Source organism: Martes martes (assembly GCF_963455335.1).
Source record: "Martes martes genome assembly, chromosome: 3".
Taxonomy (NCBI): Eukaryota; Metazoa; Chordata; class Mammalia; order Carnivora; family Mustelidae; genus Martes; species Martes martes.
In genome coordinates, this window is record NC_137890.1 from 57,768,568 (window position 1) to 57,840,656 (window position 72,089).

Here is a 72,089-nt window from a genome sequence, read left to right on the forward strand (position 1 = left end):
GCTGATTGTGTCCCCAGGGAAAGACATCACTCCTAATCAGTTCTGAAAGCAGTGGCTATTTCCCTTTTATAGGAAAAACAAAATCATCCCTCTATGGAGTTCTAATAAATCTACTTAAGATTTCAGGGGGGCTATAAAAGAAACGGTCTTAAAGGGAAAGACAGTCAAGTGAAGCCTTCACAAGTAGGTGGCTTATTTGAGAGCAACGTCTCTCCTTTGAAAGGTGACATTGTGATGTTGCACACATGGTGATGAAAGCAGCGATGGCCTGTCCATCAGAAATCCTGGGTTGGAGTGCAGTTCTGAACTTCCTAGCTGTGTGGCCCTGGGTTACTTACCTGAACTTTCTGGGTCTTAAATTTCTCATTTATCAAGGAGATATGTTAATACCACTCCTTGGTATAATTGATGGTTCAAATGAGAATGCATTTGAAATATCTATGATTATTATTATTGTTGTTGTTAGAAAAGGATAGTGAACCCAGACATGAGTTATTACCTTGTGAAATTGAAAACTGAGTAAGGAAAATATACAAAACAAGTAGACAAATGGACAGACTCTGAGAAGAAAGAGAGGGAGATGAACTTGCAGTTAATGATCAGGGAGGAAGGTAGCATATAGTCTGAAACTTGAAGAATGACAAAGTGCCAGTCATGAGTAAGAACTGGGGTGGGCGGCGGGGATGGGGAGCAACATGCAGAAGTCCTATAGGAGATAAAGTAGCTCCATGATTTGAAGAAAATAAAGCAAGATTTTTAACTCTGTAACATACTAAATGAGTAATACAGTAGCATAAAATGGGAATGGAGAGATTCTGGAAACTTCTTTCCTATCTTTCACTTACATTCTGAGACAGAAAGATGTGGATGTGACAGCTTCCCTAGAGCTGGAGAACAACAACATGACAGTTCATACTAAACAATAACAGACATAAATTCTGAAATTTGACCTAACCACCCTCACTATAATTCCAAGTCCTTATGTGCATTAAGTCCACAACATTTCAACCTTCTCCCACTGGTAAAATATAGGAAGACAAGAAATGAAGCCTGTTTTATGACGACCACTTGAGACCATAATTTGCCACCCATGTCACCTCTCCAGTGCAGAAGGGTGGATCACTGAGATTCCTTGGAAAGAAAAGTTTAAACTCTTTAATCTCAAATTAAGAGCAGCAGAGTTAGGCCCCATCTGCCACTTTTCCATTCTAGCCATTTTCTGCTGCTTGTTAACCGATCTGAGCAGTCGTTCCAGTCAGTTGGAAAGGTTAGTCATTGTTTATGGGCACCCCCATCAGGAAATTGTTTTAAAAAATAATAGCTTCCCAATTTGTATAGAAGATACATTTGTCTCTTTAAGGCACAGACCCAGAATTTCTCTTCTTTACTCTTTTTTTTTTTTAAGATTTTATTTATTTATTTCACAGACAGAGATCACAAGTAGGCAGAGAGGCAGGCAGAGAGAGAGGAAGGGAAGCAGATTCCCGCTGAGCAGAGAGTCTGATACGGGGCTTGATCCCAGGACCCCAGGACCATCATGACCTGAGCCAAAGGCAGAGGCCTCAACCCACTGAGCCATCCAGGCGCCCCTCTTTTTTACTATTTATAGGTCTATACTAAATAGTCACAACTGAATACCCGGCATAGAAACCAGGAGTAGTGAGATAATGCCCAAACCTATTCTCTGGCACTGACTTCTTTCCCACTTACCAAAACTCTGCTAACTAAGTCTAGGTAACTTCCCATTAGTTTATCCCACAGGCAAATTCAGCATACACAAAGCAGAACTGATCAACTTTCTCCAAACCAGCTCATACCCAGGAAAGGCACCACCATCCACCAAACTGCTCAATCAAGAAAACTGGGATTCATCTTTACTTCTACCTTTTCCACATTTGGTCACTCACTGGTCCCTATAGCTTCTACCATCTTAATACTTCTCGAGTCTTCCCTCCTCCTACCCATCCTGTTACGTTAGGGCTTCATCATTATTTTTTTTTTAACCTGGGTCTCCCAGATTCCCTCCAGCCCACCTAAATTTGCCCTCCACAGAAATATCACAGTGTATTTATCGAAAGCAAACACAGTCATGTCAGATTTCTGCTTAAAAATTATTCAGTGTTATCCCTTACCCCCTAGCTTTCAAAACAGTGGTTATAGGTTATGGGCCACTGCTAAGGACACAAGGCCCTTCATGATCTCTTTCCTGCATCTCTGGCTGTACTTTACCCACCCCCCTACATGCACTTTTCACTACAGCCTAACAAAGCCATTTGAACTTCCCTACACATGCACCTTGCATATGTGTCTTTCCTCCATTTATTTTTCCTGTTCTTCACTTTTTCTTTACCCACCTAAGTTATATTTAAGACATTGTTGAAATAAACAAAAAATAATTGAAATAAAATTACTTTTAGTTTGGGGTGTTGAAATCATGGAAGCTACCTTCCACTCAAAAAAATTTTTCTCAATCACTCTACTCTTTTAGGTTAAAAGAACAACCTCAGGATTCTTAGGTGTTCAGAACTCAGTTCCAGCTCTCTTGTCTCCCTTTATTTAGTTCAGCTGTGCTTCCTCTGTGCCCCAAAAGCACTCTGTTCCTACTTGTACTCAACCCTCAACCACATTGGTTTTCTTGTTTGTCTCTCTAAATGGACTAGAAGAGCATCTCTCATTTGTTTCCCCAATACCTAAAGCTATGCACAGTGTAAACACATATGCAGAATTATTTAGCCAGTAGAATATTAACAAGCCACAACAGAAGTGATCAGGAAACTCTGAAATATATGGAGAAAAATTACTTTTGGTTTTGTCTAAGCATGGTACATATACAAACACATTAGACGGGAAGAGTTTTGTTCATGGTATTCCATCAAGTGAGACTATAAGTAAAGACCTATTTGAAACATCAGTCTTCTTTTCTACTCTTGTAGTCATTTTCCAAAGAGTATAATCCCTTCCACCCTTGCCACAGAGAACTACCCTCTTCTGATAATGAAAAATATAGGCAAGTTCATTGCAGGGAAACAACTCAGATGATTTGCAGAATGCAAGTCCACAATTTCTTAACTGAAATTCTGAAGACAGAATTCAGAAAGTTCTGGAAACAAATTTTAATTTTTTTTCAGTGTTCCAAGATTCATTGTTTATGTACCACACCCAGTGCTCCATGCAATACATGCCCTCCTTAATACTCACTACCAGGCTCACCCAACCCCTCACCCCCTTCCCCTCCAAACCCCTCAGTTTGTTTCTCAGAGTTCACAATCTCTCATGGTTTGTCTCCCCCTCTGATTTCCCCCACTCACTTCTCTTCTCCCTCTCCCAATGTTCTCTGTGTTATTCCTTATGCTTCACAAATAAGTGAAACCATATGATAATGGACTCTCTCCACTTGACCGTATTTCACTCAGCATAATCTTTTCCAGTCCCATCCATGTTGATACAAAAGTTGGGTATTCATCCTTTCTGATGGAGGTATAATATTTCATTGTACATATGGACCATATCTTCTTTATCCATTTGTCTGTTGAAGGGCATCTTGGCTCTTTCCACAATTTGGCGACTGTGGTCATTGCTGCTATGAACATTGGGGTACAGATGGCCCTTATTTTCACTACATCTGTACCTTTGGGAAATGTTGAAAAAGAAAAACAAAACTGGGGGCATCACATTGCCTGATTTCAAGTTTTACTACAAAGCAGTGATCATCAAGACAGCATCGTACTGGCAGAAGAACAGACACATAGACCAGTGGAACAGAGTAGAGAGCCCAGATATAGACCCACAACTCTATGGTCAACTGATCTTCAACAAAGCAGGAAAAAATAATACAGTGGAAAAAAGACAGTCTCTTCAATAAATGGTGCTGGGAAAATTGGACAGCTATGTGTAGAAGAATGAAACTTGACCATTATCTTACACCATACACAAAGATAAACTTGAAACAGATAAAAAACCTCAATGTGAGACAGGAATCTATCAAAATCCTAGAGGAGGACACAGGCAGTAACCTCTTCAAGATCGGCCATGGCAACTTCTTTCAAGACATGTCTCCAAAAGCAAAGGAAACAAAAGCGAAAATGAGCTTTTGGAACTTCATCAAGATCCAAAGCTTCTGCACAGCAAAGGAAACAGTCAACAAAACAAAGAGGCAACCCACGAAATGGGAGAAGATATTTGCAAATGATGCTACAGACAAAAGGCTGATATCCAAGATCTACGGAAACAAATTTTTTTATAAACTCATTTGGCAGCAAAACCTGGCCTGACTGAACCCAACTGATGACAAAACATGAATGCAAGGGCTATTTTAAAGTCATTATTTATCAGCAGGCAGTCTCCTTGGGATTCTCTCCCTCCCACTCCCTCTCCTGACGTGTTTCTGCTCTTGCCCTCACTCTCTCACCACCGCCCATGACAAATGTCATAAATAAATAAATAAATAAATAAATAAATAAAATGCTACTATGTCATTTGTCTTCAAAATTCTGGTCCAGGCCTCACAATATTTTAAGGGTCTTTAACTTTCTGTTGTTCTATTCCATACTTAACCACTGGTCAGAATTCTTTGTATCTGCCTCTAAGCTAAGATAAGGAAAGACCCTTCTTTACCTAAGTTATATTTAATACACTGCTGGAGTAAATAACAAAGTATAGAAATGAGATTGCTTCCAGTATTTTGGAGTGTGGAAATCATGGCAACCACCTTCCACTTGAGAAGCTTTTGCAATCACTGTACTCTTTTAGGATAAAAGAACATCTTCGGATGAGTGAGAATTTCTCACTCTCAATTACTTATTTTCCTGGTCTAGGCTAATTCTCTACCCAGGGCAACTTTGTATCAAGAAAACTTCCAAATACCTTTAAAAGTTAAAAAAAAAATTAGAATTAAACTAAAAGAACAAAGAAAACCATGAAGTATTAGTGAGAAAACAGATCTTTACAACTTCAGAATAACAGAGACCTTTGTAACTATTATACTTTATAAAACTTAAAAACAATTTTTAAACAACTGATTGTCTTTGGCTATTTTTATGTTAAATTTTCTGCAAAGCAAAAACACCATAAGCAAAGTCAAAAAACAAATAGTAACTTCCAGAAATTTATGTATTAATTTAATTAATAATGAATTCCTACAACCAATAATAAAAAAATTCATATAAAAGGCAAAAGAAGTGAATAAATAGTTCACAGAAAAGGAAATACAAATGGCTCTTAAATATAGGAAATACCCTCAATCATATTCATAATAAGAAAAATGCAAATTAAAATATACTCTTGAATTTATGCAGTTGGCAACGTTTTGAAAATTTGGACACAACTTTTTTGGCAAAGCAGTGGAGAAAAGATGAACTCTTATATGTTGCTGGTGAAAATGCAAATTGGAACATCTCATATAGAGGCAATTTGGCAATATCTATTAAAATTACAAATGCACATATTTGATGTAGCAATTCCACTTTTAGGAATTTATCATGCAGACATATCAGCAGACTGTAAAAATGACACATGTACATGGTTGGTTATTCATTGTGGCACTTTTGCAGTGGAAAAGATCAGAAACTACCTAAATTTCCAGCAATATGAAGTTAGCTATTATCATACATTCAGTCAGTGGAATACTGCACAGTAACTTAAAAAAAAAAAAAAAAAGGAGGAGGAGGAGGAGGAAGCTCTTTGTGTACTGATATGAAAAGATAGCCAAGACTTTTTTTTTTTTAAATAAAAGAAGAAGAAAAGCACTGGACACAATTATAGCTGATTTTATATAATATGCATATATATATTATATAAAATCTTTTTACATGTAGATTTAGGAGAACATTGCCCAATGTACCAAACCTCACCCAGCACACCAGACCCCCAGGAACTGGCTCTTCTCTTTTAATCCATACCCCTCCCCACTCCCCTAAACCTACCCTGTATGCTTTAGCCATACCCTTCCATCCATTTCTGAGACACATCATGCTGTTCCCTTAATTCTCTTCCCCATAAAAGCCCTCCTCTGCCCTTCCCTCATCTTCTGTCACTCAGGGAGCTCCCAGCCATCTTCTAACCAACTGAAATGTAACCCCAGCTCAGCACTCCAAACATCCCCAGAACTGTCCGTTGCAGTCCCCCTGCACCAGAGTGTGTAGAGTACTGTGTAGGTCTACTTACTCAATGCACATCTACCCCCACTAACCTGCTGGTGTGCCAGCATCTGAAGTAGCAGCATCCTTATCTCTTCCTCCCCACATTTAGCACAACTAGCCCCTGGATGCTCAATAAATTATGGTTGAACTGAATAACAATATCTAATATAGGTTTGGTTTTTAAAGCTCCAATGGCATAGTGAGTTAAAGGAGAAATGAGAAATGTTTAAGACTAGAGGTGGCGTGTCTTGAAAAACATTTTTTTTAAAGATTTTATTTATTCATTTGACAAACAGAGAGAGAGAGCACAAGCACGGGGAGCAACAAGCAGAGGAGGCTCCCCACGGAGCAGGGAGCCCAATGCCAGGCTCAATCCCAGGACCCTGGGATCATGACCCGAGCCAAAGGCAGACACTTAACCGATTGAGCCACCCAGGTGCCACTTAAAAAACAACTTAAAAAAAAAAAAGTTTAAAGAACTACCATGTCAAATAATCAAGAAAAAGGGCTGAAAATGTGTCTGACATAAGGAGTAGGGGCGAGAAGAATAGGAAGTTGAATAGATGCCTCCCAGCAGTTCCCGCAGTGATAAACATTTTACTTTTGCCAACACCAAGTAGGATATTAGGACTAGTGCCTTGTCCTTTCGCTTCCTCTGGAATCACTAGGAATTTATAAATACACTGAATTTTTGGCTGCACGAACACCCTGTAACATATTCATCAGGCTTCTATTGTGCCCATTTCAACTTCCCCTCTTGCCCTATCTTGCTGTTGACATCAGTTCAAGTGTTCAAATTCTCTGATACTAGGAAGACAAATACCTTTGGGGATCAATTCCCAAGTAATCCTTCTTTCCTACTGCACCTTAAAACAACATGTGAGGAGAAGGGAGTTGAGGGAAATTGGAAGGGGAGGTGAACCATGAGAGACTATGGACTCTGAAAAACAATCTGAGGGTTTTGAAGGGGTGGGGGGTGGGAGGTTGGGGGAGCCAGGTGGTGGGTATTATGGAGGGCACGTATTGCATGGAGCACTGGGTGTGGTGCATAAACAATGAACTCTGCTACGCTGAAAAGAAATTTAAAAAATAAAAATAAAAAATAAAAAAGTAATTAAAATAATTAAATATAAAATAAATAAAAAATAATTAAAAATTTAAAAACAAACATGTGAAGAGAAAGTCGGAGTAGCAACACGTTATATTGGACAAACTAGACTTTTTTGTTCTTGTGTTGTTTAATCCCGCTTTGGTATCAGAGTAATACTGGCTTCATGGAATGATTTTGATGTGTTCCTCCTCTTCCATTATTTGTAAGATTCTGATAAAGTTTTTCCCTAATTACCTTTTTAAATGTTTGATAGAATTCAGTAATGAAACCATGTGGTCTTGGGCTTTTTTTTGATGCGATAGTTTTGATTCCTACTTCAATTTTCATTCTTATTATTGGTCTAAGAAGATTTCCTATCTTTTGGATTCAAGATTTGTGGTAATGTGTGTTTTTAGGAATTATCCAGTGTTTTGGTTTTTTTTTCCTAAGCTATCTAGTTATGATAACATTTTATTGCACTATTTGTGGTTATCTGTTGTGCTGTTTTCTCTTCCATTTCTCACTTTGGTTTTTGAGCCTTCTTTCTTAATGCACCCAACTTTTTCTTTTAAACTGGTCATTTTATTGAATGTTATGTTATTGTTTATTCTGACCTCTATTTCTGATTTTTCTTTCTTATTTCCTTTCTCTTCTAAATTTCAGCTAAGTTTCTTCTTTTTCTAGTTCCTTGTGTTTTAATATTAAGGAAGTCGGTTCAAATCAACAAACTTAAAACAAATATTTATGGCATAAACCTCACTCTAAGATCTGCTTTTGCTGCATTCCACAGGTTTTGGTATATTTTTAGTTTTTGTTTTGAGACATATTTTGATTTCTTATTTGGCCCATTGCTCGTTCGGTAAGGTGTTGTTTAATATTTATATATTAAATACTTAATATTTATATTATACATTTTCCAGCTTTGTTTTATTATTGATCTTTAGTTTTGTACTATTACGGTTGGAAAATGCACTTGGCATGATTTCGGTCTTCTGAAATTTGTAGTATTTGTTATGTCTCTTTTTATGTGATTTAACCAGGGGATCCTTCTATGTGTACTTGAAGAAAATGTATATTTCATTTTTCTTAGATGGAATGTTGTATATCCTTTAGAACCATGTATTCTGAAGTATGCTTCAAATAAAAAATGTTCTTGGGGTGCCTGGGTGGCTCAGTGGGTTATAGCCTCTGCCTTCAGCTCAGGTCATGATCCCAGGATCCTGGGATCAAGCCCGGCATCATGGCATCATCGGGCTCTCTGCTCAACAGGGAGCCTGCTTCCCTTCCTCTCTCTTTGCCTGCCTCTCTGCCTACTTGTGATCTTTGTCTGTCAAATAAATAAATAAAATCTATTTAAAAAACAAATATGTTTGTGTTGAAAAAAAAAATACCTTTAACTGAGGGTACTCATTTAAAATAAAGCATATTGGAAAATAAAGTTTAAAAAATTTTTAAAAAAGCATATTGGGGGGTGAAATAGGTGAAGGGGATTAAGAGTATGCTTATTATTATGAGCACTGAGTAATGATGTATAGAATTATTGAATGACTATATCGTATACCTGAATCTAATATAATACCATATGTTAACTACATTGGAATTTAAATAAATAAACAAACAAACAAAACACTCCAGGTATCTATCTACTTATTTAGATCCTAGTCCTGAAAAAGTTGGCTTCTGACTCATTAAAACCACTGTCTTGCCACAAGGGTTTTGAATCAGCCTCTCTTAGAGGCTTCTAGAACATAGCCCAGAAAAGGGGGACTAGTTAGATTCTTGTCTCATTCACAGTTTTCTTCTCTGGTACCTTCCTGTTTGTCTGAAAAGATTTCCCTAAGTGGCTGCTCCCCTTTTTCCATCATTTCCTGTCTAGTCAGTAAACACAGTCCTAGTGTGATTGTCTTTGTAACCCTGGCACCTGCTTCTGGTCAAACTGATTTCTGTTTATCAGCGGTCTCAAAAACTCATTTTTGTTTATCAACTATCTCAAACAATGTCCTTTTTCTCTCCTTACTTCTCTTCTGCCTCTTCCTCCTGGTTCCCTCCTTAATCTCTTTCTCTCCTCCCCACTGCTTTCCCTCTCCCATTTACACACAAACACACAGAATTCGTAGCCACAATCTCCATTATTTGTCTCCCTCAACAGTTACTAATGTTCCCAAAACACACATTTATACTTGCGATGACGCCAGCCTCTCAAGACAGATGCACTTTTAGTTCCAAACATGCTTTTGGGAGACAGACTTTTGCCATCGAGAGAAAATGCTTGAGAAACAAACACTCAGGAAACTAACCGGAAAGAAAAAAGTTCAAGCCAAAGTAAGAGAAAACTTTATTTCCTTCTCGGCATTCCCAGAATACTGGCCTGCTCTGAAATTCAGAGTGTGTGCAGAAGTGACAGAAGCAAAAGAATTTGATTCATACTGGGGTGAAATATCTGTGACTTAATAAAACCCAGCAGAACAATTGCAGAGAAAAAGGAAATTAGGAGATGCAGAGGGAGATAGATATACAAAACAGTTTCAGCGAAGTCTTGACTCTGCTCTCAATAATAAGCATGTATATTGTCAACATATACTAAATAGGACTCAGTATCTAGCTTTTTGTGATTTTTAAGTATCTTTTTTCTTACCCTAAGAATTGCTGACATAGTATTATACAATTCCTACCCAGGTTATCACAAGATTATATTCCAAATATATACACTTTGTGTTACTTGTTACTTCTTTTATTTTCTTTCTATCTCCTGAAATCGAATATTTTCATTTGCACTTCTGAACCCAGTTCCTATCCCACCCATGTTATCTCTACACACACACACACACACACACACACACACACACACACAGGCAAATGCAATTCTGCACCAACAGAACTCATCCAGTTCTAAATTGATGAAAATATAGTTGCACCTTCTCATCTTTTTTTTTTTTTAAAGATTTTATTTATTTATTCCAAAGAGAGAAAGGGAGAGTGAGAGAGCACAGCGGGAGGGACAGAGGGAGAGGGACAAGCAGACCCCGGACTGAGTGTGGAGCGCATCAAAAGACCTGATCTCAGGATCCTGAGATCATGACCTGAGCCAAGACCAAGAGAGTTAGATGCTTAACCAACTGAGCCACCCAGGTGCCCCACACCTTCCCATCTTTTAAATCTCAGTTTAAATGCTAGCTCCTCAAAAGGCTTTGCTAGAATAGATCTAAATACTCCTAGATTATAGTAACTTATTTATTTTCTCCTCACAGTTATTCAAATATGTAATTTAGAACCTGTATTTAGTTTTTATTCTCTGATTCTTTCAATAAAAGGAAAGCTTCATGAAGGCAGGGACCATTTCAATCTCTTGTTTTGTATCTCCATCATGTAGGATTGTGCCAAACACATTGTAGAGGTTTAATAAATATTAACTAACAAGCAAGTATGCATTTTTAGTTTTCTATAAACACACAAGTATATGAGATAAATGGATTTAAGAAAATCTACTTACCCAGAGTTTACCACCCGAAATTCTTGATGTTAATACATAAACAAAGCCAACTGTAACAAAATAGGAAATCAGAATGAAACACACACAATTACCAGGCAATAGAAACTCATGAAGACACTTTATCCTTGATACTATGAAATGGATAAAAGATTAAAAATTTTACTAAAGATGTCTAACAATACATAAAAAATATACATTATTTCAGTTTCTATGGACCAAGTTATGTGAAAGGCTTAGCTTCATCCTCTGATTCATGATTTCAGAAGTTTCCAATCCAAATGTGAGCTGGGGCTGCAGTCTCATCTTAGTCCCAACTGGGGAAGGATCTACTTCCACACCCAAATGATTGTTTACCAGCATGTGATTTCTAGAGAGCTACAGGACTGAGGACCTCAATTTCTTGCTCTTGGTTGGAAGCCACACTTAGCTCTCCACCGTGTGGGTCTTTCCAACTTAGCTATATCTTTCCTCAAAGCCAGCAGGAGAGAATTTCCTTGGAGGATAGGATTTATAATATTATATGACCTAATCACTTACATATAATCACATATATCCCAACACATTTGTCATATTCTATTTGTTACAAGAAAGTCACAAGTTCTACCTACCCTCAAGAAGAGGGGACCACGAGAGTCAGAATCAGTAGACAGGGGTCATGGAGGGACTCCACAGTCTGCTCACCAAACAGAATAGTTATTATGACCCTGGTTCATCAAGAATGGATTCTCTTAAGTTTTATGAATAAGATATTAAAATAATTCACATGGGTGGTTTGGGTGGTAATGTTCACCTAGAAGTGTTTTCAATGGAACTTCATGACAGAAGACTAATCAAAGAATTGTGTCTTCATAGTTTCATCAAAGACAGAATGGAATAAATAAGTTGGACAATTCAAACACAATGAAATAGCTAAAGATTCTATATACAAGAAACTAAGTGAAAGCCAGAGGTATATGTGGGAAATTCTATCACAACCCTTTCTTTTGTCCTAATCTTTGTCATGGTTCACTGGGAGTATACTTCCTTGCCCCACTGGCTTTGGATTTGGTCATGTAACTTGCCTTAACCAATCAAATGTGAGCAGAGATGACAATATGCCAGCTTTAAGCAGAAACTGTAGGCAGTATTTCAAGCTTTGATTTGCCCCTTTTGCACTCTCATCCTCCACCATGAGAACAACTTAGGCCAGAGAAGATTCCAGAATGAAAGACATGCCAAGCCTAGCAAAGCCCAGCAGAGCATGGCCAGCCAGCCATTAGACTTACAAGTAGTAATATTTATTATCATAAACCATTAATTTTGGAGTTATTCATTATGTAACATCGCATCAGCAAAAATCTAACTAATACAGTACAGAATTGTTCAAGTAACTGATCAATAAAATGAGAAGGGACCTAGCATTTCTCTACAAATAAACTGTTTCAAATACAGTGTTTTTATATGTTTTTATACCACAAATTCTGATCTCTGCCAACATTATCATTAACTTATTACCATTGATGAAAAACAAGGCATAAGTATAAGGGTAAAAGAGGCCTAATAAAACAAATGCTAGAGTTAAGCTTCCCACTCAGGCAAACATGTTTTGTTTCCTCTACTACTGATATTGATAGATTGAAGAGAGTAGATCTGAGCAACATCACTTCTCCTTACTTGATGGGGAGAGAGGCCAGAAGTGTTAGCCTAAGGAAATTTCTGGAAAACAGGAAAACAGAAAAAAAAGGAAGGTTTTGTATTCTAAAACCATTAATCTCTCATACTCTGATATTTTCACAACATCCTAATTATGGCACTGATTAGAGCTACCTAGTATTCAAGCTATTTATGCCTTCCCTGTCCCTACTACTGAATTCTAACTCCCTAAAGAACAGATACCACAGCTTACTCATTTTTAAAATTCCTGTGACACACGGTACCCACAGAATACAGGCATTCAAGAAATGAATGGAATTTCTCTGTTCGTTGCTAAAAGTAGTCTCTCTATCTCTGAAAAGTATCTAGAGGCAGGTAACTAAATTGCTAAATAGAAGGCAAATTAGCCGAGTTTCATTTAATGCAAAAATGTAGGAAATTCCCAGGTTCTGTTGCTGGTAGAAAGCCAAATGCCTCATACCTGGAGACTAGAGACTTCAAACCCATGAGCGTTGGATTCATCCAAGATCATTGCTCATTTCTGGTAGCACCTATTGAGAGTTATCTTATGGAGTAAGCTCCATAATACCATAAATATTATTGATAAAAATAATTCACATATTAAGGAATATAAAATTTTGTGTATCTGGCTTAATAAAACACATTATTCTCCTGGAAAATTTGAATATAACATACTCCAAAGTGCATTTTAAATTACCTCTTAGATTTTGTGTCTCATAGCCTGCCACTTTTACATAAATATTAGAACAGGACTATTTTCAAGAGTCAAACTTTGAACAAAAATAACCACGCAGAGATAAAAAATCATGTAGCCCCTCACAATTTCTGTCTGAAGACAGAAATGTACTTTTTATTGTGAGGGGCTACATGATTTTTTACCTCTGCATAGTTATTTTTGTTTATCATCACTAGCCATCAGGGAGATTCAAATTAAAACCACATTGAGATACCACCTTACACCAGTTAGAATGGCCAAAATTAGCAAGACAGGAAACAATGTGTGTTGGAGAGGATGTGGAGAAAGGGGAACCCTCTTACTCTGTTGGTGGGAATGCAATTCCCATGATTCACAGAACTGTACCCCTGGGGCTAATAATACAGTATATGTTAATAAAAAAAATTATATGATTTCACTTATATTTGGAATCTAAAAAACCAAATGAATAAACAACCAGAAATAGACTCATAAATACAGAGGGAAAAACCCTTCAATTAAGCCAAAGTAAGGGAAATAATGACCAAAGAAGAGTTAGGATAAATAGAAAACAAATACAATTGGCTAACAGACACATGAAAAAATGTTCATCACCATTAGCCATCAGGGAGATTCAAATCAAAACCACATTGAGATACCACCTTATACCTGTTAGAATGGCCAAAATTAACAAGACAGTAAACAACATGTGTTGGAGAAGATGTGGACAAAGGGGAACCCTCTTACACTGTTGGTGGGAATGCAAGTTGGTGCAGCCACTTTGGGAAACAGTGTGGAGATTCCTTAAGAGATTAAAAATAGAGCTTTCCTATGACCCTGCAATTGCACTACTGGGTATTTACCCCAAAGATACAGATGTAGTGAAAAGAAGGGCCATCTGTACCCCAATGTTCATAGCAGCAATAACCATGGTCACCAAACTGTGGAAAGAACCAAGATGCCCTTCAACATGTAAATGGATAAAGAAGATATGGTCCATATATACAATGGAGTATTATGCGTCCATCAGAAAGGATGAATACCCAACTTTTGTATCAACATGGACGGGACTGGAAGAGATTATGCTGAGTGAAATAAGTCAAGCAGAGAGAGTCAATTATCATAAGGTTTCACTTACTTGTGGAGCATAAGGAATAACACAGAGGACATTGGGAGATGGAGAGAAGTGAGTTGGGGGAAATCAGAGGGGGAAACAAACCATGAGAGACTGTGGACTCTTAGAAACAAACTGAGGGTTTTGGAGGGGAGGGGGTGGGGGTTGGGTGAGTCTGGTGGTGGGTATTATGGAGGGCATGTATTGCATGGAGCACTGGGTGTGGTGCATAAACAATGAATTCTGTTACACTGAAAAGAAATTTTTTAAAAAAAGTACATTTCTGGGGGTACCTAGGTGGCTCAGTGTGTTAAAGCCTCTGCCTTCCGCTCAGGTCATGATCCCAGAGTCCTGGGATGGAGGCTGCATTGGGCTCTCTTCTCAGCAGGGAGCCTGCTTCCTCCTCTCTCTCTGCCTGCCTCTCCACCTACTTGTGACCTCTATCAAATAAATAAATAAAATCTTTAAAAAACAAAACAAAAAAAAGTACATTTCTGTTCTGAAAGGAAACTTCAGTAATTGAAAATTCCTAATCTCAATAGAGAATGTTTCTTTCTGATAATTCGTTCCAGCTTCATCGAAGTGAAAGACACTGAAGTTAGATTGAGTGTATTCTGTGATTCAAGTAGGTACTCAAGCAGGAAATGTCCTAGATTTGGGAAATATCCAGCAAAGGGTTGTCTGCAGGCAGGTAGGGCTCTCTTCTCCAATCAGGCTAACTAGTAGCTTTCAGAAATCCACTTGACAATTCTGATTGAGATGAGATTGCCGTCTGCAAGGGGTCAAGAAAGCTTATACTCCAGCTGCCTAAATCACAAAAATGTCAAAAAGTAGGAACAAAGAACAGAAAGTTTGTAGAGAATAAGGGAGCTTGGTAGCCCTATCTCCCCCAAGCCTGGTAAAGGATAAAATGTGGCTGAGAACAAACCATTAGCTGTCAGGCCACTCTCTGATTGAACTGCAAATGACTGCAAATAAAGATTGCTCTAGACAAAGGCAAACATCTGAGGCACTCTCTGTAGGCTGTTATTGTGCTTTATGCTGTAATTTCAGTAAGTTTACATTTGTAATAAGTGGAGATTAAACATGTTCTTGAAAACCCAACGGGCCAGAGAAGAAATCAACATGGAAACCCAAAAGCCTTGAGGTAAGTGAAAATGGAAACACAACAAACCAAAACTTATGGAGGTACTAGAAGCAGTTCTAACAGGGACTTCTATGGCAATAAATGCTCACATTATGAAAAAAGAAAGATTTCAAACAACATGATTTTACATTTCAGGGAACCAGAAAAAGAAGAACATCAGCAAAAGCAAGGAATCAACAAAGATCAGAACAAAAATACATGAAATAGACCAGAAAAAAAAAATAGAAAATATGAAACTGAAAAAAAGAGAGAGAGAAGACCAACATTGGAAACAAAAGAAGTGACATTATACTAGATAACACAGAAATCCCAATGATCATAAGAAATTACTACAGTGCCTGGGTGGCTCAGCTGGTTAAGTAGCTGCCTTCAGATCCTGAGATCAAGTCCCACATCAGGCTCCCTGTTCAGCAGAGAGCCTGCTTCCCCCTCTCCCTCTGCCTGCTGCTCTGCCTATTTGTGCTATCTCTCTGTCAAATAAATAAATAAAATCTTTTAAAAAAGAAAAATTACTACAAGTAATTATATGCCAACAATTTAGATAATCTAGAGGAAATCAGTAATTCCTAGAAACATGCTCCCTAGCAAAACTGAATCATAAAGAAACAAAAAAACTGAACAGACCAATTATAATTAAGTAGATTAAATCAATAATCAAAAACTTCCCAAGAAACAAAAGGTTTTTTGTGCTCACCAGGACCAGAGGCTTCACTGATGAACTCTACCAAACATTTAAAGAAGCATTAATACAAATCCTTCTCAAACTCTTCCAAAAAAATTGAAGAGGAGAGAAAACCTTCAAACTATTTTATGAGGCCAGCATTACACAGATTCCAAAATCAGAGAAGGACACTAGAAGAAAAAAAATTATAGACAAATAACCCTGATGCAAAATTCCCCCCAAAATATAAGCAATAGTACATTAAAAAGATCATACACTGTAGAGATCCAGACGTGTATAATTCTAATCTCAGGCTGATTTCATGGGTGATCAGAGTTCTTTGGTAGGTAATCAGCTCACTTTAGGGTACAGGTCAAAAAGGCGCCTCCTCCTAGTTCTCCACCATCTGGATTCCCTGGGGAATTCTACCAAACTTTCAAGGAAGAAATAACACCTATTCTCCTGAAGCTCTTTCAAAAAATTGAAGCAGAAGGAAAACTTCCAGATTCTTTTTATGAAGCCAGCATTACCCTGATCCCCAAACCAGGCAAAGACCCCACCAAAATGGAGAATTTCAGACCAATATCCCTGATGAATATGGATGCTAAGATTCTCAACAAGATCCTAGGAAACAGGATCCAACAGCACATTAAAAAGATTATCCACCATGACCAGGTGGGATTCATCCCTGGGTTACAAGGATGGTTCAACATTCACAAATCAATCAATGTGATAGAACAAATCAATAAGAGAAGAGAGAAGAACCACACGGTCCTCTCAATTGATGCAGAAAAAGCATTTGACAAAATCCAGCATCCGTTCCTGATTAAAACGCTTCAAAGTATAGGGATAGAGGGAACATTCCTGAACTTCATAAAATCTATCTATGAAAGACCCACAGCAAATATCATCCTCAAAGCTCACAGCCTTCCCATTGAGATCAGGAACACGACAAGGATGCCCACTCCTTGTTCAACACAGTATTAGAAGTCCTAGCAACAGCAATCAGACAACAAAGAGAAATAAAAGGTATCCAAATTGGCAATGAAGAAGTCAAACTCTCTCTCTTCACAGATGACATGATACTTTATATGGAAAACCCAAAAGACTCCACCCCCAAACTACTAGAACTCATATAGCAATTCAGTAACGTGGCAGGATACAAAGTCAATGTACAGAAATCCGTGGCTTTCTTATACACTAACAATGAAAATACAGAAAGGGAAATTAGAGAATCGATTCCATTTACTATAGCACCAAGAACCGTAAGATACCTGGGAATAAACCTAACCAAAGAGGTAAAGGATCTGTACTCGAGGAAATACAGAACACTCATGAAAGAAATTGAAGAAGACACAAAAAGATGGAAGACCATTCCATGCTCTTAGATCAGAAGAATAAACATTGTTAAAATGTCTATGCTGCCTAGAACAATCTATACTTTGAATGCCATTCCGATCAAAATTCCACTGGTATTTTTCAAAGAGCAAATAATCCTAAAATTTGTATGGAATCAGAAGAGACCCCAAATCGCTAAGTAAATGTTGAAAAACAAAAATAAAACTGGCGGCATCACGCTACCTGATTTCAAGCTTTACTACAAAGCTGTGATCACCAAGACAGCATGGTACTGGCACAAAAACAGACATATCGACCTGTGGAACAGAGTAGAGAGCCCAGATATGGACCTGCAACTCTACGGTCAAATAATCTTTGACAAAGCAGGAAAAAATATACAGTGGAAAAAAGACAGTCTCTTCAATAAATGGTGCTGGGAAAACTGTATGTAGAAGAATGAAACTCGACCATTCTCTTACACAAAGATAAACTCGAAATGGATAAAAGACCTCAACGTGAGACAGGAATCCATCAGAATCCTAGAGGAGAACATAGGCAGTAACCTCTTCGATATCAGCCACAGCAACTTCTTTCAAGATAGGTCCCCAAAGGCAAAGGAAACAAAAGCGAAAATGAACTTTTGGGACTTCATCAAGATCAAAAGCTTCTGCACAGCAAAGGAAACAGTCAACAAAACAAAGAGGCAACCCACAGAATGGGAGAAGATATTTGCAAATGACAGTACAGACAAAAGGTTGATATCCAGGATCTATAAAGAACTCCTCAAACTCAACACACACAAAGCAATCATACTAAAAAATGGGCAGAAGATATGAACAGACACTTCTCCAATGAAGACATACAAATGGCTATCAGACACATGAAAAAATGCTCATCATCACTAGCCATCAGGGAGATTCAAATTAAAACCACATTGAGATACCACCTTATACCTGTTAGAATGGCCAAAATTAGCAAGACAGGAAACAACGTGTGTTGGAGAGGATGTGGAGAAAGGGGAACCCTCTTACACTGTTGGTGGGAATGCAAGCTGGTGCAGCCACTTTGGAGAGCAATGTAGAGATTCCTTAAGAAATTAAAAATAGAGCTTCCCTATGACCCTGCAACTGCACTAGTGGGTATTTACCCCAAAGATACAGATGTAGTGAAAAGAAGGGCCATCTCTACCCCAATGTTTATAGTAGCAATGGCCCCGGTCACCAACCTGTGGAAAGAACCAAGATGCCCTTCAACTGATGAATGGATAAGGAAGATGTGGTCCATATACACTATGGAGTATTATGCCTCCATCAGAAAGGATGAATACCCAACTTTTGTATCAACATGGATGGGACTGGAAGAGATTATGCTGAGTGAAATAAGTCAAGCAGAGAGAGTCAATTATCATACGGTTTCACTTATTTGTGGAGCATAACAAATAACATGGAGGACATGGGGAGATGGAGAAGAAAAGGGAATTGAGGGAAATTGGAGGGGGAGATGAACCATGAGAGACTATGAACTCTAAAAACAACCTGAGGGTTTTGAAGGGGCGGGGAGTGGGAGGTTGGGGGAGCCAGGTAGTGGGTATCATGGAGGGCACGCATTGCATGGAGCACTGGGTGTGGTGCAAAAACAATGAATTCTGTTGCGCTGAATAAAAAAAAAAAAAATCATTCACCATGATCAAATGGGATTTATTCCTAAAATGCAAGGATAGTTGAACATATGCAAATTAATCAATGTGCTGCACCACATTCACAAAGGATTAAAATCATATGATCATCTAAATACATGTAGAAAAAGCATTTGAAAAAATCAATATCCTTTTATGATTAAAAATTCTCAACAAACTGGATATAGAAGGAACGTATTTCAAAATAATAAAATCCATATATGACAAGCCCACTGTTAACATCATAGACTATAGTGAAAAGCTAAAAGCTTTTTCTCTAAGAACAGGAACAAAACAAGAATGCCAACTCTCACCACTTCTACTCAGCATGGTATTGGAAGTGCTAGCCATAGCAATTAGGCACAGGTGAGGGGGGCTGAGGGGGGTTGAGGGGACCGAGGGGACACCCCCAAATCAGAACAGAAAAGAAATTTTCTGTTTGCAGATAACATCTATTTATACAGGGAAAATCTAAAGATTCCACCAGAAAACAGAGTTAATAAGTGAATTCTGTAAAGTTGCAGGATACTAACTCAGGTATGTTACTAAATATTAACAAACTATCAGAAAGAGAAATTAAGAAAACAATTCCATTTACATAACATCAAAAAGAATAAAATACTCAGGAATAAACTTAACAAGGAAGGGAAAGTTCTAAACACTAAAAACTATAAAATATTGATAAAAGAAACTGAAGACATAAATAAATGAAAAGATACTCTTTTTGTGAATTGGAAGAATTAATGTTGTAAAACCGTCCATACTACACAAAATGATCTACAGATTCAATGTAATCCCTATCAAAATTTCAATGGGATTTTTCACAGAAAAGGTAAAAAAAAATCCTAAATTTGGAACCACAAAGATCCCAAATGGCCAAAAAATTCTTGAGAAAGGAAGCAAAGTTGGAGGTATCACACTTTTTAATTTCAAACTATATTACAAAATTCTAGTAATCGAAATATAGACTGACCTAAAAACAGGCACATAGATCAATGGAAGAGAAGAGAGAGTTCATAAATAAAGTCACACATATATGGTTAATTAACTTTTGACAAAGTAGCCAAGAAAATACAATGGGGAAAGGATAGTATCTTCAATAAATGATGCTGGGAAAATTATATACCCACATGCAAAAGAATGAGACTGTAGCACTATCTTATACCATATGCAAAAATCAATTCAAAATGGATTAAAGACTAGAAAATAAGACCTGAAACCATAAAACTCCTAGAAGAAAAATTAGGAGATGAACTCCTTGACATTGGTCTCAGCAATGATATTTTTAGATTTGACACCAAAACTAAAAGCAACAAAAGCAAAAATAACTAATGGGACTACATCAAATTATAAATCTTCTGCACAGCAGAGGCAACCATCAACAAAATGAAAAGTCAGCCTACAGAATGGGAGACAATACTTGCAAACTACATATCTAATATCCAAAATATACAAGAAACTGATACAATTCAATAGCAAAGGAAGGAAGGAAGGAAGGGAGAGAGGGAGGGAGAGAGGGAGGAAGGAAGAGAGGAAGAATTTTAAAATGGGCAAAAGACCTGAATACACATTTTTCCCAAAAAGAAATAGAAGTGGCTAATGGGTAAGTGGAAAATTACTCAAAATCATTAATCATCAGGAAAATGCAAATAAAAACCACAATGAGATATCATTTCATACCCATTAGAATGGCTACTATAAAAAAGACAAGGGGCACCTGGGTGGCTCAGTCAGTTAAACATTTGCCTTAGGCTCAGGTCATGATCCCAGGGTCCTGGGATTGAGCCCATGTCAGACTCTCTGCTCAGTGGAGAGCCTTCTTCTCTCTTTCCCTCTGCCAGCTGCTCCCCCTGCTTGTGCGCTCTCTCACACTCTCTCTCTCTCTCTCTGTGTCAAATGAATAAGTAAAATCTTTTAAAAAAAAAAAATGACAAGAGATAACCAATGCTGGTGAGGATGTGCACAAAAGTGGGAATGTAAACGGGTATAACCATTATGAGCAACATCATGAAAGTTCCTCAAGAAATTAAAAATAGTGCTACCATAAGATCAGTGATCCTTCCACAGTTTGGCTATTGTGGACATTGCTGCTATGAACACTGGGGTGCATATGGCCCTTATTTTCAGTACATCTGTATCTTTGGGGTAAATGCCCAGTAGTGCAATTGCCAGGTCATAGGGTATCTCTATTTTTAACTTTTTGAGGAACCTCCACACTGTTTTCCAAAGTGGCTGCACCAGCTTGCATTCCCACCAACAGTGGGAGTTCCCCTTTCTTCACATCCCCTCCAACCTTTGTTGTTTCTTGCCTTGTTAATTTTTGCCATTCTAACTGGTATAAGGTGCTATCTCGATGTGGTTTTGATTATAGCCAAACTGAGTTGAGATGCCCTTCAGCAGATGACTGGATAAAGATGATGTGGTCCATATGTATAATGGAATATTACTCAGCCATTAGAAAGGATGAATACCCAACTTTTGCATGAACATAGATGGGACTGGAGGAATTTATGCTGAGTGAAATAAGTCAAGCAGAGAAAGTCAATTATCATATGGTTTCATTTACTTGTGGAGCATAAGGAATGGCATAGAGGACATTAGGAGAAGGAAGGGAAAAATGAAGGGGGAGGGGAATCAGAGCAGGAGAGAAACCATGAGAGATTGTGGACTCTGAGAAACAAAGGGAGGGTTTTAGAGGGGAGGGAGGTGGGGGCATAGGTTGGCCCGGGGATGATTTTAAGGAGGGCAAAGATTGCATGCAGCACTGGGTGTTATACATAAACAATGAATCATGGAACACTACATCAAAAACTAATGACGTACTGTATGATGACTAACATAAATAACATAATGAAGAATAATAATTTTTAAAAAAAGATCCAGCAATCCTACTTCTGGGTATATATCTAAAGAAATTGAAATCAGGAGCTCATAAAGGTACGGACCTCCCATGTTCCTGTTCATCACAACACTAATCACAAGAGCAAAAGTGTGGAAACAACCTAAGTGCCTGTTGAGAGATGATGGATAAAGAAAATGCAGTATATATACACAAGAGAATATTATTTGATCTTTAAAAAGAAGGAAATCCTGGGGACCTGGGTGGCTCAGTTGGTTAAGTGACTGCCTTCGGCTCAGGTCATGATCCTGGAATCCTGGGATTGAGTCCCACATCAGGGTCCCAGCTCCATGGGGAGTCTACTTCTCCCTCTGACCTCCCCTCTCATGCTCTCTCACTCTGTCTCTCTCTCAAATAAATAAAATCTTAAAAAAAAATTATTAAAAAAAAAAAAAAGAAGGAAATCCTGCCATGTTTGACAAACAGATGAATCTAGAAGGTATGAATCTAGAAAGTAAAATAAGCCAGAGAAAGACAAATACTGTGTGGTGTCTCTTGCATGCAGGAATCCTTCCAAAATGTGTATGTGTCTCAAATCACCCCACTCTATACTTTAAACATACAAAAATTTTATTTGTCAATTTTATTCCTCAGTAAAACTGGGAAAAGAAGGTAGATCCCATGTTCAGTGTTCCTACTACAACAAAAGAAAAATTTTTAAAAAGAACTGTGATCTACACAGTGCGATTTTTTTTTAAGTTACAGTATTTAAAAAGTTACAGTACTTCAGAGAAAGGAGAAGCACAACCAATTGGGGAATTTAAAAAAAAGTTTCATATAGAAGGTGGCCTTTCAGTAAGATCTAAAAGATGAAAAGAATTTGACAGAATCCAGGCCCTGGGCCATTCCTGGTCCTGGTCGGGGCAATCAGCATGAGACAAGTTCAGGAATGGTAATGCCAGAGCAGAGGATGGGGGAGCAAGGACACTCATGATTTTCCGGGAATATGAAAACAGTAAGACATGAGAACGTGAAGGTGATTTGAGGCCATTAAAGAGCACTTTCAATAAGATGTTAAAGAATTTGTGTTTAGTTACAAAGACACTGGGGACTACTGAAAGTTTCTGAAGTTAGCATGGATGATCAGAGCTTGGCTTTAGGGAGCCAAGTTTGATGGGGTGGTAAAGGCTGGAGTCAAGGGGGAAAGAGCCGGAGGCAGGGAGCAAGGCCAGAATAAATTCTCAGGAGAATAAATACTGAGGCGCTATCACTATCAATACCAGAACAATTAACCACTTACATTTTTAAATCCTTAAAGTTACAATCAAGATTGAAATTCCTAGTGCACCTGGGTGGGTCAGTTAATTAAGCGTGGGACTCTTGATTTGGGCTCCGGTCATGATCTCGGGGTCATGAGATCAAGCCCCGCTTTGGCTCCAGGCTCAACAAGGAGCTTGCTTGAGATTCTCTTCCTTTTGCCCCTCCCTCCCTTCATGCTTGTTTTAGCTCTCTCTCAAAAATAAATAAATCTTTTTAAGAAGTAAGATTGAAATTCCTATGGCGCTTTAGTTCGTCATCAAGCCCTTAACTGAGCTCTACCATGTGCCTAGTGCTATTGTTAGGTAGAAGCTAGATATAAACCGTGGAAGGAACATCCTAGAGACAGAGTCCCAACTCCTTGAAGGGGAAGGACAGAGACATGAGCTGGAGGCAAGGACAGTGATAAATAATCTATATATTAGAATCTTGGGAGCACAACATCCTGACCTTGTGGGTTCAAGACCTTGGGGCTGACAGATGAAGAGCCACAGATGCACTCTCCTCTTCCACCGCTGCCCCTGGGAATCCCTAGACTCATGATGATGCATTTGCATTGTGGCTACAGCCCCACTCCATGGAGAAAGGCTGCCATGAGGTTCTGGTACAAACCCTGTGGGGTCAAAACTCTCCATCCCAAATTACTGGAAGCATCCTCCATTAGACACCACCCCAGCGTAGGTCACAGCTCCTCCCAACCCAGAGAGACACAACAACCAACCAAACGCCAAATGAGTTAGGGCCTGTTCCTGCTCTGGGGACCTGCCCACTCTCCCACCTACAGAGTGTACTTTCACTTTAATAAACTGTGTAATAAACTGTTTTGTGCTTCCTACTTTCCTTCTGGCTATTTTTATTCAAGTGTGGATCCCCACATCAATCTTCTCATTGGGAATCCAAGGACTGAGACTTCCATTCACATAACATAGACCAAGGAGAGAGGGGATGTTCACATAAAAATAAAATAGAAAGTGACATACAATAAAAGATCTTAAGATGTCATATACTTAATTATAGGGATCAGACTATGTTAGATCAATCTATCTACCTAGAAGGCTTTGGTCTATCTGTGGCTTTTGGTAGTCTAAAAGTAAAAGTAAAATGTACATGGTTGGTATGGAAATTATACTAAAAGTTATGATAAATGAAGATATAGTACATGTACATCATGCAAATGTCCACAAGTGATGATTGGTTGAACAGCTGAATTAATCAGATGCCCAAAATAAGAAAGAATCTTGAGCTAATATTTATGAACTGTTCTTACTATAAGACATCATTCATTCACTCAATGAGTACTTATGAAGCATCTACTATGTGCTTGGGATATGTGAATCAATAAAACAGATACACTACAGTCTTGAGGCTCACATTCTAGCAGGGGAAGAAAGATAAAGATTGTGAACAGAATAAATAAGAAGTACAGTGTATATTAGAGGGTGACAAATGCCAGGAAAAAGGAAAGAAGTGGAAGCTTTAGGGAGTCTGGAGTATTGCAATTTTAAATACAGTGGTTCAGGGCAGGTGTCCTTAGGAAGGTACTACTTGAACAAAATGTCACTAATAGATCATTGGTAAATGCTGTGCCTCAAAAACTGATTAAAAAAAAAAAAAATGCCGTGCATGATACCAAAGAGTCTATCACCCGAAGTTCTAGAAAACATCAGAGTCCAAACTCTTAGGCTTCTAGAGTAAAAGCAACGTGAAGAGATGGCCAGCATTGCCTTAAAGCTATAGGTTCACTTATTGCTGTTGTACACAGTAGTTCATGAAACAGCAGAAGTGAGCAGAGTTGAGTGGGCACTGCCTATTTCTCTTCTTGGCCACCTTCCTTTCACCCTCACCCCCGCCTACAAACTCCCTTTCTATTTGCAGCCTGTGATTTGGCTATTATGTACCCCATTCCCAGATCTCAGTTCCAAATAACCAAGTCTTCTAGACTTCTGTTGTTAATCAAAATTCCTGAACTAAACTCCATTGTCAGCAAGTTGGTTTTTGGTTTTTGTTTTTTTCTTTTTAATCCAGGGATTACAGCAAGGAGAGGCATATCTTTCTGAGCGAGTAGACATTTATGCATTATGCAAGTCAGTAAAGCTGTAAGTAGGAGTCCAAGTGCAGAAGAAAACAGTACAAACTTCAAAAGATGGTGAAAAACACCTGGGATGCATCTATTATAGAATTAGCCAGCAATTAGCTTGATAGACGTCAGCCCACGTGCAGAGGCTAGATGGAGAAGTAGCCAAACGTCCTCCTGGAGCTGGATCTACAGCAGTCAGCAGAGAACTGGGGAAATGTTAACGGATCCGTGAAGAACCTAATTTGACAACCTCAGAGACTCTATCTCTAATTGTAATTCACACTCAAGTCGACTTTTATAGGCAATGTTTTTAAACAAGGAGAAATTTAGTAAAAAATAGAGACAGAGGAAAAAGGAACAGATGTATATTAAATTGCTCTCCTTTTAAACTTTCATGGGAATGGAACATTTCAGTCATCTCTAAAGAGTTGAAGGATGTACCTAAAAGCAACTCAGTTCTGTACTTGGACATGTTCTAAAACAGCAACGGTTGTTTTTAAAGGACAACTAATCTTTTGACAGATCTATCCCTAAATCCTTCAGCTAGCACCCAAGATTTGATATAATTAAACTATTTCTGATGAAAGGAGTTGAAGGACTCAGAGGAGACATAAAGGGCCATATACAAAGCCACTTTGCAATTGAATCCGTGTTTTGTTCTGTTTGGTGACTTCACAGTGGCAGGTGGTTTTAAAAAAAAAAAAGGATTTTTTCTTTTTAATATACAAAGGGAGAAGATCTTGAGGCTAAGAGGGCTGGAGAGTGAGGGAAACAGGCAGTGCAGCACACACCTCCAGAATGACCTTTTAAATATGTAAATAAGATCATGTAATTCCCTAGCTTAACACCTTCCAGTAGTCTCCCTTCCAGCCAATCAAATCCAAACTCCCTATGATGGCCTTTCCTTCTTCTCCCTTGCTCCTCACTCTCCTGCCAAGCTGTCTTTTTGCTAATCAAACACATAGGTGTGGTACATAAACAATGAATCTTAGAACACTGAAAAAATAAAATTATTAAAAAAAAATTCTAAGTTCCTCCCATGCCCAGGGCCCTTGCACATTCTTCCCTTGCCTGGTTCACCCTCTCTCCCTTCTTCTCACTCGGCATTTGGGATCCGCCTGAGTGTCATTTTTTCCAGGAGATCTTCATTAAACTTCATTTCTGAGCACCAGCTTCCACTCCCTTCTCCAATTTGCACAGTCTACAACCTAACCCTTGTTTTATTTTTGCATGGCATATCTCCATCAGAAATTACATGGTTTCTTTTTTACCTATTTTCTATCTCTCTGACTACAACATACATAGAAGTTGAGGTGCCACATTACCTTTGAAAAACTAGGAAATAATAAGGAAGGTAACGTACTCAGAGCAGCAAGGATGGCCTAAGGAAAAAAACAGTATGTACATTAACTTAAAATAGTCACTTGTTTAAGGCAGAAAAAGAAAACGCATTTCAGAAGCTGTAGAAAAGTCCTGGAGGGAATACACATAAAGGATAAAAAAAAAAGGTCAAATAAGGGAAAGTTATTAATTAGTACCTATGAGTACACTGAGAGATTTTCTTTCTTTTCATTCTAACTAGGATTTGCAATTTACAAGTAAGAAGTTACCAATGCTTAAGTAAATCATATCGTTGGAAGAGAGAGAAGTGAAAAAAAGCAAAATCCACCTATCAGATAGACAATAGTGGAAGTCTAATTATAACCAATACTGCACCATATTAAGTGTGATAATATCCAGACTTTTCAAGTTGAATAAAATCTAGTATCCAGCACTCTCAGACTTGCTGGTTTGCAACCTCAGGAGTTCCCTGGGGGTAAGCAGAAACTGGTTCCTGGCCTGGAGGGCAAGGAGAGCCAGAATAAAGGGGCAGGCCACCCCAGACTGGTAGGTGGCCATCACCACAAGCAAGGGAACTTACTTACCAGCCTTGTCTTGGGTAACCATGAAATGAGTAGATGTCCACACCTGCTTGCCAAAATCTGAAAAGTGTCTACAGAGGCCTGCACTGGGTTCAGTCCCATATTTAGCCTGGACAATCTCTACTACCCGTGATTCTCTCAAGGCAGCATCCGAGAAAAGGGCTCTGGCTGTGGGAAGCGCCTCAGGCGGAAGATAGACTCCAAGGGTGGGGAGCAGGTGAGGCGCTTCTGATTGCCTGGGTGCAACTCAGCGGTCAGCCCGTGGTCACGTCCCCTTGATGACCCCCTCCAACATACATTTATTAGTGTGAACTTAAAATGTTGCAACTTTTTTTTGCATTCACAAATAGGTAAATCTTTATTTAAAACGGTATGGGAACCTATTCCATCAGAAAGTTTATTCTTTTTTTGTTGTTGTTTTGAATCTAGTTAACACACCATGTTACATTAGTTTCAGGTGTACAACGTAGTGATTCAACCACTCTGTCCTACGATATTCCGACCACAAGTGTAGCTAACAATGGTGCAATTTTTGAATAACATAGCTATGGACATCTGTCAATTCCAGTTTTGAGAATTTATCTCACAGACACACACATTTGCACAAAGATGTAAGGAAGTTGCTTGCAGGATTAACTGTATGTAATACCAAACAAGGGAAAGCTACAAAAAGGTTCCTCATTTAACCTGGTTAATAAGTTGTGATGATTCCTAATGGAAGATGCAATAATTAGAAGAGGTCAAATAGAAATGGAATAGAATGATATCAAAAAGCAATTGCACACTTCTGCAAACTGCTTTTTTAAAGCAGAGTCTAACTTGTAAAATAAAGACTGACTGTGCAGGTAGATGTGTATATAGAAAATGTCTGAAAGAAAACATTCAGTGGATTCATGGTTTTGATTCTTCGGGGCAGTAGGATTAGGATGTGAAGAACTTTACTTTTCACTTTATACCTTTCTGCATCATTTGGAATTATTTACCATAAATAAATATTATTTTATAGTAGAATACTAGCTAATAGAAAGAGGAAAGAGAATAGCAGGCAATTGTGTGTGATCTGACTCCGCTTAGCTCCTATGTTGCCATGTCTCTACCTCTATACCCCCCCCACACACACAATTCACTCTTTTCTTTCCAGTTTTACCAAATATAATTAACATATAACACTGTGTAAGCTTAAGGTATACAGTATTATTTAATACGTACATATTGCAAAATGATTACCAAAATAAGTTTACTTAATACATCACCTGACATAATTACTTTTTCTTCTGCAATTCATTTACTTCTGGGTATATGTCCAAAAAATGAAATCTGCACCCCTATGTTCATTGCTGAGTTTTTAACAAGCAGGAGAGGCAGTGTCTTTGCCCTCAGGGACAAGATGTTTCCACCACTACAAACTTCTTCCAACTTAAGCGCCTTGTGGGTCAGCTATCTAAAATTCCCTTCACCTGGCTAACTCGTACTTGTTTCATGCCTCACCTCCTCCAGGATACCTTCCAAGATTCCCACATGCAATATTAAGTGCCCCCATGCTGCATTTCTAAAGTGCCTCCTCCATCTGGCAGAAAACAAGTGACACACTCAGTAAGGGTACCCAGGGAGGCCCTTAACAGAGCAACTGTTTACAAAATGTGTCAGGGTCAAGAGTCACTAAGGGACAGTGAGGCACCCTGAGGCTAGTGACACCAGGCTGCTGTCACCTCCTTCTAGGACTAGAGCAGCAGAGGGAAGAGGCAGTTAACAAAACCTTGAGAAACCAGTGAAATGACAGGGGTAGAGCAGTTCCCTGAGGCTATGGTCTTCAGCAGCAGAACTCCTCTAACCTGTGATAACCAGCAGGGAGGGGCCGAGGAATAATGACCCAACCTGAAGGTCTTCCCTCCCTTTCATCTCTTGCTAGTGTTTTCCTTTGATCAAGCCCAACCTGGAGACAGAGGGTAGGAGAACCTCTGACTTAGTAATGGGGCTCAAAACCTGAGGGAAGGTCATTGGGTACATACATGAGTAAGATAATATTAGAGTTTTCTTCCAACCTCCTTTAATTCTTTCACTTTGTCTCCTCTGAAGAGAAAAAAATGAAAGCCACTCACTTGCAGTTCTGCTCTAGCCTTCACAGGAAAACCCTCCATCTGGACTTTGATAAGGTTGAATATACTGAAGAAATTTGTTTAAGTAGATAGGAGCCTCTCTGGGCTACCGAGTGACCATGTGCTCACACTGCGTACTCTGATAAGCATTCCCAAGTCCTAGAAGCCTGAAGGTTATCCAGCTGGGACTTCCGTCCTGATGTCAGAGGAATTCTGGGGACCTACCTACCCAGCCTTCCTGCCCCAGTGTGGCCAGAGCTCCGGTGTCAGCTTCTTGGGCCGCAAACATCCTCGCTCCCTTTGCAGACAAGGAAGAAACTGGGAGTTGCAAGCCTGTTTTCAAGGCAGTTTTTGAAACGGGCACATGATGAAAACCTATTATAAAGAAATACTGAAATCTCTGACGCCTCAGGAGAAAATCAAAGGAAATGTTTACTGTTGGCATATTTGATATTTACTGGCTTCCTTCTTCAGGCCAGCGGCATGGGTAAGAATCCGGATGAGATCTGAGCTCATCTGATTGCGGAAGGCATATATGCCACACCACACACTGAGCTTGTTCCATTTAAGCCCATTGTTTTTTACCAAGTCAGCTTTTTTTCCTCCTCAGTTATGCTTAATTTAAACAGAGATTAGAATTCTAAGCCCTCTGGGAGTAAGAAAGGAGCTCTCCTCCACTATGTTTTAACTAAGGGAGCCGAAGCCCAAGGAACGCGTTTTCTCCCAGGGTCTCCCATAGCTCTAGAAAATTTAATCACATTCTCTCTTTTGGCATCTTCTTAAAAATGCCTTCAGAAGGTTCCCAGAGCTTAGTTTAGATAGGCTTAGTGAAGGGCAGTTTTTGCCTCTGCCCCAGGCTGCGGTGCAATGGGTTTACCAAGCCCCCAGTAGGGGTTGAGAGCATTTCTGTAAGGCAGCCTCCTCGCAAAGGAGTGGCCTTTTCAGACCTGAGGCTCTCTCTTTAGCAATTATTTTGATTTTTGTAATGACCCACCTACCTGATGCTAATAATCCCTCAGTGTGTGCTCCACCCACAGAACATTCTCTCCAATTCAGGAATCTCAGCCTCCTTTGTGCTCTTGATGAAAAACTCCCCACTGGTGTGAGTTAAAACCGTGCCGGGTCACTTCAATAGACATGAATCAAGTGCCTTCCATGTACAAGACATTTGCTGTTTGGGGGAAGGACACAGAAAGATAAAACATAGCCCCTTGCTTCAGAAAATTTACAAATGACTTGGGCTGAGCAAGAGAGGCACAAATACTGTGAAAGAAGTGCCTAAGAGAGGGTCCAGAAAGAAGTGGTATTTCAGCACAAGAAGAAGAGAGGTCCCTTCCAGCTGGAGCATCTCATGAGGGGCTTCCCAGGGAAGGGAGAATTTGCCAAGGTCCCCAGACGAGTGTGGTCAAATTCCTGGAACAGACACCACTGTAAGCAGAGGCAGCACGGGCATCATGGGCAAATGTCTCCTCTACTAACCTGATTCAGTCATCCATCCATTCATTCATTACATGCCTACTCTATGCCTGCCCTAGAGATATAAAGACAAGATTAAGTCCTTCTACTACTAGTTCAGAGGCTTGTAGGGGAGAAAAGGTAAAGTAGCTGCCATACTAAGAGAAAAGTATAATCAAAGAAATTCAGCCCATGGTGGCCAAGAGAGATCTAAGTGGGGAGCGACCTCTTCATGGAGGAAGACATGTGAACTGGGTCCGGAAGAATGAGTGTGTGCTTGATAAACAGTCAAAGGGGAAGGGCATTCCTGGCAGAAGGAAACACAAATGCAAAGGCATGAACACAAGAAATGACATGAGCTACCGGGAACTGCAAGTTGCCTGGATAGAACACAAGTTTCATGAAAGGGAATGGCAAGAAAATGAGGTGAGAGAGTCAGGCATGAACTTAATCCACAAGGTCCTCTTATGATGGCCCAAGAAGTTTTGGGTTTTACCTGTGAGATATGAGCTTTAGGGAATGGTTTTAAGGAAAGCAGTAACAGGATCTGATTTACATTTAGAGGAACACAAGCAGCTCTAGAGAGGATAAAGTATATATCCTGGGAAGGAAAAAGTGGGTTAGGAGAGAATTGCATGGGACAGGCAGGAGGTAATAGGGGCCCAAGCTGTGGCAACTGCTGTGAAAACAAAGGAAAGAATGAATTAACAAGGTGCAAACGTTCTTCAAGAAGGTCAAGTAAAGTGGGCACTCAGAGATGCCCATTGGACTTGGAAATTAAGAGGTCTTTGGTAACCTGAGCTCAAGCAGACTGGCTTTTTTTCCCTCCATTTTTTAAAAAGTATTTTTGAGCTTTTTATTAAAGTATAACATGCATACCGAAAAGTACATAAATCTATAGTGTGAATACACTCATAAAACCAGATTAAGAAATAGAACATTACCAGCACCCCCAAAACCTCCCCTTGTCCCTTGCACTTATCCCCCCAAGGGTAACCATTAGCCTGACTTCTAACTCCATAGATTAGCTTTTCCTTTTTTTTTTAACCTTTTCAAAAAATTTTTATTTTCTAATTGTAGTATAATTAACATGTGATATTAGTTTCAGGTGTACAATATACTGATTTAACAATTCTGTACATTACTCAGTGTTCATGACAGTAAGTGTACGCTTAATTCCTTTTATCTGTTTCACCCATCCTCCCACCCACCTCCCTCTGGCAATGACCAGTTTCTTTTTTGTACTTAAAAGCATATTTGTTTGTCTCTTTTTTCCTTTGTTCATTTGTTTTGTTTTGTAAATTCCACATATGAGAGAAATCATTATTTCTCTGACTTATCTCACTTAGCCTTGTACCTTCTAGAGCCATCCATGTTGTTGCAAATGGCAAAATCTCGTTATTTTTATGGCCATTTTATATATATACATGTATATGTATATATATGCCAGATTTTATATACATATATATATGTGTGTATGTATATAAAATTTTAGTTCTCTCTCTTCTGTTTTTATAAATCTGGCTAAAGATTTATCAATTTGGGGCACCTGGTGGCTCAGTTGGTTAAGTGACTGCCTTTGGCTCAGGTCATGATCCCGGAGTCCCAGGATGGAGTCCTGCATAGGGAATCCCTGCTCAGCAGGGAGTCTGCGTCTCCCTTTGACCCACCACCTCTCTTGCTCTCTCTCTCTCAAATAAATAAAATCTTTTTTAAAAAAAGATATATCAATTTTACTGATATTTTCAAAGAAACAGTTCCTGATTTCATTGATCTGTTTTATTGGGGTTTTTTTAATCTCTATTGATGAGGGAGCAGGAGGCTGGCTGAGGACAAAGCAAAAGCTGGCACCTTGCACCCCCTCTCCACCCACTCCCCTCGGTAATATGTGTGACATTCCTCAGGCACCCCTGACTGCCATAAATGAGAAACAAATAGTTAACTTGCTGAGATCACAATCCTGCAGGACAGGAGTCTCCCTTGGTTTACAAATGTCCTAGAGATCTACAAATAAAGAAGTTACCTTATCAATAGCACAATTTCCAGAGGAAAATAACTCAGTTCCTCAAGCCCTAATGCCACCCTCCCCTCCGTAAACAAAACTGAAGGAGGCTGAGGTAGAAGGAAATGTAAATAAAGTTAAAACTCTTCTGAACTCACTAACAAAGATGCTTGATAGCAGGATTGTGACATCCCACCAGGAATCTCCCAACTATCTTGATGTTAATGGCTTGCCAAAAGACAACATTGATCAAGCCTCGAGACCTCCAGTATCCTCGCACCTTGTAGGCTCTCTTTAGCATTTGAAAGCTCCATTGAAACCCCCCTTTCCCTCACCTTCCCCCAACCGCAGGGTACATAACCTGCCATCCTTCACAACCCGGGGCAGCAGCTCTTCCTGCCCAAGGGTCCTGTCCCCGTGCTTTAATAAACCACCATTTTGCACCAAAGATGTCTCAAGAATTCTTTCTTGGTCATCAGCTCCGGACCTCACCCCACTGAGCCTCACCTATGTTCTAGAACTTCATCATCTATTTCATTTATTTCTGCTCTAATATTTATTATTTCCTGCCTTCTACTGGCTTTGACCTTTGTTCTCTTTCTAGCTCCTTTAGGGGTAAGTTTTGGTTGTTTGAGATTTTTCTTATTTCTTGAAGCAGGCCTGTATTGTTATAAATTTCCCTCTTAGAACTGCTTTTGCTACATCCCAAAGATTTTGGCCTGTTGTGTTTTCATTTTCATCTGTCTCCATGTATTTTTTTATTTCCTCTTTGATTTCTTGGCTGACCCATTCATTGTTTAGTAGCATACTATTTGGCTCCATATATTTGTGTTCTTCCTGATTTTTTCTTGTGGTTGATTTCTAGTTTCTTACCACTGTGGTAGGAAAAGATGCATGATAGGATTTGTCTATTTGAATTTATGAAGACTTGCTTAGTGGCCTAATATGTGACCTATCCTAGAGAATGTTCCATGAGTACTGAAAAGAATGTATTCAACTGGTTTTGGATGGAACGCTCTGAATGTGTGTTAGGTTCATCTAATCTAATCTGACATTCGAACTACTGTGTCCTCTTTGATTTTTCTGTCTGAATGATCTCTCCATTGGTGTAAGTGGGATATTAAGTCCTCTACTATTACTGTATTAATGTCAATTTCTTCCTTTATGTCTGTTAATAGTTGCTTTTGTATTTAGATGCTCTTGTTTTGGGTGCATATATTTTTACAATTGTTATGTCACCTTGTTGGATTGTTCCCTTTATCATTACATAGTGTCCTTCTTTGTCTCTTATTTGTCTTTGTTTTAAAGTCTATTTTGTCTCATACAAGTATTGCTATCCCAGTTTTCTTTTTGCTTCCATTTGCATAATAAATGTTTTTCCATCTCTTCACTTTCAATGTACATGTTTTTTAGGTCTGAAGTGGGTCTCTTACAGGCAGCATATAAATGGTTCTTGATTTTTGATCCAGTTACCCTATGTCTTTTCCTATTTTTGTACTTTGTACATACAAAATCATATGTAATCTTTTCTGTCTACCTTCTTCACTCAGTATTAGGTTTTGCAGGTTTTTTTTTTAATTTAATTTTATTTTTTCAGTGTTCCAAGATTCATTGTTTATGCACCACACCCAGTGCTCCATGCAATATGTGCTCTCCTTAATACCCACCACCAGGCTCACCAAATCTCCCACCCCGCCCCTCCAAAACCCTCAGTTTGTTTCTCAGAGTCCACAGTCTCTCATGGTTTGTCTCCCTCTCTGTCTCTGATTTCCCCCAACTCACTTCTCCTTTCCATCTCCCAATGTCCTCCGTGTTATTCCTTATGCGCCACAAGTAAGTGAAACCATATAATTGACTTTCTCTGCTTGACTTATTTCACTCAGCATAATCTCCTCCAGTCCCATCCATGTTGATACAAAAGTTGGTTATTCGTCCTTTCTGTTGGAGGCATAATACCCCAAAGATATAGATGTAGTGAAAAAAAGGGCCATCTGTACCTCAATGTTCATAGCAGCACTGGCCACACGCCAAACTGTGGAAAGAGCCAAGACGCCCTTCAACAAACACATGGATAAAGAAGTTGTGGGGTTTTTAACTGAAGTGTAGTTGTCACACATTGCTGTATTAGGTTGCAGTGTACAAGAGTGATTCAACATATGCGGACTTCAAGTGTAGCTGCCATCTGTTACCGGACAATGCTATTATAATACCACTGACTATATTCCTTAGGCTGTATCTTTATCCCCATGACATTCATTTCATAACTGGAAGACTGTACCTCCCACTCCCCTTTACCATTTTGCCCACTCCCCCAAGCCCCTTCCTCTTGGCAACCATCAGTTTGTTCTCTGTATTTGAGAGTCTGTTTTGCTTTTTGTTGGTTTGGTTTTCAGATTCCACATATAAGTGAAATCATATACCATTTGTTGTTCTTTCTCTGACTTACTTCATTTAGCATAGTATGTTCTAGGTCCACCCATGTTGTCACTAATGGCAAAATATCATGTTTTTATGAGTTCAAGCAGTTTTGATAAAATTATGGGGCACAGAACCCTGAGGAATGGCTGGAAGGTGAGGAAGTGGGGGCAATGAACACAGACCTCTCCTTCAAGACGCTTGACTATGAGCGGGGCAAATGACAATGGGTGATATGCACCTAGGGTTGGAGTGAGTGTATTAAGATGATATTTTAGGATGTCTCTTTTTTATTTAAGAGAATCCAGTGGAGAGAAGACCACTAAGTGGTCTAGTGAAGGGACTTAGGGTCTAGTGGAAAGACCCTCAGTCCCTAGCTCTATTTAGGAAGAGGAAAGGGATGACTTTAAAACCATACTTCTCAAACTTTAATAATATGCATACAACTCTGGGGCTCTTGGTTAAATGATGATTGTGATTTAGCAAGTATGGGATGGAATCTAAGATTCTGCATTTCTAACAAGATCCAGGTGATGTCAGTGTTACTAGTCTAAAAATTATATATCAATGAGCAAGACCTTAGCTATAGGAGGGCTCCTTTGATATGATAAAGATAAAAATTTACCCCAAACTAACTTATAAATTCAAAGCAATTCTACTAAAAAATCCCAACAGGATTTTTCATGAAATTTGATCCTGAAATTCACTCTGAAAGAATAAAAGGCCAAAAATAGCCAAGCCAATTTGAAGAAAATAAATAACAATGAGTCACTCACCCTTGATACCATGCCAGATATCAAGACAAACTGCAAAGCTATAAAAGTTGAAGTGTGGTGTGGGAACAAACAAAAGAATCACACAGACCAATAAATAGAATAAAATGTGCTCAGACAAAAGGTCCTCCATGTGGAAAGTGAAAAAATTACATTCTAATTTTACGCCATACAAAAAAGTCAATGCAAATAGATTGAAGAACAAATTAAAAACAAAGGCAAAATTAAACTTAAAGAAAATATTGTAGAATATTTTCATGACTTTCATGGGAGGTTTCTCATACAAGACAAAAAAAAGTAAAAACTCATAAAGAAAAGGGTTGATAAATTAGGCTTCCAGAATATTTAAAGCTTCTCTGTGACAGAAAACGGTATAGTCTTAAAAGAGAAGCCGAAGTATAGGAAAAGGTATTTGCAATACATATAATGGAAATGGGTTAACATATATATATACATATATAAATGTATATGTAGATATCAGAAAAATGTAAATTAGTTAAACCCAAACCGTATTACACCATCAGATGTGGGGGGGGGGTGCTCTTAATAATAACAAATGGCAAGGTGATGGGGAAAAGTACAGTACCAGTATATGTGAAGATCCTATTTAACTTAATAAACTTAAATAAGTGCATCTCCTACTATCCAACCATTCCACCTCTAGGATTATACCCTACAGAGATTCTTGCACATGAGCCCAAAGAGACTAGAAATCTTTCTTGCAGCAATGTTTGTATTAACAACAAAGTGGACATAAACTACTTATTACCCAGTAGGGCAATAGATAAACTATAATTTATTCATGCAGTAAAATTTAAATGAATCAATTAGATCTTTCTGTTTCATCTTGACTCTGTCTGAAAACCAACAAAATCAGGAAAAAACAATTATTCAAAATTACACATAAATTAATTTTTCACATCAATTTTATATAACCAAAATGTGAGTGATATATACCAGCTTCTAAATAGTCATTTCTTCTGGAGAGAAAGGGGAAATGTATCTATCAAGTCCCCACCAGAAAGACAAAAGCTGTAACAGTTGTTTTAACAAAGAGCTTAATATGGGAAATTACACAGGTATTAGGAAATGGATTAAGAAAGCAAGAAGTAAACCATTAAGTAATACATATTTGTTTGGTTTTTCTGTTTGTTTTTTTTGATGAGAGAATTTATGTCTTTATTCTGTATTTTTTCAGACTATTGGAAAGATTTTGCAACAAGCAGATATGATATTTAGAAGAAAAATAACAAATATATTATCACTCTTAAAAAAAAAAAAACAAAAACCTAAAAACCCTACCATAGTCAAAGCCTTCTAGCTTGCACTACTACAGGAAATGCAGTGGCTGATATGTTTATTTTTATATATGTAGATAAACATTACCCAGTCGTTACCTCAAAGGAAGACATCACATGTACTCTGGGTGAAAGAAAAACCACTCACTGATTTCCTTCTGTATCCTGGTGACTGTGATACTTTCAAATGAATGGCATCACAGATTGACAGAGATAGCCTGATTTTTCCAAAGCCAGATACACAGGCAACCAATCTTTTTCTTATTAGACTAGGCATTTAAGCTTTACTTTGTGTGTGTGTGTATGTAAAAGACAATAAATATTTTTTAATCTTACTTTACGTTTTTTATATTACTTTATTTTTAAAAAGTCAATTAATTAGCATATTATCAGTTTCAGAGGGAGAGGTCAGTGCCTCATCAGTCTTACGCAATACCCAGTGCTCAGGTAATACAGAAATCGTAATGGCAGGAAACTCCCCTTGCTGTTCCTGGGTGAGGGAATGAAGGAAGAGATGGGTTGTTAGAACTGGGAGATTTACAAGTGAGATCCTGCAGGTTTGGAACCCAGATCTCTGAGGAGATTCACTGTTCACTGGGGCTGATATCTTGGGAACTCAGACTTAAGGGAAAGGGAGCTAACGGTGCTGATGTCTCTGAGGCAGCAGGGCTTTCACTGTAACCTGTTAAAAGATAAATATGAAGCAAATAGGACATCTGTTAAAATTGGGTGATGGGTATACAGATGCCTAAACTTTTGTGTATATTTAAAACATCATAATTATTATTTTTTTTTTTAATTTCTTTTCAGTGTACCAGAATTCATTGTTTATGTACCACACCCAGTGTTCCATGCAATACGTGCCCTCCATAATACCCACCACCAGGCTCACCCAACTTCCCATCCCCTGGCCCCTTCGAAACCCTCAGATTGTTTTTCAGTCATAATTAATTTTTAATGAAATTAAAGCCTATGGCCAGACTGACAATTGGCCAAGCACCTGAGACAGAGGCGTAACTGAAGGGAAGGGGAGGGAAGGTAGAATGTACTGGTTCCTTTCATAGGGTCTAGACTAGATGGCAGGATGGATACAGGAAGGGATCAATGAACTAGAAAGGATAATATAAAAGAGGAACTGAGGGAATGAAAGGCTATCCTGGCATACCAAACATATTTTGCATGAGTATGGAAGTAAGAAATCAGGAAGGACATGAAGGTATGGTTGGGGTGTCAATATTGACATGTAAGACATCAGAGATTGGAATTTTCCAGCTTTGGAAGTGGCTTGAATCTAACACATCATTAATTGGAATATGTTATACACCATTATTTTATGAGACACTAAGAAAGAAAAAAATGAAGATAATTAAGCTATAACATGATATATTCTTATCATTATTCTTATCACAACTTTTTAATCAAAAAACCCTTTTAGATTTTAGATGCAGGTTTCTTTCCTATATCACTCCTAAATATTTACAAGGAAAACATATATAGTAAATTGTTTAAAGCATTCCCCAAATGTTTTCACACTGAAGCCAGCTCTGTTCAACTCACTTTTTGACTCAAAGTCCTTGATGTTCATGTTTTTCTACACATTGCTGTCCTTCGTATCATTAAGAGCAGCCCCTGTCTCTCCATCTTTCTTTCAAGCGCTTTACCACCCAAACTATCAATTTTAGTGCTAGCACTTTATTTATTTCACCAGAAAGCTCCCAGACAACAGCCAGGATCCATAATCCTTCCTCAAACTGTCTTTTTTTTTTTTTTTTTCAAACTGTCTTTAAATGGTTTGTGGCTGGAGGTGTTGAAGGGTTGCAGATGTCCAGCCACCATCTATATTAGATTACTTTAAGCCAATCTTCCATCAATTCAACCATCATCCATCTATTTTTTAATATTTGAGAAATATCTCATTCTTAGATAATTTTTATAGACTAAATTAAATATGGTAAACGACTTTTGGCTTCTGAAATCCTGCATATTATTTCAGAGATATGATGCTTTTTGGTACCTATGATTAAGTTCTTCATCTCTTTGATACCTTTAACATAAAAATTTCTAAACATGCCAAAATTATTGAGCTTATCAGCATTTCCCACTCAATTTAATTTATACCTTTTCCCTCAAATGACTCACAAAACACATGTTGCTGAAAATTACTCTGCTTCCATTCCAAGTTAACAAGAAGTTTCTGACAAATTGATGTTTAGTGGTTCAATGCCTTAATCACAATCCTCCTCGACACACAGCTTCTTGTCGCTTTTCGAGGTCTTTTATGTATTCTGAGAATTTTAACAAATTTTTCCATCTTGAATTGCATATCCAGGCATGGGGTCAACAATATATATGTGTGTGTATATATATGTATGTATATATACATATATATATATATATATATGCAATAAAACATAGCACAGTTTCATCTACTTGTGGGAGATTTCCTTCCTTAGGTCCCACAATACTCTAGGCTGTTGCTTTTCAAATGAATATGGAATTGTTATCATGCCTCCAACTACAATTATCTGCTTGGATAATATGAACTGTACATGCTCCTGCTCTGTTTCCCTATCTATTTGGTTTCATAATTTACCACTTTAATGCCAAATATCAGCATAATATTTATTAGGATATTTAAAATAACAACGAAACCAACACTGTATATAACTTAACTGTAGTAATAATAATATGTAAATAGCTCTGGCCCAGCTTTTTCATGCAATGACAGGGAATGACAATGGCATCACAATTCTTGCCTGGCTCATGACAATGGTAAAACACCATCCAATTGAGAACCACTGTGGTATGGTAATAGGAGTTGAGAAAAAAAGGAATTTTGGAGTCAGAGTGTTAGTTAAGTCTCCACAAGGATATTGAAGTAGTCTTGGATAATGGTGAATCTTGAGATGCAGAGGCCACTTACCCATTTATGCACCCATCTCCTCATTTCCACTTGTCCTTTCCTGTGAACACAGTGTAATTCAAATACTAATGGCATTTGTTGCATGATTCCTATGTGTTAGGCATTGTTCCAAGTGTCATATATGCATGAATTCTCACAGTTCATGTTTAGTCTTTACAACAACCCTATGAGGTTGGCACCCATCATCATCCTCATTCTTCTGAGAAAACTGTAGAACAGAGGTTAACTAATTTGCCTACAGTAATAAGTGGCAGAATCTGGACTGAAATCCAGGCAGTCTGACTCCAAATCCATAATTTGACCATTATGCTTCTCTATTCATACCTTCCCATTTTCCCCAGCACAATCAGGAGATCTCCTAGAAGTGACTTATCCCCCTCCCTCCAGACACATTATTATTGGAACCCATCTCCTGTCCCTTCCTCTGCCATGCCTACCTGTGGTCTCACAAATGCAAGAATTACAATAACAATAAAGCCTAATATTATAATACATGCACCTTACAATTTATAAAACACATACATCACATAACTTAACCCTCACAACAGTCCTGTCAAAAGCTACAATTCCCAGTCTTATAAATAAATATGTAAGTGTTGTATTGTCAAGAATAAGCAGCTATAATAAAGAGACAAAAAATACTGTGGATGAAACAGTCATTTGTTCCTCGCATACTTTATAGTATGGAGCTTAGAGGTGTAAGCTGGCAGGGCTGCTATATTTTGTGAAGACATTTTTGGATCCAGGTTCCCCTATCTTGTTAGTTGGCCATCCCCTAAGGGTGCTGTCTTCATCTGTACCATAAAAACAGTCATCCTGATCTGGAGGGAGACAAACCATAAGAGACTGTTAATCTCACAAAACAAACTGAGGGTTGCTGAGGGGAATGGTGTAGCGAGAGGATGGTTAGGTTAGGGACACTGGGGAAGGTATGTGCTATGGTGAGTGCTGTGAAGTGTATAAACCTGGTGATTCACAGACCTGTACCCCTGGGACTAACAATACATTATATGTTAATAAAAAATTTAAAAAACAAAGAAAAGAAAGATAAATACCATATGATATCACTCATATGTGGAATTTAGGAAACAAAACAAATGAGCAAGGGAAGAGAGAGAGGCAAAAAACAAAACAAAATAAAACAAAACAAATGACAACAACAACAACAAAAACAAGTCATCCCTAGGTCCAGGACCCAGCTCCACAAAAGAAGGGGAAGGAGGAGAAAGAATCCACTGTAGGCCATTGCCTCACACATCACCTCTCCTCACATTCCACCGCAGAGAACTTAGCCAGGAGACCATGCCAAGCTATGAAGAAGACTGAGAAACGTGATCTCTCACCGGGTAACCAGATGCCCATGAGGAAGGAAGGGACAGATTTTGGAAGACAGCAGATGCTCAGAAAGACTACATGAATTTCCTAAGGGCACTCAGCTAATGAGTCGGAACTCAAACCCAGCCTTCCAACTCCAGACCTAGGGTTGATCTTCCTACACCAGAGCATCTTTATGATGAAAAAGTTAGAGACTCCTTAAATAGCATTTCTATAGCAACTCAAACAACTAAATTTAGAGAGACTAAAGCCAATCCTGTTTAGATTAAGGAAAGATGAGCAGCCTGGGAAACACGTCCACTCTAGATGGGTAAGAACAGCCGCTGGTGATCAGTTTTTCTCAGATGGGTCCCAGGAAAGATGACAAGTGACGTAGTCATCACCAAATCATACAAGGGTTAATTACACTATCATTGACTTATCCAGATCCTTTTCTTTTTTACACCATTTGGAATGCCAGATTTTTCATCATTTCTGTTTTCTCTGCACGTTTGTAGCTCTTGTAAAAATTTGCTAGTAGATGGGACTGAAAAGGAACAGCTTAACTGAACAGCTGTTCGTCAGCAACACGCAGCACCTGAGAACAATATTGTGACATTTTTAGAGAGCGAGATACGGAGGTGAAGAGAGAAGACTCTGGAGCCCTCAGGCTAGCATTAAATGAAAAAAGATTCGAGGTACACGAAGACTGTGGAAATATTTAATGGTGGTTAACTTATGGAGGCCAGTAAGGACTAGGTAGAATGCACTGAGATAATGTCCAGTGAGAACTCTACAGAGGGAAAAGCAAGATGAATGTATCATCATTAATATGACCCTTCATCTTTACTCTTTTTTTTTTTAAGATTTTATGTATTTATTTGACAGACAGAGATCACAAGTAGGCAGAGAGGCAGGCAGAGAGAGAGAGGAGAAAGCAGGCTCTCCACAGAGCAGAGAGCCTGATGCGGGGCTCGATCCCAGGACCCTGGGATCATGACCTGAGCTGAAGGCAGAAGCTTTAACCCACAAAGCCACCCAGGCGCCCCTCTTCATCTTTACTCTTAACTGGGTCCTGATCCTCCTGGATCACCACAGCTGCTCTGCCCCAAGCTTCCTCACATGCTCTCTCTCTCATTCTCTCTCTCTCTCAGTCTTTCTCTCTCCCTGGAATTCAATTCCTTGGGTTCCACAACAGACTGCAAATGACCCCTGCCATCACAGCATGACACTCCAGTGAAAAATATGTCACCAGTCCTGACACTGCATTTCATCCAATAACATGGCAGTTTTGCATATGGCATTTTACAAGGTACAAAATTTACATGGTGTTCAGTGCAGCACCGGCCAGGTGTCTTGCACACACGTAACCCTCTCCCTTCCAGGGGTCACCTCCACTTCAGAGTCTCTTCAAAGTCAGGAATAAGTACTTAGTGACTAATGGCACTCCATCCAATCTACAGATGGAAAAACAAAGGCCCACAGTGGCAGAAAAGCTGGACTTAGTTCTTAGAGTGGACAGCCTAGCGCAGTGCCTCTTAAACTCTGATGTGCACATGAATTAGCTGAGATTCCAGATGCTGCACTTCTAAAGCTCCTAGGGTTTGCTGCCCGGTCTTTGTTCTTCATATATCACCTTCATTGTACCTACTTCTCGGTCTGTTGAATGGATTCCTAGAACTGGTATTTCAATTCTGTGATCAAATGTGCTTTATAAATATGAGATGACATGGGAAATCATTCTAGAGTTCGGAACATAGTAATTACATTCTGGTGTTAAGAATCCAAAGCTTTCCATTCATCCTGGCTTTCCTCAACGATTAAGTTTTACAAAGATGTTTACTTCTAGGCCTAACATGCATTCTGATAACATGAAGCTAATTTCTTTTGCCTTTGTTTTCCTTAGAAAACTCTTACTCGTATCAGTGAAAGTTTATTTTTAAATATGGGTGAGGGGCGGAATAGAAAAAAATTCTCCTTTGGGATCAATATTCCATTTTATGGTTTTTGAGTTTTTAAGCCACATTTAATCATGCTGATATTTTGCCATAAGAACATTATTTCCTCTAATTACTCCAGACCACTTACAGCACATAAGTTCCTTACCTTCCATTCAGTATGTTGTTGTCACTTTGATCCCCTAAAGTGTAAGGACATTTTTCAATGCCCATTATGAAGCAGCTGGGAGATCCCAGCAGTTCTCAAAGAGCACCTTCTAATCAGAGAGCCTACAAGGTGACTGATTTCATAAAATAAATGGGCTGCTTATGACTGAATTTTAAGTCTGGCTTTTCAAAGCACCAACAGGTAATTCACAAATGGCCTCACTGAAAAGCAACATATTCGTTAAAGTAAATTGCCCTGAAAATGAGACATAATACCTTCCCCACTAACTATCTCAAGGGGGGATTAAAACAACAGTAAGAGAAGGATATTTTTCATCATCAATTAAGATAATTATTCCTGACATTATATCATATATTAATTTTCTTTACCCAATGAGAATTAACTTTCTCACTACCAGAAATACATCGTGCAATGTCCCTTGGTTTCTTTAAAATCAAAAGCTTTTTTCCAAGCAATTTCATCAATAGATTGTGTTTGTTCTACTCAATCTCAGCTCTATTTCCATTTCTTAAAATTTCTTAAGTCATATCACCTATAACTGGAATATATTTTACTAACTTTCTTGCAGTGACATGGACATTTCTTTAACCTTGAGCATAATGATGTATGATTAAATGTGGGCTGTATCTGAGCAACTACATAAGCAAAAAGATATTGTTTAGACACTGGGTAAATAAAGATTGTTAATGACAACCAAGTCCATGAAACAATAATCAATCTTCTAACTATTTTAGTCACCAGTTCATTCACTGAACATTTTTTGAATGTCTATCATATATTGGACACTGTGAAAGTCACTTGGGATCAAAAGATAAATGAGACATGATTTCTACTGTCAAGATGTTCAAGGCCTGTTAGGGAGTAAAACTATTAAGGACAATTGTTCTTCAGTGTGATAAGTGCTTCCGCAGAAAAATGCAGTGTTTCTTTGGGAGCTTAATGGACCATCACCTAACTAGCAAGGCCAAAGAAGTATTATATACAAGACACCTGAGCTTGATTAGTAGGATTTAGCCATTCCTAGAGGGGGAGAAGAGGAAATGGGCATACCTGACCTAGGCAATAGCACTTGCAAAGGTCAAGAATTTACAGAGGCAATACACATGAACTTCAAGTGCATCTGAATGGTTGGGAACAGAAAGTAAGAAGGAAAAGTGAAAAGAGATGTCCCTGGAGAATCAATGGAAAGGAAAGCCTGGCAAAAGACTCAGTCCCAGTCTTGCCAACTCCAGACACTGTTGCTCTCACCATACTAAGCTGTTCAGAGCAAGTATGAAAAGTCATACTTATCATACATTCTGTAGGAGGCTAGAGGAGGCAGAAGTCACTGTAGGTTGGCTCAATCATGGAAGACTTCATGGAGTGAGAAGAATTTGTACTGCATCTTGTTCACGTTGAACAGTTGAGCAGTGTCATGGTACGTGTGTTCCTGTACCATTTCTTTCCCTTTTCCCACCGGGTCATTTCCTATAGCATATAATAGGCTCAAGTGCTTACCATCTTTAGAAAATCATCCTTGACCCCAGATCCCGTACCTCCTCCCACTCTACCTTATTTCTCTGCTGTTCTTCCTGTGTAATTTTTAAAAAATATTTTATTTATTTATTTATTTATTTGACAGAGAGAGAGAGATCACAAGTAGTCAGAGAGGCAGGCAGAGAGAGAGAGGGAAGCAGGCTCTCCGCTGAGCAGAGAGCCCATTGTGGGACTCGATCCCAGGAGCCTGAGTTCATGACCTGAGCTGAAGGTAGAGGCCTAACCCACTGAGCTACTCAGGCACCCTTCCTGTGTAATTTTTTGAAAGGTCTTTTACACCAGACAGTCCCCAGTCCATACTTCTAGTTCTATCTTCAACCATTCTAGTCTGGATTCTCACCATCAACTTTAGGAAATATCTCTTGTCAAGGTCACCGATGCCTCCATGGTTATCCCACTGGTCAATAGCATTGGAAATAGTGGCCACTCCTTCCTTCTTGAATAACTCTTCTCTCTTGGCTCCTTTGACCTCATCCTCTTCTGATTTTCCTTCTAGTTCCCATCCCAATCTGTCAAACATCTTCCCTACCCATTCTCTAAATGTTAAGAAACATAACGCTCATTTCTCCATTCTCTACTCTCTCTCCCTGGTTAATCCCAACAATCCTTCTGGAGTTAAATGTAAGTGTTAGGCTATTGACTCTGAAATTTGTAACTCTAGTCCACACTTCTCTGAAATCAGAGGCAAACGTCTAAATTCTTATTTGACATCTTCACCTGGATATCCCATAGGCAACTCAGGTTAATATCTCCAAAGGAGAATTCATCATCTCTCCATTTGCCCTCTACCCCTAGCCTTATCTATCCCATTAGCTGTTTACCCAGAAAAATCATGGAAAGTAAGAAGGAACAAAGGAATACAGAAAGTAGCCAGTTTATAGAGGACCAATGATGGAAAAGATAAGATTCAGAATTGGAGATGGTATATTAGACAGACTATCAATAGCTGCTATAACAGAGAAGCCCTAAAATTCTAGTGACTTAACACAAGAGAAGTTTATTTCATACTCATGGCCCTGTCCAAGTGTTTGTCAACTGTCTTCACATGTTAATTCAGAATATGGTCACCTTCTGTCCTATGGCTCCAGCATCCCCTTGGGGCCTTGGAGTCCTTTGAATCTCAGTAGAGGTCCTGAGAAGAAAAGGCAGAGAATTCATGATCATTTCTTAAAACCCAAGCTCAGAAGAGAAGCACATAACTTCTGCTCACATTCTATTTGGGGAAAACTAGTCATACAATCCTACCTTGATTCAAGGGGCCTGAGAAATGTAGTCTCTAGCTGAACAGTTGCCCACTGTGGAAGGGAGAGCACAAATGTGTGGTGGACAGCTAGTTCTCTCTGCTAAAGCTAACTAAACCAAGGACCCCAGGATTGGGGCTTATCTGAAGAAAATTAAAGATCTGAGGAGAAATTACAAATATACAGAAAAATAATTTTTCATGTGAAGAAAGAAGAGAGTATTATGAGAGGATAGAAAAAAGAAATAAGATGTTAAAGTACTACAGTATTTTCATGAGAGGATTTCTTATACCTTCCCATCTCAGTTACCTGCAGCTCCTGCTCTCTGGACTCCTACAAGCTATATTTTTTAGGACATGAAAAAGGACAATCTCTCCATGAGACCACTGGATTTCTACTAGCTCCTGCCAGTGTCTTTAAATGAATGCACACACAAATATGTTCTGACAGTCGTAAGAAAAGGATAAATAATGAAGTAGATCCAGAAAAAGATATTGTCAGCTAATTGTTTGCCACCTTCTATGTTCCTTTAGGTGTCTGTTACAAATGAAGTTTTTAGTAAATGTAGTTTTCAAGGTAGCCTGACATCTTACCTAGGGATTTGGCAGCTTTGTGTAATGAGCTGCTAGAAAATGGGATGGCAAGTAATGAAGACTCAAGTGCTCTAAACTCCCTTCCTCCTCTTCAACTTCACGTTCTTACTATGCAGAAGTGGGTCAAGAACAAGAAGAGAACTTTATTCAAGTGTTGTGACAGATCAGCTGACAAAGTGTATCCCTGGGGTTGAAGGAGACAGAAAATCATGAAGTCATGACAGGGCATGGATCATAGAGGGAACAGCAGGGTCACAGACAATGACCAGGTTGGCAACCACAAGTCCTTCTGCTTCTGAGAAGTTTGGCCTTCCCACAGAATCAATGATCTGGGACACTGGCCACACCAGAATAGAGAACATAGACTGGAGGGAAATGGGTGGTGTCATGTCAGGTAGGTATCAGTAGAGTCCTAAACTAAAAAGTATAAGGGTCTAAATCTTCCCCAGGACAAAGATGCAGGGGATAATTCAGCTCTAATGTGATGCTCTGTGACTTGTTAGAAATGGGAAAAAGAAAAAAAAAAGCTGCTGGCATTTTTCCATAAGTCGAGGTGGTTGTGGGATATGTTCTCACCCACTTAGTTGCCAAAAAGACTCCCAATTAGGTTGCCATGGAAACAACCTAGAAATCAAAGACTTAAATTATTAAAACCTACTAATCCGAGAAGGAAAAACTCTGATGATTTGAATAGGTTTCCACTGAGACTGGCAATAATACCTATCTCAGGATAAATGAAGAATTAAAATCTTTTTCCATGTCATTTAGGACCTGTGACACCAGGTTCATGTCACTGTATTCATGATTAGTTTAGACCCAGAGCCTTTTATTGCACAGTAAATTCTGTAGCTTCATGCTTTTAGTTTATCAATGTAGGTATGTATGATTTATAATGTGTATTAGGCTCACACATTACAAATGTGTTAATGATCTCCTCCCCCAACAAATAATCTATGTTCTATTCCATCACAGTGTCACGAGATGGCATAAGAATAAGATCTTGGTAGGAAAATATGCAATTTGACTAATATTCAGTGCTACTGGTAGCTTGTTAATTAAATATGGTCATGAATGTAGAAAGGAAGCTTTTACACAGAAGGCCACCCTATTCAAAGGCTATCCCCAGGAATCTAGAGAGCACTTCCACTGGGCCCAAGTAGTCAGTCCTTTAACTAAAGTGAGTTAAACAATGGTGTCTACAGCCAAACACCCTTGCTTAGGCCAAGTAGAAAATTTGGTATATTAGATAGATGGTGTGATCTGGTATCTTCCCAAGTCCCACCTACTTAAAATTATCTGCCTCACTGGTCTAATAATCTCTGCCCTTCCCGACTACTCAGCCAAAAGTCATCACCTTAGAATCATTCTTTTGCTTGAGACAGCAAATGTGCAGCCAATATCTCCACAGAAAGAGAGAAATGGAAGTCCAAACCCAAAGAAGCCACTTTGGTTTTTGACAGAGAAGACACAGAACCACCAAACAGATAGTTCGGACCAAAGCAAATCCCAATAAGACTCATCAAGCAATAATGGGTGAACAAGAGGTTCTCCTTTCAGAAGGTAAGGAAGGCAGAAGTGGCATGAAATTTATGGAATTCTTACCTCCTAGGTCTCCTCTCTTAGAAAAACAATAGATTTTACATGAAGTGGAAATTAACTAAATTTACTAAAAACAAAGGGAATCCATTCCTCTAGTATCCAGTTCCTCCTCCTGACAGTCCCCTCCACCTTTTCCTATCTTTTCCCCGAGATCCTCAACCTACTCTCATTTCTACCCACCAACTTCAACATATACTAACTGCAGAAAAGAAAAAGATCATAAATAGTAGAAACTGCCAATATCCATTCATCTTCTTCTCCTCACATAGAGGATCCCAATTTTGTTTGGGGAGGCAATATGACCAGCAAGAGATACTCACCTCCCCGGACCCTATTCCACTGAAGAACACCATGAAACTTAGTTCTGGACAATGAGATAAGAGCAGAGTACAGAAGCTCTTGTCCTCCTAATAAAAAGGATTTGTTGGCATAACCTTCTATTCCTTTCTTTCCCCCTTTCTGCTAGAATGGAGGCACAAAGATGTATTTGGGCAAAAGGTCAATAGAACTTTGCTATCATTAAGGTAGGAAAACCACGGCTTACGGGTAGTAGTGGGAGGCTAGAAGGTGTCTTGGTTTTTAAAGTTTCCTTTGAGGACCCAGTTTAGACTGAGGATTAATTGTTCTAATCTTCAGACTAATTGTTATATAAAAACAATAAAACCCTTTTGATTAAGACATTATATCTGTTTTATGCCACTAAAAAGTAATCTTGTCCAATATGCTGTGGCTGTTACTTGACAGTGTGAAAATCTCCATGAGGAGACACATAATCAAATAGCAGGGAATGATGGAAGATATGCCCAAAGATACATGTCTATAACAATTTGGGAGCTGTGGCTAATGGTTTGGTAGGATGGTCAGGGATTTGGAAGGAACATGATTAGAAAATTTGTGGTGAAGAGGTCTAGGAAAGAGGTATATAGACAAACATTTTTGAATAGCTCTCAAAGGAGGATTTTAATGTTCATGCAGTTTGGATGGCCAATCCATTGAAAACAGTCACCCTCTTCCCCAGCCAACCCTGCCATTGCCCATGGAAAATGGCTCATGGGAAAAATGGTCATAGCGACAGGGATGGAGGTGATGCATGGATTCAGCAACACAGACTTTCACTCTTCAAGGCCAACCTGGCTATAGCTACTGCTGAGAGGCCAATATGCCAAGAGCCAGCAACCATGCGAATGAACTTGGAAGCACATCTTCCCACAGTCAAGCCTTGAAATGGTTACAGCCCCAGCTAACAGCTTCACTCTAACTTCATGAGAAACCCCAAGGCACAACCATCCTGCTAAGCTGCTTCCTGATTTCTAACTCAGAGAAACTCTGATATATGTTTATTATTTTAAACTGCTAATAAGGGATAGTTTGTTACACCACAGTAGATAAAATACTCTTAGCATGAAAATCACTGTGATCAGGGAGACCCAGATAACCTAGATGAGACAGTGATAAGGAACTCCGAGAGATGTACTGACTGCTTTTTCTTTTTTATTTTAGTCTTCTATCTTGGTTTTTTAATTATATTATGTGACAAGTAGAAGCATGCTTTATGATTATAGTTATGTACCTGATTTCCAAAAATTGTACGTACTTTATTAACATTTCCCCAGAAGAGTATATCTGGATGTTGACAGTTCGGAGAAAGTTCCCCTCTAAGTGCCACCCCTTACAGCTGTTACCTATCACCCAAAGCACCGTAACTGATGATAGGAATGTATAGAAATAAAAGAGAGAGTGAGGGATCAGAGACATAGGGATAGCTGTGTGAAAAATGCTAATTTATGGTGGTTATTACAGTTAAAATTGAGAATTCGTAAAATTGTGACAAAATTAGGCTGAAAAGGAACATCTCGGCTTCTAATTCTTTCTCACACTGATTGATTTGCCCTTCTTGTGGAACAGAGTGCAGTCACCTCTGAGTGACCAGCGGTCTCTGACCTGAAACCAAACCTGACTACCGAGGTTCTTTTAATCACGAATAATCTTTATTTATGTATCAGCCCCCAGTTAGCTGACACTCAAATAGGAAGCACAGTCAACAGATTTATTTTTCAACAGATTTATTTCCAGGTATAAATCTATGTCTTTTTAATTGCATTTTTGTTGTTGTTGTTCAGACAAAGATTAATTCCGTGACCTTGCAATATAATTTTCCTCTTTGATTTTCTAACAAAGAAAATAGGTCCTTGGAGAAATCATCACTATGGACAAGTTTCTTTTATCAGAAAGCTATTTATTCTCCTTTCTTTCCTATCTAGTAAGATACAGATCTTGCACCACATTAGCTCCAGAACTGGAGTCTTTATCTCAAGTCTTTAAGATTTAATCTATTTCATTTTCCATCTTAGATCTGCAATTATTCACTGCAAATCACTTGCTAATAACCTTTGGTCACTTTTTTCACTTCTAGATGTCAAGAGATCACTCTGATCTTTACCTCAATACTACAGGAATTTACTTTAATTTAAAAATGATGCACATTCTTCACTGCGGCAACTGTCACATCTCTTCAAAGAATGTGTTAAACTACCCATTGGCATGATTTTCAGATCTAGGGGGCGCCAGTTGCTAGTAAGCTAAAATCAATTTGCCAGGTAATGAGGCAGACACCTTTGCCCATTTTCCTAATTAGTATTTTCCATATTTAATAGAAATTCTGACCTCACCTTTCTGTCTTCTAAGCAAATGATTAAAGATAAAACATTGACCCTGGGTCTCTAAGACCCAAACTCCCCAAACTTCACTCAATGTCATCTGACCTTGGTCTATTCAGTATTGATTGGTAGAGACCCTACAGCTACACTACCAGCTGAGGCAGCCATAGCATTAATAGTTAAGATAGGGGGGCGCCTGGGTGGCTCACTGGGTTAAGGCCTCTGCCTTTGCTTCGTGATCTCTGGGTCCTGGGATCGAGTCCCAAGTCGGGCTCTCTGCTCAGCAGGGAGCCTGCTTCCCTCTCTCTCTCTGCCTGCCTCTCTGCCTACTTGTGATCTCTCTCTGTCAAATAAATAAATAAAATCTTTAAAAAAAAATAGTTAAGATAGGAAACCAAGCAAACAACATTGCTTCAAAGACTGGAATAATGTCTGAGGTAGGAATCACAGGAGAGGGAAAACACTCAAGAAATGTAATTTCTTATCATTTCATTTAGCTTATTCATATAAGTGCATGATATATTTATTTCCTGAGGTTGTAGTAACAAATCACCCCAAGCTTGGTGACTTCAAACAACAGAAATTTATGCTTTCACAGTTATGGAGGCCACAGGTCTGATATCAAGGTGTCTTGGAAGTTTGTGCCGGAGCGTCCTTCCCTGCCTCTTCCCACTTTTGATCGCCCCAGGCATTCTTTGGCTTGTGGCCATATCACTCCAATACCTGTCTCTGTGGTCCCATTGCGTCCTTCTCTTCTCTGTGTCTTCTCCTCTTTTGTCTCAAATAGCCCTCTTTCTCTTGTCATTGGATTTAGGATCCATCTGGGTAATCCAGGTTGCTCTCCTATTCTCAAGATACTTACCTAATTCACATCTGCAAATGCTCTTTTCCCAGTTAAGGTAACATTCACAGGTTCCAGAAACTTGACATGGATATCATTTTTCAGCTGTCCACACATGAGTATATGGATAAAGGTGGGGACATACACTCCAGAGAACCTATTTTTGGTGCTGGATAAAGAGTGGGATATTGGATCCGTAAAGTACAACCACAGCAGTTGAGCATTTGTTGATACCTGCTTTGTGCTTATCGTGTGTGATTCTGGAAAATGCAGAACTTGAAAAACTTGGTTCAGGAGCACTTGGTGGCTTAGTCAGTTAAGTGTCCAACTCTTGATTTCAGCTAAGGTCATGATCTCAGGGTCATGCACTCAAGCCCTGGATGGGGCTATGTGCTCAGCAAGGAGTCTACTGCTTGAGGTTTTCTCCCTCTCCCCCACTCCCCTGTTTTCTCCCTCCCTCTCCAAAATAAATATATAAATCTTTTTTAAAAATAAAAATAAAACTTGATTCAGTCTCAAAATGCTAGAATAGAATAAAATATACTCGATGCCAGCACCCTCCTAATGTACAGAATAAAAAGAGCACATGGGCACATGAGTCAAAAAGAATTGGGACCCTGGATGCTTCAGTCAGGTAAGTGTCTGTTTTTAGCTCAGGTCATGATCCCAGAGTCCTGGGATGGAACCCCGTATCCGACTCCCTGCTCAGTGCGGAGTCTGCTTCTCTCACTACCTGCTGCTCCCCCTACTTGTGCGCTCTCTCTCTCTCTCTCAATCTCTGAAAAAATAAATAAATAAAACCTTAAAAAAAAAAAAAAAGAACTGAGTTTAAATCCTGGCTATAGTGAACTCCAGTCATGTAACTGAACAAGTTAATTTATTTTTTAATAGCAAATAAATATAATAAACCTTCCAGTTATAACAGTAGCTTAGAGAGATGCATGGAGAGGTAAACTAACCACTGAAGTAGAACCTAGCCATGGTCCGTAGGAGAAAAGAGATTTAACAAAGATTTAATACCTATTCATTAGCACTCTTAGGTATATTATACTTTTGACCTTATTACATCTTCACAATAATGTTAAGACATAAGTATGTTATCCACAATATATAGGTGAGAAGAAGAGGCTCAGAGAAGGTGAATAACTAGCCCAAAGTCTCATAGCTATTGAATAATACAACTGGAGTCCAAACGAAGACCTTTCTGACCACAAAGTCCATTGAAATGAGAAAAACAAACGATAAGGATGTGTTGACTAACCTTATCATGGTAATCATTTTTGCAGTATCTAGTCATTAAATTGTACACCTTAAACTTACACAATATTTAATGTCATTATATCTCTACAAAACTGGGGAGGGAGAGAGATTGTAAAAATCCCATTCTGTGCAATCAATGGGAATTGCATGCCCAGGTTATGGGTAGAACACAATTCTCACTTTCAGGGAAGAGAGTAAGGAAGGACACAAGGGCATTTAAAGCAGTGCAAGGACTTGAAAATACATGAATCAGTATCTAAAACTGGTTGGTGTCTAAAATAAAGAATTAAATGTGAGTGCTGAGGGGAAAATGAAAAATAAATAAATCTTATAGATTTAAGCTCACTGTCTAAAATATTCATTCTAGTATTTATTGAGATGTCACCTGTGACATGCTGACCATGTTCAATGTGTAGTAAAAGGTCTAGAGACATGTGAGAGAATAGGTAAGGTACAGATCTTGCCCTCAAGCAACTGGAAATAGACTAAGTCAGTCATCTGAAGGCTTGGCCATGGGGCAAGAGGAGTCCATGCTAGCATCAAAGTAGGAACCTCCTAGTTATTTCCTATCTCAAATCTGAATATCTAGGAATAGAGGTTTCCTAAATGCAGCCACAGATTTTATATTTTGTTCCCATTCCATAGGATCTTCCCATCTCAACCAGAACCTGCTGCCCAGTCTTTCTGCTTATTCTATCTTCCCCCCCACCACCTACCACCATTCTGGAGAGAGGAACTAGAACACTGGTCCTGAATTCTAACCAGTGAGCTAAGCAATCTCACATACTTGCCAAGTTCTTGCCAGTCCCCTTGGGAGTTGTAACCAGCTACTGGTTTTTCTCACATGGAAGCCAGACTCAGTCAGTCAAGATGGGGGTGTCTTTGCCCTTTTGTGATTCAAGCCAATTATTTAGATAGTGACACCAGCCTGGATTTAACTGAGGCTTTTTTCCCATTTTTTCAACCTTGGTTGTAAGGGACAGAGTATCTGCCATTCCCGTCCTGATGCTTTTTCTATTCCCATTCATCTGGCCCTCTCACTGCCTGCTGCCTAGGGCACTGAGTGGAAGTGTGTAGCCGACCACTGAGATACATGGAAAGCTATATAACAGAGTGAATGAACAAGGAGCTACCTAATGAATGAATGAAATGATCAGGGTAGTGTATGACAAATGAGTGAAAGGAACAGGAAGGGGAAAATTTGGAGGTCTCAGTGAAGGTAGAAAGTTAACACAGGTAGAAGCAGGTGCATGGGCTACGGAAGACTAACAAGATTGCTGAATATAGTGGGTTCGATTTCCTTACATGTCTGTCTTCACATTAGTGACTCAACTTCCATCATGTATTTGAAGATTTTTTTTTTCTGTCAAATTATTGTCTCAGGTCACGTAAGATAAAGGTGGGGTCAGCTCTCAAAAGAGCAAAGTACTCCTATGATTTTAAAAAAAGCTATTTCCCAAGGAGAGATGGATATATTAAACTGTTCTGTACATGTTCTGCTTGACCATATTGATTCCTTAGATGGGTGTTCTTCCTAACAATAGTAGAGAAAGTGGCCCCAAGATTCCCAGAATCGATCACAGCAAATCTCAATAGTGTGTTATTCCAGGAAATGCTCTGATCTAACAAAGGATTCTTTCAAACGCAATCTCGATTGCCTAAAATTTACACACACTCAATGCCCTGGTACCTTCTGTGATTCTGTGTCGGTGGTAATTTTCTTGACTTTATAAGCTTTATTATTAACAGAGCCAAATCCAAAGAGGAAGCAAAACAGGTATAGGGTACATCTCTCCTCTCATACTTCACAGAGTATCCGTATGAATCACCCAGACAATGACATATAATTACAAAACAGTATTTATAGCCAACACCAAATTAGCCAATCCAGTTTATGGATTAGGCTCTCTGGCCCCATTACTTTACCTGATTTCTTTCTGTTTCAGTGTTTCTCATCATCCCCAAACATTAGATTAGCAAGAACCAAAAATAAAACTCAAGCTAGTCTGTGAAGAACTTAAGGTCTCAAAGAAGATGGTTGGTAAAGATGAAGCAATCAACATTTCTGGGTTAGCATAAATTTCCACCATCCATGATTTCTGGTCATCCATGTTTACTACCATAGTCGTGCCTTCCAGATCCTCCACAAAGTGAGTGCTTATACATAAGGCTCTTCTCCATTTCTAGGGAGACGCCACGGTGAAATGACATGGCTCAATATGCAAAAAGACAGTTGGGCTAATTCCACAGGAAAGCCAGAGGAACAAGAATGGGCCCCCTGCCCTGCAATCCCAAGGCCCACAGATTGTATGAAAACCACACCCAAAATGCACCCCCATCCCAATCTGCTGAAATGCCCTAAAGGCTTCCATCAAGAGTCCTTTCCAGGGAACGCATCTAGAATATGTCACCCAAGGTGGGTCAACAGCCTCCCCCCCTCCTTGGGAAGGACAGCACATTTACTCAACACAAATCTAAAATATTTCACCTTCCCTGTTCCTTTCATTGGCATTCTCTGGCAAGTGGATCTGAGGGTGAACTTTAAAGTGTGATTTGATTACTGATACTTTCTGGGATTTTTACACTGGTTTCCAGACACTGCTTTGCTCTGTTGCCCTGTGTCCTCGGAGTCTGTAGAGTGGTGATTTGGACATGACTCACTTGCTATGTAGGGGAGGATAAAAACGATGGTCATAATAACTGCCTTTTGGCATTTACCAAGAATTTGCCATTTACAAGACACTGTGCCAAGTTCTTTGTGGTTTATTATATGAGCTGATTACAATAAGACACAACCAGGAAACAGCTCTATTTTTCTCCCATTACTGGCATGGTCCATCAAAGTTTCCTGTCCCCTCCCAGACAACATCTCAGGCAGTTCTTGTCACTTTAATTCACTTTAAGACTCACTCTCAGGTATTAAAAAATTCAGTAGAGGGGTGCCTGGGTGGCTCAGTGGGTTAAAGCCTCTGCCTTTGGCTCAGGTCATGATCTCAGGGTCCTGGGATCGAGCCCACATCAGGCTATCTGCTCAGCAGGGAGCCTGCTTCCCCCTCTTTCTCTGCCTGCTTCTCTGCCTACTTGTGATCTGTCAAATAAATAAATAAAATCTTTTTAAAAAATTCAGTAGAATCATATCAAAACAGCAATACCCTATCTCATGGTCAAACACCTGCCATAGGTACCAGAGTACATGGTCTGGTCTCTTATGCCTCTTCCACCTTTCATTTTCCATCTTTGCCCACTACAGACTCAGAGAGGCTGGGGGTGGGGGGAGGGCAGGGAGCAAACTACAGAAGATCCCCCCCTGAGATCACTGGAGCCAGATATCAAACCCTCAAGTAATATAGGGGCCCATTCTTCAGAGTCTCCCTGCCAGCTGTGTTGAACTGAGCATTGTCCAGTTCTCTGACCTGGGCCCTGGGCAATCTGCACAGGGGAATCTGGACAGCCTCTTTCAATCTCCCCCATCTCCTGTCCTCGGCAATCCAGCATCGGCCTCTAGCTGCTGCTGTCTCCTTCCCATTGCAGGTGGCCTTTGGGGGAGGATCCCTTGAGGATGGCTGGTGCCCTGTTAACTTCTACTGGTAATGGCCACAGGAACTCATACAGCATTATGGATTGACTCAGATGCAGTGCTCTCCCCCAATTCTCTACCTCTGTGGGTTGCTCCAGACGGCCTTACTGTTTCAGAACTCTCTAGGCAGGAGGTGGACATCAGTCTTACTCTTGACTTCCAGGGACACATGAGATTTCCCAGACCTCTTTCTCCATGCCCTGTCCCAGTGGTAACACTATCCATCAGGCCTCTGCCAGCACTAAGAGACCAGCAGCCCCTTCCATAGGCACTGCCAGTCTCTATAGCCATCTTCTTGGGAAGGGGAGAGGTACTGGGAACATGCTGTGAAAAAAGCCAAAGAGTTCTCATTTGTACGGATTTCTCTCAAGAAAATCCTTTCAAATATCTTTTCTTTTTTTATTAACAAAAATAGGTGAAGCGGGGTGATACTTGCTGGATCGTATTTGTCATCTCTTCATAAGACTGGCTTAGATGTGTCTTTTACTTGTCTTTAGAATGTAGGGACACTTACATCTTCTTCTAGATTTGGGCTTCACCCAAATTCCAAGAGTTTTACATCCTGTTGGACATTCTACTATTCATATACAACTCAGGTGCCCACTTCCCTTTACTGGTCACATTCTACATCTCACTAACATATGGAGACAAGCATACAGCTTTACACAGCTCTTAAGTGGCCACTCAGGAGCAGTCTTCAGCATCAATGACTCATCTCCCATCCCTCCCAGTTTCCGATGGGCAATTACTGAGTCCCAGCGGCCACACATGGAAATCCCAACTGTATCTACCTGGTAGAATGAAGCTTCCTCTTCAAGATGCAAGGGAGAAGGGGAACAAGATTCCCTTTTCTCTTTACTACCCCATCTTTCATCTCCCCAGAATGCCATAACAGACTCTACTACATTAATTTCTCCATTAAAGGGTTAGGACAAATTTTAAAGGGAATTATAACATGGCGGGAGGGAGAGGTTAATTCTCACTAGCTGTTTCCAGAGACTAGAGGGAAAGTCCCCAAGGAAATCAGCCCTTCCCAAGAGGATCCTAACTTTCATGCCCTACCCCGAGGGTCCTGATTTCTCTCTCCCAATCACTTCTTTTTGTAAATTTCCATCTATGAATTCCATCCACCTCTCAGTAAAACCACCCCATCCAGAGAGAAATCATTTAACTCCCTGTATCTTACCTAACAAAAATATCTGTTTCATAAGTTTTATTATAAAATATTTTAAACAATGATAAAACCATAAAGAATCCTATATCAAATATCTATGCATCCTCTACCCAGGTTTATCGAATCAACACTTCGCTATATTTGCTTGCGATTCTTTTTCTTAAAAGGGAACAACATTTTACAAGTACAGCTGAATTCCCACAAACCTACCACCCGAAATCCCAGGCCCACTCCATACTCTATCCCCAACCCCCACTATGAGAAATTGTTCTATAGGATATTGTGTTCTGCCTCATAGTTCTCCTTGAGCCTCAATCATTCAGGCTGGAGTCGCCTAAGGTTTGCTTTCCATAATATCAGCAATATTTCCATGCTCCTCAAAACAGTCTGGAGGAGGGGGTAGACTCTGGCTCTCCGGATGCCACTGTATAAAGTAGACATGGGGCCTTCCAGGCTGGGTTGCCCTTACGATTTCCCACTCATTGATTCATTTATTTGTCAATAAATGTATGTGCCAGGCACAGTTCTATAGCCTGGGAACACGATATGAACAAGAACTGGCAAAGCCCCATACTTAAGGGACTTGCATTCCTATGCAGGAAGAAAGAGAATGAAAAGATAAACCAATAGATCAGATAACATCAGATAATGGGTAAATGCTCAGTAGAAAAGAGGGAGAAAACCAGGACTGTAAGACAGAGAATGATGAGAAGCAAGGTGCCATTTAGCGAGGTGGGGTGGCCAGGTCCTCTCTCTGAGGAGGTGACAACAGACATAGGACTTAGAGGATGAGTTCACCACAGGAAGATCTGGGAGAGGAATGTTCCAGGCAGAGGGGCTTACAAATGTCTAGTCGCAGAGCCAGGACTGAACTCAGAGTTCATGAAATGGAAGAACAACCTGTGTGCCCAGTGGCTGGGGTGGGGAGAAGACAGGAGGCAGAGGTACCAGCAGAGCCTGGTTTGTGAGAACAGACACATGCAGTCAGTGCAGGGGGGGGTCAGGGCTGGGGTGATGGGCAGTAGCATCTAAACTTGGCTCAGCATGGACAGCTGCCCTTGCTGCCTCATAATTAGCAATAGAGACTCCCTGGCTCCCTTGGTCCCAGTAAAGCACTGGTGGGCAAGGTAGAGTTTGGCTCATTTCCTGCTTACCCCAGAGCCTACAGCATCAAGAACTGCACCTACATTTCAATCATATCCTCAAGAGACTCATTAAATGGCTCATTCTGGGGGCCCTATTGTATTCGTCCCAGAAGTCTTGACTCTAGATATTCTCCATCTGAGAAGAGAACAGGATGGCCAGTCTTCCCAACATACATACATTCCTTGATCTACTCCCCTAGCAACCCAATAACAAGGGTATCGCTAACTATGTTTTTCAGGCAAGCAATCTGAGTCTTAAAGTTCCATAAGCTCCCCAGCAGAGGACATAGCCACACCCCAAACCTAACACATTAGTGTTTCAGTGAAACATCCATATTTATACTAGGTGAGATAAATAAAGATCATAGATGCTATCATGTCAGTTCTGGTCAGGTTTTACTACCCAATGAATTACTTTAAAAAAAAAGTCTCTTTTGTTTCAGGGTTTTTTTGTTTTGTTTTTGTTTTTGTTTTTTTTGGTACAAGGGATTATGAACCTGTACTTGGGTGACCCCAATGTGTTCATTAGCTAAGTGGGAAAAAAACTGTCCTGGTCACAGATTTCATGGGAAAAACAAAAAAGATAACAAGAGCCATTACTGAATACTTACTATATGAGCACTGTTCAAAATTTGTCTAAATTCCCACAACCCTCAAGGGAAGGGGATTCCCCTCCCACAAGGAAGCAGGTAGGTATTTTTACTCTTCCCTGTCCACAAAGGAAATGACAAAAACGGTGAAGTAACTTGCAGATCCACTATCTGAATGCAGGCAGTCTGTCACCAGACACTGGGGTGCATTAGCCACTGCCCTGTACCTCCTCGTGGAAATGGGAACCATGGGAACAGAAGCTTCAACTTAGAAGCAACGCAGTGCAAAGGCGGTCAGAAAAAAAAAAAAAAAAAAAAGGCACTGGTCACTCTCCAAAAGAGCTGTTTCCCCTGCAACCCAAGAGCAGAGGGGGAAGGGTGCAAACAGTGGGATGATGAACCAGAAGCCCATCAGCCAGAGGTCAAACCACAACTGTGACACCAGCAAAGTTCCAAAGGACCGGATCCCTGGATGCCAAGCCCATGTGTGACCTCTTGGCGTAAACTACTTCAGAAAGTCCCATGATGACTCCTCTGGTGGGAAAGGAAAAGGGCCCTGGGGTGCAGTAATACCAACAATGTGGCATTCATTCACCGGCTGAAATGCTTTTAGAATCACATCCAAAGCCAGGAGCTACTGCTAGATAATACAGAAATCGTAGTGAACTGGGAGAAATCAGAAGGGGAGACAAACCATGAGAGACTGTGGACTCTGAGAAATAAACTGAGGGTTTTGGAGGGGAGGAGGGGAGGGGGTGGTGGGGGATCAGATGAGCCTGGTGGTGGGTATTAAGGAGGGCACGTATTGCATGGAGCACTGGGTGTGGTGCATAAACACAGAATCTTGGAACATTGAAATAAAATAAAATTAAATTAAGATGTTAAAAAAAAAAAAAGAAAGAAAGAAATGGACATTTGCTCATGGTCCAGCTTCCTCCCTATTAAGCAAGTAGGGAGAAAAAAGAAAAAGCCCAAAGCCTCTGGATAGATAAAATGTTTCTGTTCCTGCTTATCTCACTTTTAGGTTTCTCACTACAGGAATGGAGGGTGGGGGGTTGCCACCTTGTCCTCAAACAAGTGGAAGTCACACTTCGCTTGGGAAGTTGTGAAGAAATACTGAGGCGAATAGAGACTCCCAGCTCCCCTTTGCTCCTGCTAAGGTCAAGAGGAGATGTCCCATTTGACTAAGATAACAAGTCATTGCTCCTGCTGAGACAGAAGAAAAAGACCAGATGCCCGGTCGTGTTTGAATAAGAAAAGAAAGAGAAACAGCCCCCCCCCCCCCCCCCCCGGGGTGAGTCAGTGCTCTCCTCAGACACCTCCACATAAAATGTGCTTCCACATGAAGGGGCTATTTGGCCTTGAGAGACTGGGAAAGCCTCCGGGCCTTGAGACACCACGAAAACACCCCGTTACCATCCCCCATTAGCCATAACCATAAAAACTCACTCCTAACCCTGTCGGGTGCTCAGTCTTCGAGAAGGAATCCCGCTGAGCCCACTAGCGTTAATAAAGCTAAACTTTCCCGGCTCTCCCATGCGGAGTGTGAGTTTCCTCGGTCACCTCAGATTTTCTGCAACAACACTTGTTAGTCTTCAGCCATGAATTTTTATCATTACACTCCTAAAATATAATCACCATTTGTTGAACCCTGGCTAAGTGCTTTGCAGGCATTATGGCGGAGAGTCTCGGAATGCCGCCAAGTAGGCATCTGAACACCATTTTACAGAAAATAACCCAAGCGGTCGTTCCGCTGTGGGCGAGATGCTCAGCCTGCTCTGCTTTGCATGATTATCTTGCATTCCATGCAATGACCCCAAAACCCTCAGGCACCTTTATCCCCATGAGAAAGGCATGCAGGCTGAGGCTCAGATACGGAAAGTCGTCATTTGTAATGTGCAGGCTTTGGACGCAGGCTGCCTGGTTTGAATGAACTGCCTGAATGGGCATCTAAGCTCCTGAAATCTCTCCAAGCCTTATTTTTCTCCCCCATAAAATGGGCTAGGGCAGTCCCTCAGAGTAGAACATCTCAGACATCTGCGATCACACAAATCACCTAGGATCTCAGTAAAAGGCAGGCTCTGATTCGGGGGATCGGGAGCAGCGCCTAAAGGCTGCATTTCTCACCGGTTCTAGTAATGCCCATGCAGCTGGTCTGCGGATCACATTTTGAGGAGCAAAGCTTTGCAGGGTTTTTGTTTTAAGACTTAAATGAGATTTGATGCACATGAAGTTCTCAGCAGAGCCTGACACATAGTAAGCATTCAATAACTATTAGCTGCTGCTGCTGCTATTATTATTATTATTATTATTAGCTCTAAATTATTGGGTAACTCAAAGTTAGTGGTTGGATAGTCTATAAGAACTTCTTTATAATGTTCTAAAAAGTTCTTGAAAGTGCCTGGGGGGCTCAGTTGGTTAAGTGTCTGCCTTCTGCTCAGGTCATGATTCCAGGGTCCTGGAATCGAGCCCCATATCAGGCTCTCTGCTCAGGAGTCTGCTTCTCCTTCTCCCTCTGCCTCCAACTGCCGCTCATGTGCTCATGCTCTCTCTGTTTCTCTTGCAAAAATAAGTAAATAAAATCTTTCCAAAAAAAAAAAAAGGTCTTGAAAGAGCATGGTAATGGGCAGAGCAGTGTGGCGTAATGAAAAGAGCACTGGAGTTAAGGTAAAAAGACCTGGATTTGAATCCTGGTGTCACCCTCTGGACAAGTCCTGAACCTCCTAAGATCTTTCCGGATAATAATAGAACTAGTTGACAGAACTGTTCTTAATGTAACAGTATATGGGAAAGTTCTCAAAAGTAAGCCCTCAGGTACTATGTGTGCAAGGTAGAAGGTAGGCTGATTCTTTCCGTACAAATGCAAACATTTTCCAGCCACTGGCCCCACACCAACCTCCCTCCAGGATGTCAAAACAGTTGGTGTCTTTGATGGCAGGAGGCCCTTTGATGTCTGGTGGGAGAAACAGGTACAAGTCATATTGGCCACTGTCTCTACTACATAGGCATAAGGTCAAGGAGGAGGAGAGAAAATTGTAAAGGAGGTAAAAACCCTGACCCTCAGCCCACACTGTATGCCCGCACTATGCTGCCTCCTATAAGTCACACTGAAATTTTTGGCTCATGCACAATGGTAACAAATACTGGGGCTGGTCCCAGGTCTCAGGTCTCATTCTCAGAGGAACAAGGCCTTGAGAGCTAATTTCAGGTTGGGGTCTGGGGAAAGCAACCCAAGGAAAACATTGCCTGATTTCCATTTAGGTCTAAGGTAGAGGGTGGAAGGGCAGGTACCCACATGCACATGTGACTTGGTACCTTCAGAGCTGCCCTGTGGTCCATGTGGGCTGCTCGGGAATCAGAAGCAACAATCAGACAGATAGATTTCTCAAGGTTTATGGGATGGTTCCCAGTGCTATCATTTGAAGGTCTTTCCATCAAACATGGCAGGCCACCTAGCAGAAAAGATAGGCCATGTTTACAAGAAGAAAAGATAGCCTATATTTACAAGTTAACATTTTCTAGAACAAAAGGTGGACATCTGATATGAAATTATATATTTGGTACTATAACAAGATGGCTATCATCTTGAGCAAAGAAATGAATATTAGAGTTGCAAATGTGAAGCTGGTTTCAGATTCTAGCCTATATTGCTAGTTAATACAGTAAAGCCCAAAGATTAGCAGCATGGCCTAGTAGCGTGCAGAGATGTGGAGACAGGCAGCCCTCGTGGGTCAGACAACAGAGTCCAAATTCTGCATCAGTTTCTTTCTAGCTGTGTGATCTTAGCCAAGTGAATTAACCTTTCTGGGCCTTACATCCTTATTCATAAAAATGAGGCTAAAAACAAAAACCTTCCTCGAAGGGTTGTTGTTAGGATTAAACGAGTTGATATCTGTAAAGTGCTTAGAACAGTAAATAGACACAGTAAGCACCAAATAAACAAGCCATAATTGTTGTATGACCTTAACAAACCAATTGACCTCTGAATCACTTTCCTCAGCTGTAACAGAATAAGTACACTGTAGGAGTAAAAAGAAACAATGTATGCAGAGGTATTCTGAGCAATTCAAAGAGCTATAAAATGATACAATTTTTATCACTACAAAGGGAATTTTTAATTTTGTGCCTCACTTCTGTTCTGAAAATGGGAGTGTCCATGAGCATTGCCTCTAGAATGAATATTCTATGTTTCTCCTATTGTCTGACATCTCCTCCAGGACCTCGACCTGCCAGGAACTTTCATTCTAACACAGTCAGAGGTCATGGGGAGGGAGAATTAATTAACACAAATTTGAAAAGAATATGAACTCTAAGTTAACCCACTGCTTGGAGCAGGAACCAATCTGTGACAAAAATAAATCCCTCCCAGAGGTGTAATCCCTATTTTTAACAAATATTCTTTGTCCTCTACACAAGTCCAAATCCTTGACAAAGCACCAAATATTGGAGAGAGCTGCTGAGCTCGGGCTTTGGATCTGCACTAGCCTCTGAAGTCACCGATTTAATAAGAGTGACTCAAAGCGGGCTAAGCCTGTGTACACAGCGTCCTTGATGTAGAAAGGTGATTAAGCCCACCCACCGTAGGCAAGGGAGTGTATTTTTCTTACAGAGATGATGATGGATTTATACCACTTCCTCCACACTGAGGACCGCCCCACCCAAGTGACCAAATAATTCACGTCCACAAAAATACCAAAAAGCAGTCTGGGTGGAGTCCTCAGTTCTTCTCCAGGAAGGAGGCTGCCTTTCATCATCTAATCTCAGCAGGGACACACCAGCCCTTCTGCCCAAGGCTGTTGGTTACACAAAGCAACCCTGGTACCATGGGAGGAGTGAGGACACCAGGATGTGGACACCAGGAACTGGGGACCATGGGAGACCTGATAGGTTCCCAGCAGAATTAGTAAGTTCTTAAGTGGAAAGGTCCTAAAACAGTGTCAGTACCCAGTGGAAGCCCTCAGTAAAATGTTAGCTATCACCATTGTGCAGGGCCAGGGCGGGGGGGGGGGGGGGGGGGGGTGGATTTGCGCTCAGTAAAATGTTAGCTATTGTTAGCTATCACCATTGTGCGGGTGGAGGGGGAGGAAGACTGTTGTTGCTCCTGTTGAGAGCATTAAGGGTTCAGCTGGTGACCACAAAATGGAAACACCAACCAAACTGCCCAAAAATATCAGCCCCAGGGGTGCCTGGGTGGCTGTCAGTTATACATCCGCCCTCAGCTGAGGTCTTGAACCCTGAGTCCTGGGATTGAGCCCCGCATCAGGCTGTCTGGTCAGGGAGAACCTACTTCTCCCTCTCCCCACTGCTTGTGCTATCTCTCTTTCTCTCTCTCTCAAATATATAAATAAAATCTTTAAAAAGAAAAAAAAAATCAGCCCCAGCCCTGGTCTCATTAACTTGCTGTAACCAGTCTACAGACGTGATTTTTTCTGCAACTTTGCCCTTCAGTTTCTTTACTTTTCAAATGTAAAATGTACTTTTTCAAGGATCAAACCCAGAACACAAAACATTAAAAGGAAGTCCTTCTTTGCCTGATCAGTTGGGAAGTCTACAGATACACATAGCAGAATATCCAGAATAACTTTTTAGTTTTAATTCGTTCACCTAACAAGAAATCTGAATAAAGGCAGTGCCTTGGCTCAAGGACTCGATGTGTCATCAAGGATCAGGACTTAACTCTTCCACCTGCATTTTTGATGCTTGGGTGGTAGGTCCCTTTGTGATAGCAAGAGGGCTATAGGGGACTTAATCTCAACTCAGTGCAAAGGGAAGAGAGGATGGGGGCTGGAGGCCACCAGGGCTGACCTGGGCTGTCAGAGAACTTTCCCGATACGTCTCTGTATTGTTCAATTTTTTTTTTTTTTTTAATCCAGAAGGAATCCTTTTCCAGAAGCTTCCCAGCTGACTTTCCCTTGCATCTCATTAGCAATATGTCAGTCACATGCCCACCCTTAGCTGCAAGGGAGACCAGAAATTTGACATTTTCTGGGATGGTGGTCTCAGCAGTGCCATCCTGGAAGAAAATGGTGGGACTTGGCTATTGGGGCACTAACCCAGAGACTCTACCAAGCTCCTTCATGCTGGTTCTCTCATTGGAGAAACTTTGCTTTCATTCTTTCTACCTAGAATAGAAATATGTATGAACCAGGAAGGCTGTGAGCCAAGCAATTCATCCAAAATTGATTAAGTCTCATTTACCTTAGCATCTTCCAGAAATAAAAGTGTTGCAGAGAACTGAATTATGCAGATAAGCTTTCTCCAAAAGTGCCAAGTCTTACTGTATTTTCACCATTCTTATGACCATGTTTACTAAAATCCCTTACTTCTATGTCTTTTTGGTAGTGTATCCGAACATAATCTGACACTTACAGAATGGCAGAACTGCCATTATGGGTACCAATTATTGTGCTGGGCATAAACATTCTAATACCCCAAGAGGATCCTTTAGCTCCAACACCAAATGCCCCTATCTCGCTCACCACGCTCCAGGTCCTATCCACTGTACCTCAAATTAGCTGCTGCTTCTGTGGAAGTACCTCCTGCCTTGTTTTCTGCTGTCGCTTCTAATTCTCCAGAACTTCTAATGATAGAATGTGCTACTGAACTTTACTCAAGATTTAGGGCAGCATGGAATAGGACGAGGATAACGCCTGAGGAGTCGGGGCCTTCCCCGTAGGGACCCAGCCGTGAGGAGGCTGCCTCCCGGTGGTCTGGAAGCACAGGGCCTGCAACAGAGGACAGGTCTGAGCTGGGAAGAGTGGGGGTAGGTAGGGGCGTCACCACTGCTATTAGGCCCCTGGGTGCCAGGGGAGTGCAGGAGGTCTGAGGTGAGACCTGGAATTCTCTCCATGTTGTTGGACAAGACAATGAGCTAGCACCAGGACATCTTGGACCTCAGAGTTTTGGGGACTGAGTTCCTCATTCAACAGTTACTTCCAAAGTTTGAAATGACCCCAATGATCTCACTATTCAAATGGAGGCAATATGGATAGCTTTCAGAGTTGAATCAAACTTCATATACAACCAGCTGAATCATTCCTTCTACCTCTCTGGCTTTCACCTATGAATTTAGTTCACTGAGGCTTGTAAACAGGACCCAGATTATACTTCCTGGCCGCTCTGTGCCTGGGTTTAATTCCCTGGCTGCATCAAACATTGTCTTCCTTTGCTGTTTGATGGATGCTCCTGTCTTGGGAGACATGCAAGGTTAGCTTTGGCAAGTCCTTGTTTTTGACTCTCCTGGGGCCGAAGTCCTGTCCCAAGATTAAAACCCTCTGTGCTTCACATGCCCTAACCTGTAAGTGATGTGCAAGAGGCAGAAGGAGATTGTCTGTTGTGAGTTCTCACTAGCTAGGGTGAGCATGTGCATTGGTCGTCACTCAGCTGCTCTTTGTACACCTGGACTGGTGAAAGAATTTTCTCTGTCATGCAGGGTTTAGATTTGCAAGCACCTGGTCCAGTTGTTGCTACCTCCCTATGCTTTCTCCCTGCAAATCAGAGCAGAACTGTGTGGGATCAAGGATTTCCCCAGACAGGGCTTCACTAAGCATGGGTTAGCACATAATTAATGAAACTGAACTTTGGTTATAAAAATAATGTCATTCACTGATCACGTATAATCGATCTTCATTATTCATGGATTCCATGGTTACAAATTGACCTACTTGTTAAAATTTACTTGTAAGCCCAAAAATCAATATTTGTGGAGCTTTTGTGATCATTTAAGAAAATGTGCAGAATGGCAAAAACTTCAAATCACTTGATGCACCTGTTCCCAGCCAAGGTCAAACAAGCTGACACTCCACCTTCTTATTCCAGCTCCCATACTGGAAATAGTGTCCTTTCTGCTGTGTAGTTAGTGTCACACTTGCACCTTTTGGAGTGAAAAGGGCTCCCGGTCATTGGGGTGCTGAAGCACTGTCTAATATTCCTAAGCACAGAAGGCTATGATGTGCCTTATGCAGAAAACGTGTGTTAGAGAAGCTTCGTTTAGGCATGAGTTACAATGCCGGCCATAGTTCAATGTTCAGGAATCAACCATCTGTTTTAAATATGATGCCTTTAAACAGACACACACATTGATCTGTTAATGAAAATATTGTGACCAGAGGCTCGTAGGAACTTATCCTCCAATTCCCCAACAGCAATGGTTCATTATTTGCTAACTCTGTGTTCACAGACACTTATGGAATGTAACTATTATGAATGAGAACTGACTGTGTTGTGAATATTATATTTTAAACCAAATCCTGATAAAGCCAAAGCAAGGTACAATTATTATAGGTTCTTCATTAAACTTCCTTTAAATGTTTACCTTGTTCATGGACCTTTCATAACACCAGAAGCTCTCTGAACATAGACAGTCCTCCAATTCTCAAATATGCATTTGTGGTAACAACAGTTTGACTTATTCCTGCTATAGACCCCTTCAGAATAAATTAAGACCTCTTCTGTTTATCTGGCAAAACTAACAGAAGTACGACAGAGTCCTATCTGTCATACAGAATAATGTAAGATTGTAATTTATTAGTAACTAAAAGGAGATCAAATTAAAGTTCTCAGTAGTTGCATGAATTAAGAAAGTCCCCACAAGCCTTAAGAAAGGCACAAATGACTACAGTCAGAGGTAAACGTGCTTCAGGCCACACTATGTTCCATTTCCCAATTTTATTATGGCATCTCTCTCAGCATTCTCCATGGTAGATGAAAACTCCAGCCAAGGACAGAGAGGAGAGGGGCGACCTATATTCTCCTCCAAAATTAGCCTAGAAATACCTTTAAGGGTCATTACTCTAAGAAAAGAAATTTACAACTTTTTATTATCTACTTAAAAATTTATAGCATCGCAGTTGAAGCCGTATTCATTGTGCTAGATGATACTACAATGGCCTGGCAAGCCTTCCCTCTGCCTTACCTCACCTCATGGCTTCAACTCTTTACAACTCCAGATTGATTTCTGTCACGTAAGCTGCCCGAAGTTCTCACAGTAAGTCCAAAATCCACAGTCTGGCACTTGAGGCCACCTGAAACTCAGTTTAAATCCATATAACGTTTACTTTCCCTACCTCCACTTTCCAGAACACAGTCTCTTCTCCAACCTACTTAGTCGGCTCCCTTTTTCCACATGTACCTTGTTTCTGCTCAGTAGAGTGAAGGAGAGGCTAGACTGAGATGCTAGAGCTAGACTGGGCTGGGTTCAAATCCTGACTCAGTCACTTACAGTGTAACTTTGGGCAAAAATCCCTCAATGCCCTTGTTTTTAAAATAAGGTTAATAAGAACATCTATCTCAGAGATACGTTCTAACAACTAAATGCTATTATGTGTGAAAAGTATCTAGCAGCACCCTAGTACATTAAAGGTAATGAATAAATATTAATATAAAAAATAAGCATTATGGAGTCCCTCTTTCATGTTTTCACCTCATGACCTTGAAATATTGTCCTTTCTATATCTGTTCTTCTTCCCAACTCCCAAACTTTATCTCCCTTCACAGCTTCAACCATTGGAGTAAGTTTCACGTCTTGAGGTCAAGGGTGGGGAGGATGAAAAAGGAGTGACAAGGAGAGTACACTTGCCAGGTTTCCTGCGGAAAGTGGAAATAGAAGCTCTGATGTTCTACACTTGGCAATATTTTTCTGTAAAAGGTCACACAGTAAATGTTTTAAGTTTCATGGGCTACTCAGCTCCCATCACAACTACTCAACTCTGTTGTTATAGCACAATGACACCTATAAAAATATATAAATGAATGGCTGTGTTCCAAAAACACTGTATTTACAAAAACAGGCAGCAACAACTCAACAGAAACATAAACAACCTGATCCAAAAATGGGCAAAGGACTTCAATAAACATTTCTCCAAAAGAAATATACCAAGAGCCATAGAAAAAATGTTCAACAAAAGTAATCATTAGGAAAATGCAAATCAAAGCCACAAGATACCACTTCACACATGTTAGGATGGCTACTATTTTAAAAATTCACTGAAAACAGAACGGAAAATAATGAATATTGGTAAAGATGTGGCAAACCTCCATGCATTGCTCATGGGAATGTAAAATTATGAAGCCACTGTGGAAAACAGTATGGTGCGTCCTTAAAAAATGTTAAACATAGAATCACCATATGAGCAATTCTTCTTCTGGGCATATACCCCCCAAAAACTGAAGTAAGGATGCAAACAGGTGTTTTTACACCAATGTTCATAGCAGCATTATTCACAATAGCCAAGAAAGGTTGGAACAACCCAAGTAAACAAATGTATTATATACACACAATAGAATATTATTCAGTTTTTAAAAAAGGAAGGAGATTTCTACATGCTACAACATGGATGAACATTTAAGGATGTTATGCTAAGTGAAATAAGCCAGATACAAAAGGATAACTATTGTGTTATCCACTTATATAAGGTACCTAGAAAAAGCAAAATCATAGAGATGGAAAGTAGAATAGTGATTACGAGGGGCTGCAGGGAGGGAGGAATGGAAGTTATTGTTGAACAGGTACCAATTTTCCGACTGGGAAGATGAAAGAGTTCTTAAGATGGATGATAGTGATGGCTGCAGAAAAATGGGAATGAACCTAATGCCACTGAATAGTAAACATGCTGGAATTGGTAAAATTTATGTTAGATTGATATTTATCACAAGCCGAGATGCCCTTCAACAGACGAATGGATAAAGAAGATGTGGTCCACATATACAATGGAATATTACGCCTCCATCAGAAAGGATGAATACCCAGCTTTTGCATCAACATGGATGGGACTGGAGGAGATTATGCTGAGTGAAATAAGCCAAGCAGAGAAAGTCAATTATCCTATGGTTTCACTCACTTGTGGAGCATAAGGAATAACATGGAGGACATTAGGAGAAGGAAAGGAAACGTGAATTGGCAGAAATCGGAGGGGGAGACGACAACCGAGAGACTGCGAACTCTGAGAAACAAACTGAGGGTGTGGTGGGAGGGGGTTGGGAGAATGGGTGAGCCTGGTGGTGGGTACTAAGGAAGGCACGTATTGCATGGAGCACTGGGTGTGGTGCATAAACAATGAATCTTGGAACATGAAAAATAAAAAATTAAGATGTTAAAAAAAAACAGAAAATTAAAAAAAATTTTAAAGATACACAGCATGCCAGATTTGTCCACAGGCCATCATCTGTGTATGTTAGTGAAGACGCATATGGTAGTTAGAATAGGTGAGGTTGAACTAACACGGAATCCCAGAAATTTCAGTAACTTAAAAATACAAAAGTTTATTTGTCGCTCCTACTGTATGCCCAGTAAAGATTGGCAGATCCGTTTTGCTCCCTGTGGGCATTACATGGAGAGATGCCACCATTTCTCCATGACTCTTCAGGGCTTACCCCCAGAAGGAGTAGGTGGGGCTAGAGGGTCACACACCAGCACATAAATGCTCTAGCCTGAAGTGATACATGTTTCTTCCTTTCTTTATTTTTTTCAAAGATTTTTATTTATATATCTGACAGAGAGAGATCACAAGTAGGCAGAGAGGCAGGCAGAGAAAGAGCAGGAAGCAGGCTCCCCACCAAGCAGAGAGCCCAACCAGGGACTTGATCCCAGGACCCTGAGATCATGACCTGAGCCGAAGGCAGAGGCTTAACCCACTGAGCCACCCAGGCGCCCAATGTGGCACATGTTTCTTTGGCTCACAATTCAATGGCAGAAACTACTTACCCAACCGCAAGGCAGCGGGAAAGTACAATCCTCCCGATGTGTCTGGAAAGAGAGGAGCACTGGATTTGGGAGAATATTAGAAGTCTCTATCAGAATAGATATTTTCCACAAGGTACTTGGAACCCAAGATAATAAATTCAGGAACATATACATCTGTTTACCAGGGCTTATTCTAAGTTCTAAGTGGTTATGATAATGTATATTCCATTTTAATAAAAAAATGGTGAAAATATTTCCAAAATTATTCACTATAGTGTGCATGTGAGGAAGTCTCAGAAGCAAATTTTAATGTTTCAATTCCAGTAAAAACAGAATAGACACAAGACAAGGGCTTCTATAGCTTACTACCCACCTGAGTAGTTGGAAGGAAGGCTAGTGTCTTGGCAATTACAATACCCCTGCAATACCAAACACATCTAGTTACTGAAAAAGAGAAATAGTGACTCTGAAGTTGGAAATGCCTCAGGGAAGCTAAATACCAGTTGAAAGAATTATCTAGCAATCCCTTGTAAATTAGTACAAATCCATACTCAAAAAGTATTTCCAGAACTCACAGTAGAGCCATCATTAAAGACTAAATCTTACTGGCCTGCATATAAGACAAACCCTGAACTATAA